Genomic DNA, 72,089 nt, shown 5'->3' with positions numbered 1-72,089 from the left:
CACACAGTATATACAGTATGTTCTTGCTACAATAGAATTCAATCAATTTTCACTGTATAAATGTTGTGAAAGATGAACTTCTATTACATTTACCTCATAAGACAGTACTTGTCAGGCAGTGCATCAGGGTGATTATTGTCACTGTGTAACAATCCATTACAAAAATATGTCAATGGACCCAGAGACTCACACACAGTCTAACAGTTTCAATGTTTGACTCCAAAAGATTTGGAAGAAAGGGTGAATTACTTAGTAAAGCTTATTGGCTTTGCCAATGCAGGAAGGAAACCAAATGTTGTAATTGAGTAATGTTTTGCTTCGATGTAGTATCTACTGTACCAAACAGCTCACATTGGAAATACGCAGTCTAGATTTAGCTCAGTCTATATTTTCTAATCTCCTTCGGGAAACAGTTTCCCATAGTTCCTATTGCTTTCCTATAATTGAGTCTGTTTTCACTGTGATTGATGATGGGAAGAAAGAATTTATACTACATGACAGCAGGGTTTTTGTCACAGAGTGGGCTGATTATAGCTATAGCAGGACAGTGAAACCCACCAGTACAAAAACCTCTTCCCATTCAGCAGACTGGATTCACATTGACACAAGGCAGCACTTTCCAGTGTGGCTTTAGGTAACTTGTCTGCAACAATCAGAAACCACTTTCCGACACAGCTGGTGTGCAGGACGTTTTTCATGAGGCAGCTCGGACCACTGGAGTGCTTATTCTAATGTGAGACTGTCCCAGTTCACACTGCTTTGTGTACTGAGCTCAATGAACACTCAATCTGCACAGGGCTCTTTCCTGCTCCTCTGTAGAAGAATTGAACACACCAGTGATATATTGTTTTTCTCACAGAGGTTGGTCTAAAGAACTTGAACACTCAGTGTGGTTTGAATACGATTTGCTTATACCCCAGGGTGGAGGGTTTTGTGTTACACAGCTGCACCTTGGCTCCCACGGTCTTTATGGAGCTGAATACATACAGCACAGCAACATCAAGATCAAGCCTGTGTCCTACAGGCGAAACAACAACATCAACATCAAGCCTGCGTCTCACAGGCGAAACAACAACATCAACATCAAGCCTGTGTCCTACAGGCGAAACAACAACATCAACATCAAGCCTGTGTCTCTCAGGCGAAACAGCAACATCAACATCAAGCCTGTGTCTCACAGGCGAAACAGCAACATCAGCATCAAGCCTGTGTCCTACAGGCGAAACAACAACATCAACATCAAGCCTGTGTCTCACAGGCGAAACATACAAACTGCAAGCAGATAACATCCCAGGTCCGGAACACCGGTTCCAACTCTGTGAGACAGCAATGCTAACCACTGCTCCACCATGACGCCCATATAACCTTGAATATCTGCTGCTATATTTTTCCCACTTAAATTACCTTGAATATCACTGAGAGCAGCAGGCTCTTCATTACATACAAAAAGGGCTATGAGAGTGTGGAACAAGCCAACCAGCCATTTTGATGAAAACAGATACCTTGATGTCTCTATCGAAATAGCTGGATGAGCATCCAAACAGCCCTTCTAACATTTCTCATATTCACATATTCTCATTGCGGAGACAAACAGTCCAAAGCAGAAGCCTGCAGATTGGGAAATATAGAGGGCGTTGAACTGCCAGTCTACACAAATGGTGTTTACTGTGACCTTTAACGCCAATACACTTCAGCAAGGCTTTCACAGAAATATGGAGGCTCTGTACGAATAATGAAAGCCTCTAAACCTCTTGACCGTTATAAAACAGTCATCCTGGACTGTTTCCTCTCTCCTCCACTGAGTGTGTGTTCTGTTGACTTGATTGACAGGAACTGGGTTTCCGATTCGCTCCCTGGCCAAGCGCAGATGTTTCCCTTTTCAGCTGATTCTAGCTCTGTGTCGGTGTAGTTGTGGATATTTCCTCTGTTAGTGGTGTTGTGGGCTGGAGGCCTGATTCCAAAGGCAAGGCTGTCAAGTAAGACACTGCCTTTGTATGATCACGCAGGGTCTTTTGCCCTGCTGAAGAGTGAAACATGTGACAAAACCTTTTGATTTTGAGGCAGCCCTTGTCTTGTACTAGGAATATCAGAAATGTTCCTTATAAGAGTTATCAATTAACTTTAACCTCTGATTCACCCTAGTTTCAGGCTCAAGAAAACACATTTACAAAGGTTTCCAAAACAGGGATTCTCCAAGGCTCAACATGAATTGTGAACACAATCTTCTAGGTTTAACAATCACAGCCTGTGAAAAAACTAGTAGAAAAAGCAAAGCTGTAATCTGTTTAGGTGATTCACAGATACAAGACATCAGAACTGCATTCAGTTTCTTCAGAAGTGTTCATCTCTTAGGAGTTCTTTGAGAGGTGTCACTGGCAGATTTAAAGGTAACATTTTAAGGAACTAATTCAATTGAAAAAGCCAAATGTGAATGAATTCAGATGAACAGAATGCCCATTGAGTAAGATTAATTGATTCCAAAAAGAATTAAAAGGTGGGAGTAGCATGAACTGAAACCTGCTGTTTTTTATGTCTTCTGAAATGCACTGTAACTGGAAAACTGTGTCTCTCTGGTTCTCAGGAGGCTCCACTGTGTGAGAACTGTCTGTTCTTGCACTTAGCTCGATAGGCAGTGTGCGCGCGGTGGAGAGACGGGGCCCCTGAAGATGATGACATGTTCCAGTTGCAAATGACTTTTCGGTGAAGCAACCAGACCAACATGGCCGCGTGCAGCACAGCAGCTTGTCCGAGCTCCGGGGGGAGAGGACGGCTTGAACAAGGCACAGCCGGTGAGTTTCAAATGGGTTTACGATGGTGCCAGGATTCAGCAACCAGCAACATAAACTCAGCAGCTTGAACATTAATTACATGGATATGTTTTTTCATACTGGCAGTGGATCTTTATCCGATCCGTTCAGATGAATCTGTAAAATCTATGCAGTGGGAGAAAGCATGAAAAAGTGCCTTAAAGCAAGAAAATTAAATATTCAATAAAAGCACCGTTAATCTCTTTGAGCTGCTTGTTTTGCTGAAAGCTTTAAAAAGAATACACCAATGAATATTGCATGCACTCAAAGGTAATGAGTTAACTTTATCAAGCAATATCAAGTATCTTACCTCACAAGTAGTAAGTGGTAGTTAAGCATAAAGGCAAGTGGATAACCATTTAAGATGTTAATCTCTGCATCAAGCTAAGAGGTTGAAAAGTGGGCATTTAGAACATAGAATGTGTTGCTCAGATCAGTGTTTAGCAATCCTAGGAGAGGAGGATGCTTTTTGTGCTGGTGTGTGACACGGTGTGGATGGGGGGTCACAGTGATATGTAGTTGTACAAAAACCTATTGAGGGCAGAGAAGATGGGAGATGATTGTACAAGTGGTGTAGCATCAAAACTGAATAAATCTGCACCTGCAAGCTGAAACTTAAGGTATTCAGGGGTAAAAAAGAGAGCTTATAACAAGTGGGAGCTTCTCTATCCCTGGATAGCAGTGTCCTGTCATTAGCAGGTCACTCCTCATTTTCTGTCTTTCTGATGAGATGTGGCACTGAGGGACTGCAGTAAATATAGAAATTCAGTAGTAATAATGTTCCATTACTCATGCAGATGAAGTACTTCAGGCTGGAGAACTTTATACTTTAGAGGTTTATTTTATTGGAAAGGTTTGCAAATACATATAAGATTGCAGAAACATGTTATTCCATCTAGGGTAATTTGTGCCCTGAAATTATCCAGCAATGGTATATTATCCTACCTATCACCTCGGTCTGCCAGGACACTAGGGCTTCCAGGTGTAAACATTGAAGGAAAGTAATCAAAATCATGATTTGATAAAAAATATAAGTGGTTACTATGTGAAATGCATTTTTAAAGTGCGATATCCTAATCTATTATGCTAATATGCCAAATGCAAATTGCTGAAGCTGTGTGTCAAATTGTTCAGTTTATTGGGGAAAATACAGTCAATGGAATACTGATCCAGGAGAAGCAATGTGCTACAATTTTGTGTCTTTCTGAAAAGAAAATTGCAAGTTAGTTCCATTGTGATCAACGCAAGAAGGAGTGCGGTAAGGTTTTAGTGTTGGTGTATAATACTGCTGAAGAATGATATAAGATGTGAAAAAGGATGTGGCCCAAGACATTCCATGCTTAAGCACTTTTGAGTTATGGCAGGGATGGGAGTCAACCGATAAGAGATTCCAAGTGCAAGATAGAGACCCCCTAACTAAGAAAAGATAAAACCGGCCATTCCAAGGGGTCAAGGCCTTGGGAATGTCCAAACACAGGTGACTTCCCCACATTACCATGGTAACAATTTGCAGAAATGGCTGAAGTGTGCTACATAAAATATAAGAAGTTTTGTACCTATATTCCGAACAAGACTTTGATCGTATTGTTCCTTGCATGCAAGAAACTCAGTTGTTTAAACTTCATCTCGGGATCCAGAACTTGTTTGTCTGTTACATCACTGTAACTAGAGATGGCACTGGAAACTGTAATGACCATTTTGCGTTTCCTTGAAGATGAAAGACTAAATGAAGTCATACAGTGCAAACTTGTTAGGGGCGGCATTGTTGATCTCATTAATAAGTTGAGAATGCAGTTAAATGAATAGTGATTCCTGTTGTTGAGGGTTGTGACCGTACAGATGGGCTACATAAGGCTGGGCTTCTAACATACCAATCCAGCGTTGCTCTAGTTTCTCTTCTGAGAGTCAAGTATATGTACAATAATATGAGATTGAAAGGTCAAGTTATATATCATACACTAGATATATATGTACACCATCCACCATGCCTTTGAACTTGTTAATTGCGCTGTAAACTAGTACTAGACAAATATAAAATTAAGGATAACCATGAACCCCTGGAAAAATAAATAAGGATGATGTAGGATAAATCACATAAGTGTAGATTTCAGGTGGTAGAAGGGTTAGCAGCACTGCCTCACAGTTCTCGAGTCCCAGGTTTGGGGCGCCAGTCTGTGCAGAGTGCCCCCATCCTCCCTGTGCTCTCCTGGGTTATACCAGCAGAGGGGGGGAGGGGGTGTTTTCCTGGGCTTGTTCCCAGAAGAGCAACTGAAGGCTTTTGCACGGTGGAGGAACAGAACCCAGGGAGCTATGTGGGCAGAATGAGGACAGAGCAACACAACCTTGTCCCCTCACCTTGCTCTTCACTTCAGCATCGGAAAATACATGACAAAGACATACAAAAACACCGTGGATGAATGGGATGGATGAATGAATGCATGGGATGGGAGGATGGGTGGGAAGAGTCGATGAATAGAGGAATGGATGGGTGGAAGGAGTTATTGCACTTAGAAGCACACATTATTATGCATTTTATATCATTTAAGTCAATGTTGCAATGCAGTTCATGCAATGTGAACATCCACAGTGGGCTTTTTTTGACATAAAGCGTGTTGTTTATGTGATCAAGTGCAAACGGCTGGAAATGTGTTTCTGATTTACTGCTTGGCCCCACACAGGTGTTTCCCTCCCTGCACTGCTGAGTTCTTAGTGCAGTTAAGTTGACAGCCCTGTGGAAATTACTTGTGATTAATGAAACGGCTGCCTCTCAGGGGAGACACTCTTATCTAACATGGACTCATAAAAACCTCCCTGCCGTGTGCTGTGGTCGTGAGCCTGTTCATGCATGAAGCTTTTTGCAAAAGCCTGCTGTGTCTGAAGCAGCCTGCACTGTTAGCCCTGATAATAATCAAACTTGTTCCCACTCTCCAGCAGCAAAATATCAAATTCTCTGCTTAAAGCAAAGCTTTGATTTAATCCAGACCTTGGTCTATATTGAAATGAACTGATTGTAAACCCAGTCTAACTTTACTTATGCTCTGCTGGACATGTGAGAATTTTATTCAGGCTGAGAAAAATGAAAAGATTTAAAAATGATATTTGTCAGGGGTGAGTTTCCCGAAAACGATGAATCTTAGAGACTAACGAGCAACTTTACGATGTACGTATGTAACGTACGAGCTACTTTTTCGTGGGTTTCCCAAAACCCCTCTTAATCGATCATTTAACGAGCGAATATAAAGTACTTCTTTGTTAACCCCTCCCCTGAAGTCGCTTAGCAAAAACCATCACAAGTCGATTGAAAAACAATCGATTGACAATACTTTCATTATATGGTGTCGGTTTTGGTCATTCAGTGGGATTAAATAAAGTTGTGAAAAGGAATATGGAGCAAACATGACATCATAATTTAACAACCATTTAAGCGAAAGCGTATAGATAGGCACAAAATGGGACCCTTATTGTTTCTAAGAGAAAAGAAAATAAATGACCGTAAAAGAAATCAAGTTTAACAGCGTGGACAGTGTATGCGTCCTGCACGATGTCTTTGATTTAAAGCCATATTTTTTGGTGCGCTGCCATTGTTAAGAATCACAGTGTTTCATGAGAAAAAAATGTTGTTATTTTTTAACATAAAACGGTATCCGAACTTTAAATATTGTATCGACCGCGGGTTTCGGTACGGAATGGAGCAGGCGTGGGACTCAGGGAATGGGGCTGAACAACACATTTATTAACTCGAATCAGGAAAGGTACACACACAGGGACAGGGGTTACAGCGCTGCACCTACACTAACATACACACACACGAAGGGGAGAGACTGTATCCCAGCCTCCGTCCCACTATATAGTCCGGTAGTCCCCAGGTGCTGTTCTCAGCCCGCCCTGCGTGGCGCTACATTGTAATACATGTTACATGTTTCACGTTCTTTATGGAATTTAAATACAATTTAAACCCCACCCCAAAAGTACTAAAAGAGGGAGTATTATTAAAACATTTGACTTATGAATATGAAATTTACCCAAGATGTCTAATAAATTCATTACTGTAGAAATAAATGTTCTTTTTTCGAATTTCCTCTTACATAGTACAACAAAATATCGAAATCCTTAATATAAAATCTTAGTATTCTATATTTCCAGAGAATTCCCATGACGTGAATTGAATGTGCTCTGTCTGGCGATCTCTGTCACTAAGGTTGGCGCAAGACGTAGCCACTTTAAGAAGCACTTAGTGATTAACGAGTGGGTCGGGGAGCACATAGATTACGAAAGATTTAACGTTCTACTTTAGGTACGATAGGTTTTGGGAAACACTCGTAAATTAACGATCTATCTTAAGAGTGAGTTTACGATGTTCTTAGTGCTACGATGCTTTCGGGAAACTCACCCCAGAACGGTAACAGAAACAGAAGTCTTAATACCAACTGAAAAACTCCAGGCAGAAACCCACCTGGTCCAGACAGTTTTCCTGTGGGGTTTTTAAGAATCGGAATACGCTGATCAACACTTTGACTGATATGTTCTGTCAAAGTACATATTCCTTGCAGAAGGGACATTTACCATATACAACAGAGATAGTTATAATCAATGTCTTTTTAAAACCAAGAAAAGACAAAGAGTAATGTGGGCCTTATAGACCATTGTCTCTTCTAAATGTGGATTTTAAAATACTTTCAAAACTGCTTGCTTTAAGATGAGAGGTGGATATACCAGTGCTGATCTATGATGACCAAATTGGTTTCATTAAGCAGAGACAGGAGTCAGAGAACTTTAGAAAGCTCCTGCATGTGATTAAAACTTGAAGAAACAAAGCAATATGTGTTTGCCATGGATAAATCAATCAAAACCCTTTATATTGGGAAAAGGCACAAAACAGGGGTGTCTCCGATTTTATTTGCTTTAAACATTGAATCTTCAGCTTCAGATATTATAGGAGTTTGTGGAATAGGAAAGTGGAATGTAAGTTCTTCCCGTATGCAGATGATTTACTGTTATACAGTACATAATTAACACAGGTAGATCCTTACCAATACTCTTTCAGATCTTGAAGCAATACAGTCCTTCCTCAGGATATAAGGTGAATTTTGATAAGAGTAAAAATCCATGGATCAGTGTACATTGTTTAACAAATATTTAATAAACCTATAGATATTTAGATGTTTATATATCATCAGACAGGAACAAATAATGCAAATTGAATAATGGATCATCAATTGATGATAATGAAGAAAGATATAAGATGTGAAAAAAGGGTTAACTGATTTTTTCTGTCCAAAGACGTCTTTTGGTACAAAACATTCAATGCTTAAGCACTTTTGAGTTATGGCAGGGATGGGAGTTAACTGATAAGAGATTCCAAGTGCGAGCTAGAGACTCCCTAACTATGGGAAGAGGAGACCAGCCATTCAAAGTGTTCAAGGTCTGGAGAATGTCCAAATACAGGTGACCTCCCTCCATTACCATAGTAACTTCAGTAAATGGCTGAAGTTTGCTATATAAACTGGATTTACAGTTTTGTACTTATATCTCTGAACAATTATTTGATCTTATTGTTCCGTGCATGCAATAAAGTCAGTTGTTTAAACTTCATCTCTGGGTACAGAACTTATTTGTCTGTTACAACAATTTGAAATTGGATTTAGGGTGATGGGCTCATCTACCATTGCCAAATGGTGAATGTCTGTTTTAGCATTTATTTCAAGCTTTTGCCATACAATGTCAATCAAAAATGTTTACACTAATTAATAAATTTATTTGAACCCAGAAAAATGTAAGGATAAAATTTTCAATTTTGCAAACTCCTTTTGGAAATTCTTAGTTAATTTGATTTGGGTAGTCAGAGAGGTATTTGGAATTTGTTTAAACCTAACATACTGTAGCTACACCTTTTTAGTTGTTGTTGGAGCAACAGATGCACCTGGACACATCATCAGTGATGTTACCTGAGGTCACTGGGTGTTTCGGGTCTTTCAACATCAGACACCCTCACCCAGGTGCCCTACACAAGGTTGATCAACCCTCAGCTTGTGTCCAGGTGGCCACTGATCACTCCTCTTGATGCCACATCAACTCTTTCTTTCAGCCTTTTTCTGCTGCTTCTGTGGTGGTTTTGATGGCTTTCCTCTTGCTCACTGTTGTTATACCCAGTAGACTGAGAAACAGATGGCGATGGCTTCCTCAAGAACTATACTTTGTATAGAACCTTTTCACAGCTGTGCATAATATAAACCTTAATCTAATGTATACCACTACTATAGATGTTAGCAAGAATGTAATAAATTGTTAAGAAAAGGTAAAGCTTTGATTTTAAATTTACTCCTTAATGTGATACTGTACCTCATTTGTTCCATGTTCTCTTTTAGATGGTATCACATTTAAATGTCAGAGAAAGGTTTTATTGAATTAGATGATTTATGTTGTGATGATACTTCTTTAGATTTTTGAGGCGATAAAATATTATATACTTTATGAATGTTTTTTTTTATATCCGCAGATACGAAACTCGGTTACAGCCAAACTAAAAAAAAAAGATTCTCTATTTTTACCTAATTCAAAGTAATCACTCCCTTTTGGGTTTTATTTCTAAACTGTATAATGTGCAGAATGTAGTTTTATACAAAAAAGGTAAATGGGGAGAGGGTTTGCAGTGTGAGTATTCAGTGGAAGAGAAATTGCTGTGTAATTCCCAAAAATATAACTACTGCAGCACTAAACATAGATTGATGCAATTTATTGAAACCCAATCAATATTTGATTGGGTCATCAAATCAATCATTTGAGTGCCAAGTTGCAAATCAGATATGGTGAATATGTGTGAGAATTATGAAAAAAATGGATGTGTGTATTTGAATTATTACCAATAGTACTGAATATGGAACACCATTTGACCCACATTTATCTGTGTTGGGTGATATACATATTTTGTCAGTTTTGTTTTCTCAATATTTGAAACATTGGAAGACAAGTATTCCACTCTCTGTAAGACAGTAGCAGAATTAGTTTTTGTCATATTGTCCCCTGGAAGAAATGAGGTACAACGTAATGGGACAACCAACCAAATTTAAAAATTGCAGTGTAAATTCCAATGCCTCCTTTAATCCCAAAATGAAGACCCAGAGCTTCTTGTTGAACAGATAGAGGAGATTCTGAGAAAGCAAGACACCTCCATCAAGTTCCTTGTTAGATTGAAGTGATGAGCTCAATCCGAGTCCAAGTCTCACTCAACACATCTACTGCACTTTCAGGATTTCTCTCCAGCAGTACGGAAACCAGGCACATCCAGAATGAGCAAAACTAGAACCTGGGAAGTAAAGTGAACTGAACACTGTAGTGTTTCTCCTATTTATTCTAATGCCAGGCTTGGGCAACCCTGTCTGTAACGGATCAATACTCTCCAGATCACTGTGCAGCTGGCAGTGTGTTCATCCCCTCCCCCATCATCCACACAGACCTCAAAGAGAAAAAGCTCATCATTACTCTCAGGTTCTTGTCCATTTTTGTCAGTTAGAATACTCACTGGGCCCCAATATGGAACCGTGAAGTACTCCTCCAATTACTTCACTCCCATTCTAGCAAAGCCTATCTGCTTTATCATGTGAACATCCATCCATTTTCCATTCAGAGTCGCAGGGGAGCAGGAGCCTATCCTGCTGAGCAACAGGCACAAGCTGGAATAAGCAAATCATGTGAACATTAATCCTGCTTCTAATTTCCAGAAATATGTGGTTTTACCTACAGTACGTAAAAGATAGATCATGTTGGAGATTTCCATCCTAAGAATGATCCCAAAAATCTAATAAATGGTCGTGTGCAAATGTCTAGGAAAATGCAACCTTGCTAAGGAGTTCCCAGAAGATCACTATGTTTTTTACTCTTGTGGGGAGATGCACACTCCTGATCTGATGACTCTTTCACCTCTCTCTTTTTCTACACTGTTTGGCAGCAGGTCTTATGGCGAAAGGCCTCAAACCTCCAATCTCTCCAGCATGTGCACCTGAACGCCAGGTCTTGGAGGGGTTCGACTCCCCTCGTGTGCCAGACATTTTCCTAGCATGCACCACTCCCATTGCTCTCGAGCCCACTGGGACTCCTAATCTTTGATTTTTTGTGCCAGTCAGTGGCAGGAGTCCAGCATTGTGATAACTTGTACTTCGACTACTGGGGAAAAGGCACTCAAGTCACTGTCACCTCAGGTAAGTAATGGAACAACTGAAGTAGAAGTAAGATGCTTGTGTTTTATTTTCTAACAAATGCAGTAATTGAACGGGGTAGCGTGTTTAGTTTATGGACAGAACAACGAAGGAACTATTATGCCGTGTAGCTACGGCTATGCCTTCGATTACTGGGGGAAAGGAACACAGGTCACTGTTTCATCCGGTAAGTCTGTTTTCTTCTTTGCAAAATCTTGTGTCCATATTAAAATGGATATTAAATATCACCGATTCTTTCCACCTAATACAGTACATGTGGAAAGATGTGTGGGCCCTCAGCTCTCACCTCAACTAAGCCTGTTCTGAAAAGACGTTTTTAGTTAGGAAAGTACAGTAAAGAGGTTAATGTGATTACTACGGTGGTTACTTCGACTACTGGGGGAAAGGAACGAGTGTCATCGTGTCTTCTGGTACGTATTGCCCTTTTCTGTTAAGTTGTTTTTAGTATGCCGTGCTATTTATTTCAAAGTCGGTTTCCATGCGTCTTCCTCTTGGGTTCAACTGAAAAAATATAAAACTATGAAAGATCTAAAAGTTAACAGTCCTGGCCTATACAGTATAACAGAACCTCTTTCTTTGGTTGCTCACGGGTTCAGAGCTCGTTTCGAGTGTTAGGACCGCACAGGTCACTGCGGACGCGCTCGGGAGCTGTCCGGTTTGATTCGGGTGGAATCGTTCCCACAGCGCTTAGTTTTAGAACTGAGATTCTAGCGACACACAACACCGTGACAATGACTATTTCGACTACTGGGGAAAAGGAACCATGGTGACCGTGACCTCAGGTACTGTAATTACCGACGAAACATCTTTCTCTAACACGGTTTGAATTACGATATTTATTTATTTTTTAAGAAAGAGAGAAAGCAGTTAGAGTATCCTATTTAAGGCAAGGAGGGAGGACGACTTTGTGTTTACAGGACCAGAGCTGTATTTTAAAATGCAAAATATTTGGATTATTGTTTTGAGAAAATAATTGTGTTTTGAGCGAAAATCCAAGGTATAGGAGTATGGCTTTTACAATCCCGCGTCCATTTCGGGGAATCAGTTCACTGTACTACAGAGAACACGGTACCTATTTTTGTACACCACACAAATCGTGTCAACATTTGGAAAAGCCTAATTATGACCGAGAAGTAGCGCGTAGTTATTGCTCGAAACGATGAGCGAGGTGCCGCACTGTGACTATGCTGCTTTCGACTACTGGGGGAAAGGGACCTCGGTCACCGTCACCTCAGGTAAATACTCGCCGCTCTGTATTGAATTTACTTTCCTTTTTTTTTTTTAAAAAAGAAAAAAAACTAAGGTCTTTGAATCAGAAGACTAAATTAGTGACCAGTGTCAAAGAAAGACTGTGTTCAGAAAGGCTACGTTTCATAGCCTGCAGCCTATATTTAGACGTTATTTGAACAGCACGGATTTTATATAAGCGTCCTCGTATTGAAAAAGAAGCTTTCGAGATTGTGTGTAGCGTGGAAGCGTTGTTCCTTCGTCGTGTACAGTTACTTCGAGTACTGGGGGAAAGGCACAGCGGTCACAGTCACGAACGGTAAGAAAAGACGATGTACTGACGTTCTGGGCTCCGAATTTGTCTTTTATTTTTTAATATCTGCTGAGTGACTAATCCTTTTCAGCGCTCAATGGCAAATAAACGGTAGTTCCGTGTATTTCTTTATAAAAAATAACCAAATCAAAATGCATTCGGTTGTATATAAGAATAAGACTCAAAAGGTATCCAGTTTTTGAACTGGGTATTTAAACAGCCACCGCACTGTGACTATGGAGCTTACGACTACTGGGGGAAAGGCACTATGGTGACAGTAACGAACGGTAAGAAAAGTTACTGATAACAGTCGTATTTTAAACTGCGTGCTGATTCTGAACTCCTCAATTCAGAATTTAGCGGTACCAGATATTTTCGGCGTTAAGCGTTACAGCGTAGTGGCGTCTCGTATCTTTTAGGTGAGTATTTCTGACCTGGAAGTCAAGATAAAATTGTATGGGGAATTTAGGAATAGAAGTAGATGACAGGGTTAGTGGTGCTTTCTTTAGATGCCTTTAGACAGGCTTGAAATACAGTAAAGGCGGTTTGCGCACCGACAAATAGTAGAATTACAGAGCTGTGCAACTGGGAAGCTTTTGATTACTGGGGGAAAGGGACCCAGGTGACTGTGACTTCAGGTAAGACATGAATATCTTTTTTACTCGGATTACGCGTTAGAAAAGCACAACATTCTTTTTAATCTTCTGTCTTTGTGCTTCACGGTAATGCGTCCTTAGAAAAGGCGAGAGACACGGAGTGATTAGGACCTGGAACATCTATTAGCTATTACTGTTTACTGACTGTCTCGCAATTGTTATTTTTCCACCCTTTTGCAATACTGTATCTCATTCTGATGATCGAAGTAAAACAATTTTAAATAAGAGGGGCAACAAGACGTTTATTTTTTAGAATTATAAATGTAAAATCCCTTACATTACATAAAAAAGTAAGGCAACACTATCGTCTTGGCCGTCGATATTAATGTAAACCTCCGTTTATACAATGAACTGTTGTGCTACAATTACTTCGACTACTGGGGGAAAGGAACGCAGGTCACCGTCACCTCGGGTAAGAAAACAGCTTGCATGAAATCTTATTTTTTTGTGATTTAATTTGGCTTCGCCGTATTTCTCCAGTTAAAAAAAAAGTCTATCAGTTTAAAAGCTTTCAGAACAGCATTTGGTATTTATAGCTATGTCGTAGGTGCTGTAGCATTAAAACAGACAAAACAATACGTATTTTATCCACCAGCGCAATTTCATGTTAGTTGTTTTTTTAATTAACTAATTGAGGCAGTTCACTCTTCAGAGCTTTAGAGTGGTTTTCGCAACTAGTTATCGCGAAACGGTCTTTGGAAACACGGTGGGGTCATGTTAGTGTCGCTGTAAGAAAAGCGAACAGAACGTCGTGTAGCATCACTTACTTCGACTACTGGGGGAAAGGAACTCAGGTGACCGTGTCTTCAGGTGAGTGGAATTCAATACGAAAAAATACACGTAACTAACAGTTCTTATTTAGGATGCCCGCGTCAGACTTTTGTTAAAATTCATAAACTAGTGACAGACCTAGAAGCGAATCGATCTCCCCTGTCCAGGGACTTTAAAATAAGAGCGGGACGGCGGGGTTATACTGTACCTGTCTTGAGACACGGGGACCTCAGGGGCTCCTTCGGGGTTTTTGAGCTGTGTGGGAATCGGCGGTATCGCTGTGATAATTACGGCTTCGACTACTGGGGGAAAGGAACTCAGGTCACCGTCACCAGCGGTAAGTTCTGCCCCGTCTTCGGCGCTGCGGCTGCAAGAATTATTCCGTCTCGATTTTTGTTTTTACTTTGGGAAAATAGAAACACGCTTCCAAGTTATCTGTCGTTAACCCTCAGTTTACCTAACGACAGGGAGTAGACTGCGCTGTTAAACAGACGCGAATAGCTTGATATACAACAGAAAGGACCAGATAAAATTATTTAAATGGGAAATTAGGGCTTGCGATTTTAAGCGACCCAAAATTTTAAAATATATATAATAAAAAATCGATGATTTTAGGAGAAATAAGTAACGTAAACGCTAGGCGTCGATATATTGCAATATAAATGTATTAATACGTTCGCAGATAAAACTGGTAGCCTACCGCATTTATTCATAAATATTTTTATTAAAGCATTAACCGTTCGTTCGCCTTGTGATATAATAAATAGGATTTTATGCTGAAAAAGTTTTTGCACTGAGTATCCGATGAAATAATTCAGTGTGACTACAATGCTTTCGAGTACTGGGGGAAAGGAACCATGGTCACCGTCACATCAGGTAAGACCTCTAGTTTAAAATACACAATAACCGTGATTTTAATGTATTTTTTATCGAGTCGCTCTATTTAAGGTTTAGAAGCGGGTGGAAGACAGTAGAAGTTAAATAATAGGCTGCCGTCTGTAACAATAGACGTTGTCGCGTTTTTTAAGTTTGAATTCTGAATTAAAACACCTGCATTTCGGTATTCGGAAAGTTTTGTCACCGCTTGGTTTAAATCGGGAGAAACTGTAGGGACTTATTGTACAGCAGAGTGTATGGACACGAGCAGTGTGACTACTTTGACTACTGGGGGAAAGGCACCATGGTCACCGTCACTTCTGGTAAGAAAAACCCGTTTATTTCTCGTCTTTACCCCGTTGTAATTTCAGTGGTGGATTTTTAATTTTTTCCAACCGTTTGCTCGTTGTCTTTGGTAACACATGTCTAATTTCAGTTATCAACAGGTGTGGTAGGCTACTGAAATTTAACTCGTCTCAATTTGAAAGCCTAGAAACAGGGAACGAATGCGCTTAATATTCACTGTTTGATTTTGAAAAGCTTAAAAAAGGGGGGAAATTCCACTAGAGCACCAACTAGGAATGGATACATACAGTATATGTGTGTCGTTGATAAATCCGTCAAGTCATGAAATGAACTACGCCCGCGATCGATTTAATTTTCAAAATTGGACTGAAGGTTATGATCCGCTTTCGTGATGATTAAAAATAAATGGATAAGTCATTCCGAAAGGATAGGCTTTAACATTATCTGACCTCTTTGTAACTACCGAATGTATTTGCCTTCTGCGAGCTCTGAAAAAGATACTCAGTCTATACTGGTGGTGAGCGACTTTTATAATGTAATACAAGTTTGGCTAGTTTATTTTTTTGAATCAAATAAATGATAGACGAAGTACAAATGATTAGGATACGGTGGTTGTTCGGTCGGTGCCTGGGTTACCCGGGTTTTAGAATGAGCGGTCGGAGTAAATTCAGCAGCGTGACAATAGCTTCGATTACTGGGGATCCGGGACAGCGGTCACCGTCACCTCCGGTAAGTACCGAGCACACTCACTGCTGAGACGCGCGGTGCGTGATTTTGAGTGAGTTTTACCGAATGACCCAATTTTAACTTCCCCTCTTACTTTCTAGTGCCTCAAAACAGTCAATAAAATATTCATAAAAATGCGCAGGTTGTTATATGCGTTAAATTAAATGTATTCAGCGCGGTACTATTACAGTACAAGATCAGACTAGTGTCTTTGATGTAATATAAGGAATAGGACGTTATGCTGAAAATGTTTTTGCACTGAGTGTCCGGCGAAATAATTCAGTGTGACTACGATGCTTTCGACTACTGGGGCAAAGGAACCATGGTCACCGTCACATCTGGTAAGACCTCTAATTTAAAATAGATCACAAGCGTGATTTCAGCGCGTTTTATCGAATTGTTTTGTTCAGTTGGAGCTTTAGATCCGATCGACAGAGTGCGATAGAGACAGCTCCTATAGTCCGCTGCGAAAGTAATTCGTACCCAGTCCTGTTAGACTCGCTCCTCACTGGAAGCGAGCGGTTAGTGTTTTAATCGCGGCGGCAGAGCCGAGTCAGTCACTGTGCTACTGGGCTTTTGACTACTGGGGAAAAGGCACCATGGTCACGGTCACCTCCGGTAAGAAATCCGTTTCTTTTATTTTCCTAGTAATGCAATACCTTTCATGATTTCGATGTAAAATTAAGAAAGCTCATCTGTGCAAAGCGACACTTGCTCCGTTTACACCGGGGTGCGTAGCGTCTAATGAGGAAATCTCTGAGACCCGAACATCACGAAGCTAATGATTTAAATTAAAAATTCTGTTTTGGTTAAAAAAATCCTATCCAATTAGTTTGCCGAACGTCTACACGAAACTGCAGCAATAAGCTGATATCAAGCGCCACAAAACGCAATAATCAGCAAAAGAAACGTACAAAATCCACATTGAAGTGACAAGATCTGAGCACCATGACGGCGTACAGTTAGGAAGATACCGTTGCAACCTTTGAACGCAGAATCAGATAGAAATGTCAAAACAATTTCATAAGACAAATAAAACAATGTCTCCACTTTCTTGTTCAGTTTAAGTTAAATGTTATGCGTCGGAATCATTCAGACTATAGACGACTGTAAACTCCAAAAGTTTTGGATTCAGGGTAGGTGAGTTTTAAGTCACAGTGCGACTGGTTTGATTACTGGGGAAAAGGAACAATGGTGACCGTATCGTCAGGTAAGAATTACAGTTATGTTTTTTATTCGGTATTCTAGTTTAATTTAGTTTTTTTTAACGTTTTGAACAAAAATGATTTAAGCGGTTTCACTTCCAAAGCGTCCCTTTAAAGTTGGACGTTGTCAAAATGTTAAGCGGCTGAGTTTCTTTTCACAGGCTAAATATACTGTATTGAATGTTGGATGTGTTGTAGCCTGTTCGATGAGACTAAACTGCGATCATTTGTGTTCTCCGTTTTCTATTAGAAAAAAAAAAGTAATTGCTTAAAAATCCGCAGGTGTAAAACGATACTTTTTAAATATATAAAATAGACCATTTAAAATGGGATCGTTTAATTTTTAATTATTCATTTAAAATATGTAAAAGAGAATAAAAAAAGTAAAAATACCTTATATGATACTGCTTACGTTTATATGACAGACAATATTCTATAAACCGTACCACCAGAAGATCTTAATCAGTTAATTAATTGACGCGTCTTCCTTAAAGTTATTTCAATTCACACTTAAAGGTTTTAATAATAGACGTAAACAGTGACAAACGCTGCCGCTGTACTTACTGCACACGATGTGATCGAATTAATTGATCAATTATTTAAATTACTTCTTATGTTAAATGTACGAGTGTCTTGTGTTCCCCACTTGCTTGTCTTTATTTCTACGGCATAAAATGAATATAATTTGCGAGAAATAATCTAAAATATCAATTGCTCTTAAGAAAGATTAAGGTTTAGGTTGACATTGTAGATTTTTTTTTCAAATCATTTTTAAAAGCAGAAAGACACATCCAGATCACATATCACACAACTGCGAAGCCCAGTCGGTATGCTGTAGATTGTTGTATTATATCCTTAGGTTATATTAGTCTGATGCGTTTTCCATGTCACTGTGTGTGTTTTTTAATAACGTGTTTATAAATGTCTTCACTTTCGGAATCTACCTAATTTGGTTTAAATTGGTCCGGGCGTAGTCTCATTTAATTTAATAATGAGGATATCAGCCATGTATTAGTTACTGTACATATTCGTACAATACTGTATTACTGGCTTGCTATGTGCTATTAAGCTATCGATAGCTATTAACAGTTATTATTAATGATTTGACACTTAAGTTCTATTAAGTGACTGATGCGTTCTTAAAACGGGATTTATTAGTTAAATGAAGTAGGGTATTATACTAATGATGAAAAATATTAAGTTCTTATCAAGTCTTTATACAGTTGTTACCTATCATGTGCGAGGTACGATTTATCAGCACTGAAAGGTGACTCCTGGAATAAAGTTCAACTAGGTTCTCTGAGCAGAAATATAAAATATATTCCTTTGTTGTTTGTGCGGTCCCGTTCAGTAATTATTGCCGTGTCCTTTGCGACACGGGAGTTTGCTTGATCTGTTCGGCGAGAATTAAAGATTAAAACGTTTCCTAATAGGGCCATGTTTCAGTCTAATTGATAATATCTTGTTGAATTGTTCATGTTAATTATGTTGCTCTCTTTATTCACGGCTGGATATCTGTGTCTGCAGAGTGATCAGTTTGCCTTTTAGGAGTCAATAGAAGTTTATGCCTATCTAACCTCTTGTTTTTGAAGGGATGCTTAAAATTATTTTTCTTCCCAAAACTGATATTTTTACTCTTAATGCTTTTTTAATGATGCATTAATCTTTGCTGTTATTAAATGCATTTCTGTAGAAAATGTTGCTTTATTAATAATATAGATTAGTTTGAAATTTAAGGGGTGATTTTTTTCATCCCCAGAGCAGATTTTGTTTCGAGTTTTTGCAACAGTATGAGAAAAGAGAAAATATTAAAAAGAAATATATGTGAAAGGAGAAAATTAATTATTGTGGTAAGCAGTATTACCATAGTTCTGCCAGTAAATAGTTGTAATATTGTTTAAATGTTATTTTTAAAAATTAACTGGTTAAAAAATAGTTTTGAGATTTTTACATTTGTTTTGTTTGGTGGTGAATTGCCGTGATGTGACTCTGTGAGCAGTTAGAAGTAACAGATTATTTTAAAGAAATCTAGACTCTTAGAGAATCTTAGAGAATCTAGAGTCTTGTGTTCCAGCTCTCATCCCCAGAGGTGCACCAGAGGTCTGCCTGTAGTAAACATACTCAGACAGAGCTGAGGTTAAGATACTGTCCTTCAGCTGAAGTGGCTTGGAGGGTCAGAGTTCATCTTGGTCTTGCACAGTGGTGAAATACTGTTGGTGCAAGTTAACCTTTCTCCCCCTGGCCATCTAACACAACTGGGTGGACTGGAGCCTCTAGACTAAAGCACCTCATTCCAGCAGGGTTAACTGAGACTTGGACCAAGTGCTACCTAGGACTGCTCTCCAGATAGGAGGAGTGTTGCTCATATAGAAAAAAATAATAATAACATGGCTTTGCAACGACTGAGCTGCAAATAGGCCAGAGCTCAGTTTATTCCCCAATACTTCCTTGTAGTATGAAGTCTGATCAGTTTTGCTCCTGTGCACATTAACTATCCGCTCCAAAATGTTGGGAAACATAGGTGATCTGTAAAATCTTTGAAGACAGATGCCGTTTCTTCTCAGTATGAATAATGACGCATCATACACTTCAGCATGTAGACACTTGACAAGTCCAGAAGAAGCTGCTTTGGGAATGAACATCTCTCTGGATGTGGGAGGAGCAGTCAGGGCTATGTTGGAAGCTGAAGAATGAGAAGGGAATAGGAAAGCAAGGAATGTCTTCAGGGAAACCTATGAAAGTGTGGACAGGCTACAACAAAATAAACTGGAACTCTGTCATGGATAGTAATCTATTGTGTCGTGTTTCCATCTTCAGCTTCACCGACTAAGCCAACCCTGTTCCCTCTGGTGGCCTCATGCGGCTCTGGAACGAGTGGAGATGTGGTTGCTTTGGGCTGCTTGGCCACAGGGTTCCTGCCCGATTCCCTGACCTTCAAGTGGACCGACAGTACCGAAAAAGAGCTGACCCCCTTCAGGAAATACCCGTCCGTGCTCAATGGGGAGACCTACTCCTCCACCAGCCAGCTGTCCTTGCCCACCTCCGACTGGAACTCAGGAAAAGCTTTCTTCTGTGAGGCCAAACATCCTCAGGGTGACGTGAAGGTTACATTTGCCGGTAAGCTGGATGGATTGATTGCTGGATTTCTTGATTTCTTTTTAGACGCCTTAAGACAGAGATATGGATGAAATAGGGAATTGTATTTGTCATAAGCCTCACAAAGTGAACAATGACGTCTGCAGTGAAACTGTAGACTGACTAATTAATATCATCGGGTTTTGGGCAGCATGGTGGCGCAGCGGTTGGCTGTGCCTGGGTTCCATTCCTGGGGTGTTGTCTGTGTGGAGTTTGTATGTTCTTCCCGTGTTCACATGGGTTTCCTCCAGGTGCTCCAGTTTCCTCCCACAGCCTGAAAATGTAATGGTAGGTCAATTGGCTTCTGGGAAACTTGGCCCTGGTGTGAGTGTGTATGTCTACAGTATGTGAGTGTCTAACCTGTGATAGACTGGCGTCCCTTCCAGGGTGTACCCTGCCTTGCACCCGTTGGTTGTTGGTATAGACTTGGGCTCCCCCTGTGACCCTGTATGGGATAAAACTGTAAGAACATTGATGGATGTATACCTCGTTTAAGAAACCAACAATTATATAATCAATATCAATCAATCAATTAATTCAATAGTGATAGGAACAGTACTAAACTATTCTAAGTTCTCTCAACACAGGTAATTATTAAAAAGCAGACTTCGTATAATGGGACCAATGAGCATATTGGTTCCTTATTTCCTGATGCAGGCTTTAATTAAGCTTAAATTGTTTTGATAATAACCCCAAATAATTTAAAAAAGTAATTTCTAAAAAATTCTACCCAGTTTCATGCTAAAGAAGCACTTTTATCACTACTGATGTGAAGTTTTCACTTTTCTGTCATCGGAATTTAAATTGGAATGGAGCTGTTGCTGCTCTTTGTGCTTTTCAATTACCTGTTTTTCACGCACCCCTGAATTTATTTTCCCCTTTCTCATTTTGTTTGTGATTAACTGGTAAAATTAATGCTCTGCTCCAAGTCTTCATTGAATCATTTTGTTTTTGCTTGTAGATGTCATAATTGAAATACATGGGTGTTTTTATTAATAGTTTATAAATGATATAGTATATAAGCCATATATAATTTATGTCAACATAATTTGGTTCAAGAGGTTCAGGTTCCTTCCTTGCAGTCTTTGAAGGTGTGCCCATGTCTGCAGTAGGAAGAAATAAGACTTACTGCTTCCTCAGGGAAAGGAAAACTAACCTTCCGTAATGTTTGAGGTCAACATCATGCAGGGCAGAAACAAAGAAGTTAAATCAAGTCGAATATTTAGTTTACTTTGACCTACTATGTCTAACAGTTGTCTAACAGATGAGAACAATCACACTCAGGGAGAAGCAGGAAGGTCCTGCTCCTCTGAGCACTTGATCTTGGAGAATGACAGGACAACTATACAGTATCTAATGCAGGCATTAAGCTCCTTATTAAAATCAGGCCACATATTTAAGTACAGTATATCCATGTGGTTATGAAGACATGCAGAATACTATATACTGTGATGTTTAAAATTGCTTAATGATACCAATTTCTAGGAATTAACTATCTTAACTGGATCCCATTGAAATAGCATTTGTGCACCTAAGTGTGTGTCGATATGGTGTTTATATGTCTCAGCACACCAGTGTAGCTGATGTACTTGACCACCTTGAGTGAGCTCAGGACTGAACTTAGAGAACTGACACTGTTTGGATCTTTTCATTTGTATATATTTATATTATATGCAGTGTACATGTACATACTTTTATTTGTCCATTTAAACATGACATATAATGTATATATAGATACTTTTATTTCTTGTATATAAAGCCCGGAACATATCATGCAGCTGTGATATTAGAAAACATTGACATTTAGTTCAATGTCTGTGGTAATCAGTAGAAGTTAATTCCACATTGAAAAGCAGAAAGAAAGAAGAGACACTGTTTCAGCTTTGGAGCCTCTTCAGCTGTGGAAGTGACAGTGATCTTTCTTCTTTACATCAGTGTGGAGTTAACCTGCTCCTTTTGTTACACTGACACTGACTCCCCACTCTAATCTGTGGTAAGAAAAATATTTAAACACATTGCTTCTCAAGAAGCCTCGTAACTCAAGAAAGCTATACAATTTATATTCAGAGACACCTTTTTGTCAGTCTGTTCTTTACAAATATATTATCTTATGTGTAGTACAATTAAACTATATTCATCACTGACATAATTTGATTGCACATATTTCAGTTTTCAAAAGTCTTCCAGGGTTCCGTGTTTCTGCCATAAAATCACCTTTTGGTTCCGACTAAATTGCTTTTTTGTTGTTAAATCTCAGGGATCAGGCTTGTTCAGTTGGAAAATGCATTTTTGCTTCTTCGTCCATATTAGTCTTGCTTGTCCCAGTGGCTATAGTCAAGGCAGTTGGTTCTGCTTCTCCTGATGATTGCAGTCAAGCAGTCACAGGAAGGTGTGGGCACCACGAGGGTGGACTTGTGCTTTTCCTCTTGAATGAATGATTCCTGTCCCAGATTGATGTGTTGGAAAACGTGCAAGTTTTATTCCGTGTGCAGTAACTGTGTGTGTTGCTTACTTTTTTAGTGTGTGTGTACATATACATGCATATGTTTGATTTGCAGGGACACCACCTGTCCCCCCTGCAAGTGTGTTGCTAAACCCGCCATCACTCGAGGAGTTAGCACAAAACCATACCGCCACTCTGGTCTGTGTGGCCAGTGGCTTCTCTCCTAAAACGCACGAGTTCAAATGGTGGAGGGGCAATACCAAATTGGACGAAGGGGTCACCAATATCCCTGCCACTGTGGACGAGAAGAAGCTGTACAGTGCGAGCAGCCTCTTAACTGTGACTGAGAAGGACTGGAAAAGTTCTGCTGAATTTGCGTGTGAATTTGTCCACAAGACAGGAAGTGTACTGAAGAACATTACCTACACTTCACCTGGTAAGTCTTGAATTCTCGGACAACTTATTTTTTTACAAATACAGCTCAGATAGTATTATGTATGTGTAGCACACTTTTGTCTTCACATAGATTTAATACAAACTGGCTCTTATGCAGCACCTCATAAAATGATCTAAAAAACATTACCTGAAAAATATGTGTAGCACTGCATACATGTTGCACGTTTCAATATTTCAATATGGATATTGACTTGTGAATTTGAGAGGCACAGAATTGCAGAGAGATGTTTTTGTTTTGTTTTTTGTTGTTTTTCTCTTTTTCCCCACAGAGTGCCAGGAAACAGTCAAGGTCGTCATTGAGCCCCCAACAAATGAGGAGCAGTTCGTGAAAAATACCGCCACCCTCACTTGCAGAGCCATCGGCCTGGTATCTACCAGTGATGTTTCGATGACGTGGAGCTCAGGGGGCAAACCGCTGGCTGCTGGGGCCCCTGAATTTGGACATGAAGGAGGGAAAATTGTGGCTGTGTCTAGAGTGTCCGTGGTCCTGGAGAAATGGCGCACGGGCACAGAGTACAAATGCATTGTATCACACCTTGATTCTTTTCCCACCCCGATAACAAAAACCTACAAAAGACAGATCGGTAAGTAGTTACAAAACCCAGCTGGGCTAAATCAAATCTGCTTGAAGTCTCTTATTCGGCAGATTCACAAATTGATATGTATTGGTTTGGTAAAATAGCCTTTTGTAAAAAAAAACAAACGAATTCAGCAAACTGTAGTCTTAACAGTAGTTGTTTTTTCGACAATGTGAACCTATCAAACACAAACTGAATGAGTGTTAAAGCTGAAAATTAGTTTTATAAATCTTATGTTCACACAGGCACACATGTAAACATTGATAACTTTTAACACTATTTGCTTAATTATGTGTTTATTTAAATAACTTACTTGCTAAGTCATAAAACGTTACTTGCATTTTAGTCTTCTGTTGAATTAAGCCCATACATACAGTAGGTCTATAACTACACATACTGTACTTCTTTAGAGTCGCAAAACTACAAAAACTAAAAGCATATGATTAATTTTATACAACCCTTTACACCAACTTTTAATATATAAACAGGCTGACACCTAGAAACCTCAGACAGTGTGTTTAATAGCTGGTTCAATATGTGCTCACTACTCTACTTCTACCCAAAGTGCAATAGAATTCCTACAGTATGTCAGGAATGGACAGGATTATGACTGAACCGGACTGAAAACCAACCTTGTTATAGATATTTGTCAACAGTGCTTGTGTCTGGAAGTCAGAGCTCCAGGTTCATTTTAAGCTAAAATACTCTTATAATTCCAGCTACGAAAATCCGCCCGTCCGTCTTCCTTCTCGCTCCATCAACCGAAGAAAGCTCCAGCACTAGGGATGAGGTGACCCTGACCTGCTTCGTCAAAGACTTCTCCCCGAAGGACATCTACATCTCTTGGCTTGCTCAGGATAGCGTAGTTGACAAGACCCATTACACCGTCACCGATTTGATCCCCTCGCACGACGGGACCTATTCCGTCTACAGCAAATACACCATATCGTCCAGCGACTGGAACAGCGGCACGATGTACTCGTGCGCCGTCCACCACGAAACCGCCCCCCTCCCGGTCTCCGTCATTACCAGAACCACAGACAGTTCTACTGGTAAAGCAACTCTGGTCAATCTCACCCTCAACCTTCCCGACACCTGCCCAGCGCAAGCGTAACACGTCCCCCGTCCCAGTGTACCCAGTGTCATGTACTGTCTGCTGTTGTGCCTCTGTATTGTAACAGAATGTCACGTTGTCTTCTGTCTGTCTCTTTAACAGCTGTGTTTCAAACTTAAAAAGCAAAAACAAAACAAAATAAAAAATAAGAACGACTTCAGTTGTAAACTCTTCTTATGTAATTCCAAACACTATTATTTGTTACTAGTAAATGCAACGGGATTAGTATTTCTACTCTTATAGTCAAATAGTGTTAATCCCACAAATCGATCAGCACCTGGCTCATTAAGGTCTCTTATGCAGGGCTGAATTCACTCTAAAAACCAAAAGAGCTTAAGGGGGTAAGGGTTGCCTCATCCATTTATTTTCATATAGTTTTATGATTAATACGGCCAAAATGATCAAAAATGACAGGATTGCAGTTAAATATTGAGTTTTGTTCTTTGTGTGTTTGTTCATAATACTGTAGTTAACAACTTTGTATGTCTTCTGTCCAGTGTGGGCAGAGTTATCACACCACTTCAGTGTAAAACTTTTCTCCGAGATATTCCCACTAAGCACAGGTTACTAAACAAAATAACACCCAGAACATCGCCAACACTGTGTGACCGTGAGACAATTATATTAAAAGTGGACCAAGGGAATAACAGATATAATCACTATTACCTGAAAAGATTTGTTTACCACTCCTTATTATATAGAAGCAAAATGGTAAAAAAAAGCAAGAAAGAAGAAATCATTCTATTTCTTCTAGCAGAAACCTTTTATTGGAGGCTCAAATATGTTACGATTTATACCATTTGGAAACATTAAATTGTAGGTTCTAAAAATACACAAACGAATGTAATCAACCCACAACTCCGCAGATAAGAACAGATTACAACTACTAAGATTCCAAAGTCATTCAGATATACACGCAACCATTAACGTGTGCAAAGATCTCAGAAATTAACAAAGGCGCACCTCATACAGACTGAAAACAGATTTCAGATCCCCTGATCTTAATGCTAAAGGAAGACTAATGAAGCACAGAAAACATATCCATTAAATTAATTAATGGCATTAATATATGTGGAGCAGCCAGCCTCTCCTGTAAAGGAGAGTACAATGGAGGCTGTGATAAAATTAAACATTTGATCTCCTTGACCTCCCCCAGAAACACCCAGTAACACCAGATCATCAAACAATAGATTCGTCTGCAGTGCATCAGCCCTGTTCTCAAACTGGATTCATCAGTCGATACATGGTCAAGGGAGGTGAAGGAAATCCTTCACATTCCCATCCCTGTGAAATGTAATCCAAGCCAAAAATAAGTAGAGAATAATTATAGAATGAAAAACAATTAAAGCATAAAATAGATTTGAAGAAGAGTGCACAAGTTTTAATAGAGACTCATGGAAGTTTTGAAAAAGCACGCCTAAGTTTGTGTAAGAATTGAGAGGCAAAACACAAGCTAAACTGACACCAAAGGGTTTCAAAGTCCTCCCTGTCTTTAGACATTAAATATTTAGAAAGAATCCAGTGTGGACAGCAATGTAAAATGTCTTACATGTCAACCTCATGTTGTGTCCACAGTATTTAAATTGTCAGACTGTTCCAAATGTTTTGATACTGCCAAAACATAGGGTCTTCCAAAGAAAATATTGCAGTCTGTGACAAAACCAGTTAAAACCATAAGGGAGCAAGATGTAGCATCATACATTAAAATTCAATTCCGTAACAACTGAAGGCCAGATTTATGGATTATTCCCCTGTTTCGCTTTGAAACTACACTTGAAGAGATAGCTAAACCCTACAGCAAACCCTCGTGGCAACTTTGATCAGAACCCCCCTTAAAATAACGTTAGCATGGTTCAACAGGGAACGAGTTAAAAGGCAGTGATGCGTCAGAAAATACGTTCGGATCTCGGATTGACAGGGAGCAGACACATAGCAATCCTTAACAGAGCAGGAGGAAATTAAATCACGCGTGCTGTTCCCATACATTTACATCAGGGCTGGTCACGTTCAGCTACAGGCACACTACTAGTGCTCAAAGAGACACTGACAATATGTTGGTCTGTGGGTATATACTGTACATAGAGAACAGTTTCATCTCACAATGCATGGTAGAACTCTCATATGTCCTAAGTAGCTGACAGGAATCCCCTCTGCGTTTAGCTATAGAGCTGCCGTAAATGTTTGTTTTTATTCCAGTCATAATCTTCCTTATTAAACTGCTTCAATAACAGCAAGTCAAGAGATGTACAGTCCTTCTGGTAGGAGGTTTTGATGAATGAGGTTTGGGTAACTTCACCAACATTAGTATTAAGACACCTTTTTTTTTACTTTAGTTCTTAATTGCTCACCTAAAAATGAACTAAGATGTTTACTTGAGATAACAGGACAAAGGATATTATTTACTAGCCAGGAGGGAAATTTATATTTCTAGTATCATACTTGCTTCAGGCGTTGGATAACCTCAGATATTGTGTTTCCTGTAACCATAAATTTCAAGGAAGCCAATGGGGTTAAGTCTGGTTTTAGCTCCAGAAGTGCTGCATTGGGCTTCCTACAGTTTTCAGTTGTTTTAGGAAGAGACAACAGGGATGGGACAGAGGGTCAGTCAACACAGTGATCTCCTATAAAGTGTATAATGAGTTATAGATGGGATTGTACCATAGTGAAGCTGGCTGAAAGCAGCTCGCAGCACCATAGACAGGTCAGAGAACAGCTCAGCAATATCCAGGGCTCCCAGTTCATGAGAGGGATGGGCTGTAGGCTAAACTTGAGAAGATGAAGGAAATGTGCTGATTGTCAATAACAGTGGTGTCTCAACAAACTGGCAGTTGACAAGGTAGTATGCAATGTACTTCCACAGCTTGACAGAAATCTGCAATGTTGTTGCATCTAACATGACACATGGGGAGACAAAACCCCAAAATTTGAAAATCTACCTGTGCTTTCACAATCGTTAATCAGGCTGTGATTTCTAAATATGTACAGTAACAACATAACAGCACCGTTACACCTTATTAATAAAATGAAAAAGGGCACTAACATAGATAGATGAGATAGACAGAGACCACGTGTGGGGGTTTATTTTTTCCTGTAATCAAATGTTTTGTTCTTTAATGCAGACTTCTACAATATGCAGACTTATATTGATTACGACGGCGAAGTGGAGGAAAGTGACCATCTGTGGAAAACGGTGTCAGCTTTCCTGTCCCTCTTCCTCATCACCTTGTTCTACAGCATTGTGGCCACCATCACGAAGGTAAGTTTAATCAGTACAGATTAAATGTTTTCAGTGGGCAGCAATTCACAGTGTCATTAATGTCATTATCTTACCAAAAAGAGCTCTCCTGTCCTGGAAGGACTCTGAACAAAGGAAATAGCTTATTAATCATTACATTAAATAGGAACAAGTTTATTTCATGCTGAAAAGAGAAGAAAGAAAAAACAACATTTCAGCTGTGGAGCCTTCTTCGGGTGTAAACATTTAATTACATTAAATAGTTGGTTAAGTCAGTATAATTTCCCTGGAACTCTTTACAGTGCTTGTCTTTAGTTTAAACACAGCTTTTTCAAATTATGTCTGGTCATGTCAGTTAACTAATTTTCAGTGATTCTAATTTCAGATTATAGAAAGTTAGACAGAGTAATGTAGAACCCAACACAGACTGTCCCTGCACATTAAAGACAAACACTAAATATTAAAAATGGGACACTGTCAAAAGCCATCATGTCATGCCTTTTGGTTGAATCTATTGGTAATGTATGTAATGCATTGGTTAATATTATACATTCTTACTTCTTAGTGTCTAACATATATGAGATTATGTGTGACATTAAGATTTAGAATAGAAAAAAATTATCTGAAAAGGACAAGGCTTCTGTTAGTAATCTCCAGGAATGAAAGAAGATAGTTCCAGCACAAAAATAATTGCAATCCCACGTAATTACTGCTGCCTGATAAAGCAGAGGGGGTTGTAGGATATAGTTGTCGTAGCATAACATGAAAATTGTTTCTAAAAATGATCATCTGCTATAATTTTCAATCTTCATTACTTACAAATCTGCTGCTACTGAGATAGAGAAATAGATTGATCACTACTTGATTGATAAGAGCTTCAGCCTGATTTATTTTTTCTAATTTTCAGGTGAAGTGATATTCTGGAAGGGCTGAAGATGAGCTAGAAAGCTTAAATAAACCTGCAGCAAACTCATTTGTATGAGTTTGGATTTTCTATTAGCAATCAAGTGTGCTGTCTTTTCACTTGTAGCCTCTTCTCCTGTTTTCATGCATTTTTTGCATCGATTGTTCTTCTGTACATGTTGCTGTTCCTCTGCTTGTAGAGGTGAAGTGTGTACTAATCACCCTGCTCTTATGAGCTCTACTCTGTGTTGTTAAAATCACCTAAACTTGTAAATATGTGGCTGTTTTGTTAAAATTGAAATAAAAATGAGAACCAAAGAACACAGTGTCCCGATTTCATGCTTTGCTTTGGTGTTGTTGTTGATGCTGTAAGTGTAATTTCAATTTCCTCCCATTAATCCACTCCACCACACAGACACGTAATTGTTAAAATAACATAGGATCTGATGGTCTTGGATTTTTACAAAATATGAGTGATTTATCGGTGATCAAGCCTGATTCTTGGGTCTCTAAAATGTGCTTTTAACATGAATCTAGTGTTCTATATATACTGTAGTAGAGGTCTCCAGGAATGAAGGGAGTAAATTCCACCACCAAAATGATTCATTTAATCTCCTGTCCTAAAGGCCTAAAAGCCAAACGTTGTGAGCACACAGTGAAAACTTACGCACAGCAAATAGTGTGAACTTTACTGTTAACCGCAGGAAAATACCGCTGTGAAACAACGGTATTTTCTTCAATAACGGGATCTTCTTCATCTTGGTCTCTAGACATAAGTACGGCTCGTGTCTTCAGGGAAACGTGTATTCCAGGCCTTCGAGTGCTGAAAAACGTTATCAAGTCATGCGTATGCCATACCGATTTGTGTCGACTGTATGATGTAAAAGCCTGAACTTGCTTTTCTTTCAGCTCCTCTCCCCAAAGCTCGTCGTCAAAATAGCTTTGCATGCCAGGTTTCTGCAAGGCTCTGATTGAGCGTTTTGAGTCGAAAAATGCAAACATGAGAGGAAATAAGGGCAGGGTCTCGTCGATGGGTTTGCTTGCCAAAATAGTGCTGAGAAGTTTTCCAGCATTGGCCAAGATGTGCACAGAACTTGTTTGTTCCTTTTATTGTTAGAGCTTAATTACTTAAGAGGCTCTTTATTATTTATTATTGAAGGCAACAATCATACAGTACTTTGAACACTGAAGAGTCACGGTGTCGCAGTAAACTCTAATGAATCATAAAGTGCAACAATAGAGGAACGATGTGATCAAGCTAAAAGGAAATGTACTGTAGGGTCCTAAAATTCACATATAAACCCCTTGTAATCTTAATAGATCGAAAGAATATTAATACAGAATAAATAACCTGGTAGTAAGAGTTTAATTACATAAGTTTTAGCAGACATCTTATTGTCAGATATTTGTCAATCACGAATACTTTATCAACGGATCCTCCTATCACAGCAAATGTCACTTATCTTTATAAGAACAAAGCATTTGTTAAAAATAACATCAAATCTTGATTGTTCTTTACAAAATAAAAGATTGTTGTTGTTGGTTACACCCATAACTTTGATTCCCCAGATAATTACAATTCTTACATTCTTGTACGGGTCCGTAAAAAATGGGAATGAGTTTCTGTGTAATTCCAGTTTATCTTAGAGGAGTACCTGTACTAGAACTTTGGTTTACTACAGCAGAATATGATTTAGCCATCAATACAAAAATGCCGATCCTGTTCCTCGCCATCAGACACATTAAGAAACCAGTCCAATCAGTTGAATACATGACTGTAGATCATGTTGGGAGCATGTAAGGGAAATTAGCCACTTTTAAATCCTCAGTTCAAAACTCACTCTTCTCTCTCTATCAAGACAACATTCAGAATCTGAAAAACTATATTTAAGGGAAAAAATACTTTACAGCGAGCCCCCATTTCATGTCCCTGACAGATACTGTAAAGCACGGATGTTAAGCAAAGCAATGTTAGCAGGGAATTATTTCCCATACGAAAAAATGGAAATCAGGGCTAATGGAGTCCAGAAATATGTAAATATTCCCTGGAAAAAGTTACGAGACAGGCTCTCTGGGCCGTAGGGTCTCATCCTGGACTGGGACCCTGCCTCTGATCTCTGGGCTGTAGGGTCTCATCCTGGACTGGGACCCTAGTTGTGATCTCATGGCCCTGAGTGCTAAGTGTGCAATGAAATACAAGGTTTTAGTAACATTTGATTACAGAGTAAAAACAGATGTTCTTTGATTTGGTCTCAAAGTTCTTTAAATTTCCCTTTAAAAAAGCAGACAATTTCATTGGGCTGATGTTTGTTTTAGTTTTTGGACCTCAATAATAATAACATCCACAGAGAGGGGGGAAAAAGCTCTCAGGAGCAATTTCTCCTTGTGAATCAATGTATTTCAACAGTAAAAGGGACAAGGACATGATAACGCAAGTCTACAGTAGTGTACATTCATGTTTTGTGTATATAAGAATGAATGTAATATAAGTGAGCAAGATCACTAAACAGAGACTGTGTGTGAGTAATTGTGCACGACAGCAAGAAGCAAGTCAGTGGGAGATGCAAGATGCTGTACACAAGATAGCATAGAATGTTGCATATGTGCAGTACATCGAGCATGAAGATAAAAGCAACACACAGTAAATTACATTTAAATTCATTTAGGTGCAGTATAATACGACATAAAGTGATAATAAATACCAGACCAGAATGGGGATTCATGGCTTAGTGACTCTATAGTCAAGAGGACTGAAGAAAATGTACTACATTCTTAACATACAGGTGCATGAAAGTGTGTGAGGAAATAATATTGTAACTGTAATAGGTTATATTTAAAGAGTTGCATTTTATGAAGTTATCATAAACAGCATTCACTGACTGGATTATTTTAATAGTGTGTACAGAGCTAGACAACCAATAATCTGTCAAATGCAGGTCTAATTGTCAAGATGCAGGTCTAAATTTGTCTAAATGTCAGAACAACATAGAATATACAGTATATAAAATTACTATTATTGTTGTTTCACTGATATACTTTTATGCTTCACGAGACTACAAAGGATGCCATTCTCTCATGTCCAAAGTTCAATCAAACTGAAAATTAAAGGGTCCGTTGATTTGATTTAAACAGCCTTTAAAACATTCACTCGTCTAGATGTCACATACTGCTAACAATCTCAAATCCAGAGGGGTTCTATTCTATCTCAGGACTGTCAAATTGGGTTTTGTTAAAACTAAGAATAAAATATTCTCTAACTTATGACACATGCTAAATTATAGTTAATTACTTAATAAGCCGTAGTAGTGAAGGAGACAATGAAATGTTATTAATCATTAACAGTGCAACACAAAGGAAATGCCAGCAGGGGAACTCTTATGAAATATTCAAATACTCGACGTGCATGAGGAGATCCAGCTGGCAGTTCCCTTGGTTGGGCTCCAAGGGGACGCCAGGTGCGGTGCCAGAGGAGTTTCACTCCGTTACCAGACCAGCACATTACCGAGACCTGAAACCGGGTGTTATCTCACACTTCCGGCCCCTGCGCCGCCTGCCCGTTGAAGCCCGTGATCTATCGTTTGATCCGGTTCCTCTCCTGTCACTCTTCACTGCCCGCACGGCTGCCGGAATAAGATCGGGGCGGCCCCTCCGAGCAGCTCGAAAACAGTCACTTGCAAATGAGCTCGACTTCCATTGTCAGTAACCGAGAGAGATTCAACGTTATTTTATTTTTTTGAAGTCTGGATTCAATTTAATGTCATCATATGAACCGAATCTAAAGTTTGCAGACTTTGGGAGATCTATGAGTAAATTCTGTAGTTGGAGATTATTTGCTAGGCACAGAAATGTAAAATCATTACATGTTGCAGGGAAAAAGGAAAAGAGTCACAGACAATTTCTTCTTAACCTCAATTTTAAGTAATACATTGTAATTAACACAGGGAGTGATTAATTATTTGGCACAACAAGTTCTATTTATCATTGGGCAAAATCCACCCACATTTTTAAATGTACCGATGCAGAGCAGGTCAATGTGAAAGACCATTTCCTAATTCAAAGGTCCCATTTAATGTTGGATATTAATTAACACATATTGTAATCTATCTTTGGAAACATTTAACTAGGACTGTGTACTGTTTGGAGAGAAGATCAAAGTTTTGGTCAAACACGCACATGTTACTAATTCAGGCAAATTTAGAAACCTATTGCACACAATTAATGCAAAATAGAAAAGCTAAAAAAACTGTAATAAGGCATAATCTGTTACTAAGTATTTTAAATGGACGTGGCATTTTTTTAGTATGATATATATTGGTACTTGAGGAAACAGAAAGGGTCATATTGAATAAATTGGTCAAACCCTAAAATGAAAATTCAGACTCTCCAAGATCAGTTTTTATCGGGTTTGTTTTAGTCACTCAAGGCAGCTGTGATGGAATCTTAGCTGATTTAAACTTCAACTAAAATTAAATCTAATATATGGAATCATACTTCAAAAATTGGATTAACATGTGGGCTTGATAGAATGGAGGTGGAAAGTTGGGTTTGAGAAGAAGAAACATGGTTTGGCAATATTAGTCAGTATGCTTGAAATATTGCCTGGGACTGTAAGTTGCTCGTCAATGTATTTTATTCTTAATATTTTAATCTACAGGTCCAATTTCCATTTTAAGCTACTTTTTCATTATTATTTCTTCCCCATCTGTATATAGCAGTGATGGGTGGACCAAATGTATAGTTTCACTTCCCTTAGCTGTGTTTGAATATAGGCAAATAGATTAAATGTGTATATTGGTGTTTTAAAACACTACATATATATATATATGCAAATGGCAAATGCACAGCACACCAAAAGTTTTATCTTTCTTGCAGAAATCAAAACTTATTACCAGTATTGTTTTCCCTACGAATTTATGTCGTACTTAATGATATTAAAGTGGTAGAGTATACGATACTCCATTTGCAGTAATCCTAAACTATACGTTTGTGTATGAACTCTTATTTCTAATATTAACTTTTAATTGCCACGTACTTTAAGTATAAAATGACGTTTTTAAGGACTTAATAGAGACCAAAAGTAAAGCAGGCCTATAAAATGGACTCCATGCCATCTTATAGATATTTAGAGCTAGTTAATTTTACCTGTGGTCTACCAATGCTCAAGCTAACACTGACTGCAAACGAATTACTTACATTTAAAAGAATAAAAAAAACAGAACAGAATCAACAATATACAGTACATGTAACAAGGGCTAAGATTTATAATCTAAAGGGAAATAAATACTAGGAACTTGCAATAAACTGCAACTGTTTAATAGATATCGGCATGCCCAGATGTTCAGTATGTTATTGTAATTTAAGCTGTCTCACTATCCTCCTGAGAAATACTCTTGCAGGTCTCCCTGCCCTGAAAGGGATATTGCTGCACTGCCCTAAACAAAGTTACAGTTCCTCAGACTCTGTCTCACGGAGCACGTTTTATTGCACCAAATTAAGTTATATACTGTAGCTGCTGGGTGTGTTGCATTTCTATTCTGCTGAATTGCTTTGCCCCAACCCAAGAAGTGGAGTTCACTTATTTTCTTCCTTAGCTTTTCAGACTTTGCACTGCTTCATTCTAAGGTGTTATTTAACTATGTTAAAGACACAGTAAACGAGTCTTTGTAAAGAAAGGCTGGAAACTTCCAGTTTCATTCTCTCACACGTTTACAGCCAGTAGCTGTATCACCCTGTAGCTCATAACTGTCAAACCACTGAAGCTCAGCAGGTGTGAGCCTGGTCAGTACCTAGATGGGAGACCTCCTGAGAAAAACTAAGGTTGCTGCTGGAAGAGGTGTTAGTGGGGCCAGTAGGGGGCGGTCACCCTGCGGTCTGTGTTGGTCTTCAGTACAGCGATGGGGATACTATACTGTAAAAAGGTGCGGTCCTTCAGATGAGAGATAGAACCGAAGGCCTGACTCTCTGTGGTCATTCAAAATCCAAGAGTGTTCCCTCTAAAAGTGGCTGTTATCCTGGTGTCCTGGCCAACTTTCCCATTGGCCTTTCCCAGTCATGGCTGTTTAATAATGCTTATGTATGAATGGTGGCTTTATCACTCTTGTCTCCCCACAAACAGCTGATGTGTGGTGAGAGAACTGTGCACGCTATAGTTGCTGTTGTGTCATCCAGGTACATTAGTGGTGGTGGAGGGGAGTCCCCATTACCTGTAAAGTGTAAGCAATTATTATTATAGTGCATTGAAAAGTAAAACAAGAAATAATACATATATCTGTACATGTGTTCATTTAAGCTGGATACTCTGCAAACCTAATGGAAAAGCAGTTTATTTTGTCTGGACTTTGTGTCTAAAGAGGAAAATAACGTGACTTAAATGCACATCATGAGATTATATCTTCTTTAGATTTAATCAACAGCAGGGAGACTACAAAACCTTTATCTGATCGTTTAGTTCCCCCCCCCCACACAGAAAAATACTGTCAACTGAAACTCCTGGTTATTACCTCAGAATCAGTTCAGTGCTGACATCAAGTGGCAGTCCACCTAAACTGCAACTACTGAGAGCACTGCAGTCAAAAAGACACTGGACTGAAGTATACTGTAACATGTATCTGCCAGGACAAAGTGGAACATGCCTATTTTAGTTTCACTTACATCAAATGGTACTGATACCCAAACTCTCAAAATTTCTGAAAAGGTGTAGTATGACCGATTGTTTGCAAATTGGGACCCTGATTTCATCTGTCTTTTAAGCTTATTGTTTGTTAAGGTATCCAATTCAACATAACAGGAGGCTGCTGTGCTTGGAGGAAAGGTGAAAGTCTTAAAATACTTATTTCAAATAGTCCAGCTTCTAGTCTTGATTACTCAATTTTGTGAACTTTAGTTTTCAGTAATACTTTGATGCATTATTTAGTCCACATAACTGAAGTGTGGTAATTATTGAATGTTTGTGTTAGCTAATTTCTGACTCTAAGCCTTGTGATAAGTATTTACTGTACATACTGTACACTAGCTCTGAAAAAAACTATTCTTTCAAGTCTGGTTAGGTACAGAACTTATCAACAGTGACTGCAAAGTAGGAATAAAGGAATGAATAGCATTCAGGGAACCTATAAAATAAAATTTAAAAATACTAATCAATTTGGTTTACAACACTGTTCCTGCAGACCCCAATCCAGAAAGTTTTACAGGTCACTATTAAATTAATTTATTGACACAGAACAACTTGATAGTGGTTGCATAAACATGCAAACTGTTAAACTTTAAGCAATTTAGAGTTTAGTTATTTTGTAGTAATTTTGAGCTCTTTTAGGAAACTCTAAGTATGCTTCAATCCTCAACATCCAGGGTTATTTTAACTAAACAGAAGACTTACTTGATTTGTTATCATGATTCATAGTTAATAACTAATCTCTGACAAGAGGAGAACTGTTAATATATTTATTAATGTGGGAGTTTCCAGGACCAGGGTTAGAATCTTTCGTGTATGGTATTGTGGTATGTTTTCACAACCCATTGTTTTAGAGATAGTAAATTCACTATTGTTAGAATGCTATATTCTTTCTGGACTGGTAGCTCTTAATGGTGTCTTTTTTTCTTAGGTGCCAGGGCTCCAAGTACACCAAAGGTGACGATTACTCCCCCATCCCTGGAAAACCTTGGGAATTCCACCTCCATCACTTTGTCGTGCCTAGTCACCGATTTTTTCCCGATAAAGATAAACATAACATGGGTGGAGAATGGAACCCAGTTAAAACTAGGAAGGCAATCTGGGACTGTCACAACAGAGAGCAAAACGTACACTGTAATGAGCCAGTTAGATGCCACACTCCTAGACTGGGAAAGCAACTCTGTGTACACCTGTAAGGCCACCCACAACAACATAGAGCGGACTGACAACATCAGCATGTGCAAAGGTGAGTTCTCCTTGTTCTTGTCCAGTGGAATGGCTCACCTGGGGCCTGGCATTTTATAGAAGAAGCTGTTGCTCTCTCTGGTCTCTAGTGAGGGTGCAGGTGTGAATGGGGGAGTGGACACACAATTTATTTTAATCCCCAATGCTTCTCTTTTAACCTGCACTCCCCAACGCACTGGTTGCCGCTCCCATTGGGAAATGGAAATGCATGGCCACCTGCTTCTCCTCAACCCGAGTATATAAGCAGCACAACTACACCACCAGGAGAAGCAGTTCTCCATTTGGCCTGAATATTCTGTGCCACGTTACCTGAGGACCAGAATCAGGCGTCACGACCACCAGCCAGAGGAGATCATCTCGCAAAAGAGCTAACCAGTACCAGCAGCGGGTTAATAATAACAAACGCCGATGCACGTGTTAATCCATCAGCACATGCTCCACCGTGTGGCGAGCAGCACTATTTAAACCATCTCCACCTGCGTCCCGCTGCTCGGTATTGAGTATTCACCTCGTGAGCTCTACCCAGCGATTACTATACCTTTTGTTTCCCTGGATTATCGACTACCCTTTTCGCCTTCGGTCTTCAGATTTCACCTTGCTCCTCGGATTGTTTGCCGCCAGTGTCTTTAACGGATTTCGACCTACTTTTCTCCCTCTGACTACGATCTGGCTCCTTGTTTCGGATTGTCAGTTGCCGTGACTCCCACCTACTCCTGCGTCTCCATAGGATCCCTATCTCCTCTCCAGAGCATCATTACATCAGGATAGTGTCCTTTGAGATGTTGTCCAGTTTATTGTTTTTTTCAGATGTTACAAGGCAATTTTAAAGGAATTCTCTCTTTAGCTCCTGTTCTCCTAGCTCCTAGATTTCCTTATATTAAACTATTATGCAAGACCCCCATTTCCGTGTGAATGAAGGCAGCCAAGAAGGAAATATTACCTGGATGAGGTGATGCAATACCTGCATGAATTGTTAATGATGTGAGCGACAGACTCATTCCATTATTGTACAGCAAATTAAGGAACTGTATATAAGCTCCGTATTAGGCAGAAAACCAATACCCTTCAGCTGATTCCCTGGCTTCCATAACAAAAATGACGAAATGACATCCTTGTCCCAAAATTCTACAAGGGCCCAAAAGTCTCTTCTTGATTGTAGCCACTTGTATCTTGTATGATTTAACCATTCATTTGAAAAGTCCTTTACACAAATGTAGCTTCCTCCAGTCACTGACAGCAGCAAATCCAACTTACTTGCATGTCAGTAGATTCTCTTGCAAGGTTCTCCGTGATGTTACATCTTAAGAGAGAAGTACAATAAATTCTAAAAGTGTATTTTCCTAGCTCTCCTGGAGCTTAAACTAAAATAATAAAGAGATAAGTCATAGGTTTATTCCATGCTGAAAAGAGAAGAAAGAAAACACGTTTTGGCCGTGGAGCCTTCTTCAAATGTTGTGCTTCCTTTCTTATCTTTTCAGCATGGAATAAACCTACTACTTTTTCCATTGCAGCCTACGCATCCTGACGCAGCTCCCAACCTGAATAAAGAGATATAACAATGATTGCCAAACCAAGCACCAAAATATTTGGTCCATTTACACTTATGTGCACACTGGTCTGCTGATACTCAGTGAAACTTTAAATTGTATACATAGTAGTAAAACTATACCAGCAGACGTTGATTCAATATACAACATTCTCATGGACACATGCAGATATTCTAAAGGAACAAACACATTTAATAATAGTTCTAATACTATATGTAGGAGTGAACTATTCAAAGATGTCTATTCACTGCCTCTGTGGAGGTTCCTCAATGCCAATTGACTTTTACATTCCAGAAAACAAGGCAATACACTGTACTCTTAAATAATTTCTGAATTTAAAACTTTCACAATCTGTTTGACAAAAGCAATCAGACTGAATGCCAACTATGAGATCGATTAAGATTTTAAAAATGAAAACCTCTGTTAAGCACTCCATCCTGAAATAAAACACACAAATGTTGCTCCTTTCTCTTCCAGTGCTTCAGAGTTCCCCTAAGAATGCGGCGGTGTTCCTCATTGGACCCTCAATCCAAGACATTTCTGAGCAGAGACCACTCAATGCGACATGTCTAGTGACTGGCTACAACCTGAAGGCATTTTCCATTACCTGGAAGATAGATGGGAAAAAGCAGACTGCCAAGATAAAGACAGAAAATCCTATAACAAACCCCAATGGGACAGAGACTATGAGGAGCATTCTGGAGTTGACAGAATACACGTGGAACAAACTCAAGCTTGTCTCTTGTGAAGTGAAGCACGCTTGTGCAGAAAAACCACAGATAGCAGAAACCGAAAGAACAGGTAGAGTTGTTCTATTCACTTTTTTTCTCCTGCAAAGAATTGAAAATACCTTATGGGACTCTGTAAATGCTGCAGATGAATTAAAGGTAATGTCCACACTATACATAAAACAAAGACCTCAGAATCCTGAAAAGGCTCTAGAAAAACATTTCTTTAAGTTTTTGTTAAGATAATATGAGGATGTCTGTCAAAACTTTGCGTTTTACGTAAAGAGGTGAGGTGGCATTTTAGCAAACTCTTTGTTAACATGAACACTAAGACTTAAACAAACTGTAACAAAATAAACCATAATGAACAAACATTTATCATTAAAAATCTTCACTTCCAGATCCCAGGCCACCAACAGTGGAGGTGAGAAGGTCACTCCGAGATTACCTGAGAACAGACGGAGCAGAGCTGGAGTGTCTCCTCATTGGTTTCTTTCCAAGCAACATCTATGTAAAGTGGCAAGCAGATAACAGAGATGTGCCCAATGACCAGTACATGAACGAGCCAGTTACCAGTGATGGAGGAAAGACCAATTTCTCAATGGTCAGCAGAATATTCATCCAGAGAAATAAGTGGCCAAATCTGAAATCCTACAAGTGTGTATTTAACCAAGGCAATGGAGAAAGGAAGTTTCCAGAAAATGACAAAGTCCTTTCTGGTGAGAGCGTGATCCTTTCGTCTTGATTTTAGATTATTTTGCCTTTCACATTCATAATTGTGTCTGTGCTTAGCACATTGGAACTTTAACACCAGAGACACCTTTCCCTTTCCACAGTATGACTTCTCAGGGATAATAGATGCTGGTAAACGAATAACTGAAGTCAACCTGCAAGACATGCCCAATTAGAACAATTGACAAATTGTATTTTCATCTAGCTGAATGAGAAATTATGTGGCACAGTCATGCAGTTCCTAGCATTGCTGCCTTGCAGCTCTGGAGTCCTTGGTTTAATTCCCAACCTAGAGTGTTATCTGATGTTCTCTGCATGATCACATGGTTTTTCTCTAGGTGCTCTAGTTCCCTTCCACAATCTAAAGACTTACTGGTAGGGGAACTGACACCCGGGAAAGTTGGTCCTGGTTTGAGGGTGTGCATGTTTGTGAGTCTACTCTGCAAAGGACTGGCATCCCATCCTGGGTACATTTTACCTTGTGCCTGTTCCATACTGGAAAGGGCTCCTCCCAGCGCAACCCAGCATTGGAAGAAAATGTTAGGCAATGAAGGATGAATAAGAAATCCTCAAGGTGGTAATTTAAATTCCCACAAAACAATTTCTATGTATATGTCAGCAGACAAACATTTAACCTGATTTGGACAAGTATAAAGAATAAAGACCAACTTAGAAGTGTGTGTCAAAAAGTCTAAGAACTTAACCTCAATGAAATTTTTAAGCACTAAATTGCTATATGAAAAAAATAAAAGGGTGAAAATTGTAGGGCCGTAAAAACAGTTTGATTAAAGGTGTTTTATGGACCAGGCCAATTTTATTTTTGAATGCACAGTTTCAGAATATTATAGCTGTGCACTCTGACATTCTTAATGCCTTCTTTTCAGATGGCGTAGCATAGTCTCAGTCCTCCAGCCTGAAATATGCATCATCCTGTCAACTGACTGTAGTTAAGATCTATAGCAAAGACACAAGGTGCACTACTATTAAATTAGCAAATTTAGTGTCTGTATCCTATCATTCTCAAGTGCACATTTTTGAAGGCTTTTCCATGTGATTAACTTGAAACAATATGTTAACCTTTGTAAAGGTCTTACAGATGTACCCACAGTCGAACTCCTGCTATCCCCAAGTAAAAACCAATCTGAGAACAGCCCCCAGCATCTGGTCTGCTCGGCAACCGGGTTCAGTCCAACAATCAGGTGGTATGGTCCATATCAACCGAAGACGAGCACAACTGAGAGAAGAGCAATGGGATCCGACGGTCGCTTCAGTGTAATTAGTGAGCTGGAGATACCCAGGAGCGAGTGGGACCGAGGAGATGTTTACCAGTGTGAAGTGGAGGACCCATTTCTTCCAAATGGCATCAAAAATAACATCAGTAGCTGTTCAGGTGGGGGCAGCATCATGCTGAGAGGAGCTTCCTGATAGAGTTTTTAATTTACACTGTAATCATTAACAAAAAAAAATTAAGATTCAATACAGCTTTGGCAATTTCTAATATCGGCCTGCCACTGAACTCAAAATCTAGACAAACAAGACAATGACGTTATATTTCTATAAATGATTTTGAATATTTCTTTCAACATCTGTTTGTCAAATGTAATCGAATGCCGACCATGAGTTTGATTTAACTTTTAAAAATGAAAAACCCAGTGGAGCACTCCATCCTGAAAGACGAGACAGAAATGTCAACTTGGCTTTTACTGTACTCTCTTCCAGTGTTCCAGAGTTCCCCTAAGAATGCAGCGGTGTTCCTCATTGGACCCTCAGTCCAAGACATTTCTGAGCAGAGACCACTCAATGCAACGTGTCTGGTGACTGGCTACAACCTGAAGGCATTTTCCATTACCTGGAAGATAGATGGGAAAAAGCAGACTGCCAAGATAAAGACAGAAAAGCATCTAACGAACCTCAATGGGACAGAGACGATGACGAGCATTATGGAGTTGACAGAAGACATGTGGAACAAACTCAAGCTTGTCTCTTGTGAAGTGAAGCACCGTTGTATAGACAAACCACAGACAGCAGAAATCAAAAGAACAGGTAGAGTTGTTCTATTCACTTTTTTTCTCCTGCAAAGAATTGAAAATACCTTATGGGACTCTGTAAGAGCTGCAGATGAATTAAAGTTAATGTCCACACTATATATATAAAAAAAAAAACTGGAGACCTCAGAATCCTGAAAAGGCTCTAGAAAAACATTTCTTTAAGTTTTTGTTAAGATAATAAGAGGATGTCTGCCAAAACGTTGCGTTTTACGTAAAGAGGTGAGGTGGCATTTTAGCAAACTATTTGTTAACATGAACACTAAGACTTAAACAAACTGTAACAAATTAAACCATAACTAACAAACATTTATCATTACAAATCTTCACTTCCAGTTCCCAGGCCACCCACAGTGGTGGTGAGAAGGTCACCCAGAGATTACCTGAGAACAGACGGAGCAGAGCTGGAGTGTCTCCTCACTGGTTTCTTTCCAAGAGACATCTATGTGAAGTGGCAAGCAGATAACAGAGATGTGCCCAATGACCAGTATACGAATGAGCCCATTACCAGTGATGGAGGAAAGACCAATTTCTCAATGGTCAGCAGAATATTCATCCAGAGAAATAAATGGCCAAATCTGAAATCCTACAAGTGTGTATTTAACCAAGGAAATGGAGCCAAGACGTTTCCGGAAAAATATACAGTTCTCACTGGTAGGAGAATGTTCCCTTCAGTTTTCTGTTTGATGGGTTTTCTTATCATGCTTGTGTGCTGGCACATCCACCCATGTTCAACAGGAGTGACAACTTTCCCTTTTGATGATTAGAGTTTGAGTTCACTGCACCATAGATAAGAGGACATCTTATAACTTAGTACAATAAAACAGAAGTTACTGAAAATAATTGACAAATGATATTTGGTGATAATTTACTGAATTGTCATTCAGCTGAATGAGAAGTACTCAACTGAGGAATATAGAATTTCTGTACATTGGTGTAAAAACATCCCATGTCATCCCATGTGATAAAACCGAAACAATATGTTTAATTTTTCAAAGCTCTTGCAGGTGAACCCACTGTCAAACTCCTGCTATCTCCAACTGAAAGCAAATCTGAGAACACCCCCCAGAATCTGGTCTGTTCTGTATCCGGGTTCAGCCCAACAATCAAGTGGAGTAGTCAAGATCAACCGAGGAAGAGCAAAACTGAAAGAAGAGCAATGGGATCAGATGGTCGCTTCATCGTAACTAGTGAACTGGAGGTACCCAGGGGCGAGTGGGACAGAGGAGATGTCTTCCAGTGTGAAGTGGAGGACCCATTTCTTCCAAATGGCATCAAAAATAACATCAGTAGATGTTCAGGTAGGCGCAGCATCACGTCTGAGAGGAGCTTCCTGATTTGGCAATTTCTAATATCTGTCTGATATTTCTAATATCCGTAAATGTTCAGTTACAGGCACATATTTTTAGAAGGAGTTTCATAAAACATATTTAAATCATTCTATACTTCCAACATTTTTTCTTAAATCAACATATACACTGAAAATGAAAAAAGAGCTTCCATTTCTTCGCCTTTAATAAGGCATCTGCTTGAGCCTTTACATTCTGGGCTCCTTGCCTGGGTGAAAATTCTTCTAGTCATTTTTCACCCTGTGAATCTACACGAGGTGATTCAACTAAATAAGGTAACAAGAGCTCTTGCAGTAAAAAATGATTTTCCCCAGTAGATCTGAACAGTGAAACCAGGGCCCCAAACCTACAGAAGCATGTCACATGATAATAATAATGCCAAGTTTAAAGATGTCAGGCTTTGTGTAAGCCGATTCAAACACCAGAAAATAGTGTCACATGCTAGATAGGTAGTGACAGATTTTTTTTACTCAAAATCTGCCACACGTTGTAGAGTGAAAATGTAACTTTGGTATAGTTCAAAACAGGGAAATCTCTGCCAACCATCAACCAAAAGTTGTCAGCATTGTAACTAGAAAGTGTGGTACCAAACACACACACACACCATTGATCCATGGCCTGGCCACAGATCATTAACTCTTCGGTCCTTCGAAGAAGCTCCTGTGGATTTTCAACCCAAGTTGAAGTGAAGCAAGAAGTTAAACCTTGCCTCTTTTAGGTTGATGATGTCACAGCAAGATATATGTCAAGCAGTACTGGAAAAACTTTGTGTTTCTTTGTACTATTATTGGTTAACATATAGCTAAACACCTATAATAGGAATTTCAAAGGGATATTGTTTTCACAGATAAAACCATACAAATTTGGTTGGATTAAAAAAAAACTTAAATTATAGAGATTTATTCAACTTTGATCTGGAGACGGGCAACGCTCAAAACCATAAAGAGCTCTGTAACACTGTAATCAAAATTTTGATTTTCTGCTAACAAAGGAACAATTTACACAAAGTCACTTTGCTACTGCTGTGGCAGTTCCTAGTGTCCGCTTCATTGTTACTGAACTCCAAGTCCAGGCAAGAGGGGAATCGGTCATATTGTATTTCTATAAATTCTTTATAACTTCCCCTTGGGAAAATGTTTCACAAAAGTAACTGTAATGGGATTTAGTGCCAACTACGAGCTTGATTTTACTTTTCATTCTTTAAAGAACTCTGGAGTGTTCCATCATGAAAGCTGACATAAATGTAAACTTGATTTGGGCTTTGCTCTTTTCTCTTCCAGTGCTTCAGAGTTCCCCTAAGAATGCAGCAGTGTTCCTCATTGGACCCTCAATCCAAGACATTTCTGAGCAGAGACCACTCAATGCAACATGTCTGGTGACTGGCTACAACCTGAAGGCATTTTCCATTACCTGGAAGATAGATGGGAAAAAGCAGACTGCCAAGATAAAGACAGAAAATCATCTAATGAACCCCAATGGGACAGAGACTATGAGGAGCATTCTGGAGTTGACAGAAAACACATGGAACAAACTCAAGCTTGTCTCTTGTGAAGTGAAGCACCCTTGTATAGACAAACCACAGACAGCAGAAACCAAAAGAACAGGTAGAGTTGTACTATTCACTTTTTTTTCTCCTCCAAAGTTGTACTATTCTTTAATTCACTATCAAACTATCAGTAACATCATGGCAATTATGAATCTGGTAAAACAGAAACAGGCATTTATAACTGTGTTCTGTCTTCAGATAGAAGGATTGTAACTCATGAAAATACACTAAGGAGTTCATATCAGCATTTGAGTTAATAAAAGGGATAGAAGAAATAGAAATTAATTCCATGAGTAATTAGGAAGAAGAAAAATGTCTGGAGGTATTTAGAAAGAGACTGTATGGGCTTAAACATTTTTTTTTTACTTTTCTGCTAAGGTCTACCTTAATGGGATGCCTGCAAGAACTGTTGCCTTTCAGGCTTTAGTAAGATAAGATAAGAATACTTTATTGGCCATGTACAATTTAAAAGCCTTGCTCAGGGGCCCAACAGAGTAGGATACCTCTGCAGGCTGTCTTCCAGCCACAGGTACAGATCCTTAGCCACAGAGCTCCGCCCTGGTAGAAATGAACCTCTGCTGGGGTGGTGTTTTAGAACTAGAAATCAGCTCTTAAATGAACAAGAACAAACAAGCAGTGCTCATTAAACAATGTGTATCTGCCTTCTAGATCCCAAACAACCCACAGTGGTGGTGAGAAGGTCACCACGAGACAACCCGGGTTCAGACAGAGCAGAACTGGAATGCTTGCTGACTGGCTTCTCTCCCAGTAACATCTACGTGAAGTGGCAAGTAAAAAACGTGGATGTGCCCGAGAGCCAGTATATGAACGAGCCCGTTATCAGCGAGAATGGAAAGACACGTTTCTCGATGGTCAGCAGAATCTACATCCATGAAAATCAGTGGTCCCATCTGAAATCTTACAAGTGTGTAGTTAACCAAGGCAATGGAGCCCAGCAATTTCCCGAAAGTGATGCAAATCTCACTGGTAAGAGAATGTTCCCATTTTGTTTTGTCTGATGGGTTTCCTTTCATCCTTCAGAAGGTGAAAGTGTGTGCTTGCAGATCTGAACTTGATCAACAGCAGTGACACTTTTCCCTCTCGACAGTCAATACAGTTAACCTAGTGACTGAAGTCATGTAATCCTTCGAAAATGCCTCCAACAATTCTTAAACAGTAAGTAAATTCAATTACCAAGTTTAATTAGTAAAACGGATACACTTACAAAATATATAAACGAGTTTCCTTAAAAGTTTTTTTAAAATGTGAAAGTATTTTCAGCATACAACTGAAAATATTAAGTGGGATGTTTTATAGATTAAATGATATCCTTCCCACACGTCTTTGAACAAGAAAATCTTGATGTGAGAACAAAGAATATCTGAACATCAGTGTTTCTTCTTCAAGTTCTTCCAATAGAATCGACAAAGGAAAGCATCTGTTCAACATTAACAATAATGGAATTAGTGACACAGAATGCCTAAAAATGTAATGTGACAAATGTTTTAAACCTTCCCTGTGATTCATTGTTTGTGAAAACATGAACTGTTAAAAACTCTTAGGGCATTAAAGCAGCACGTGAAAGTTCATTTTGGTTAAGAAAACAGTTGGAATGAAAACAGTGCACAGCTCTGCCATTCTAAGAACAATAATCCTGCCTACTGAATTGCAGAACTTAATTTCAGTTCTCCAGACTTTGTGATTCAGCATCCAATTTTGATTGCAAAAATAAAATGTTACAAATAGCACAGCGACTGAATAAAGTTAATTTGGGGTCAAATTATCTGAATCCTACTATCAGCGTGGGCACAATTTCGATTGCCATCCCATGTGATAAGATTGAAACAATATTCTTACCTTTTAAAGCTCTTATAGGTACGCCCACAGTCAAAATCCTGCTATCCCCAAGTGAAAGCAAGTCTGAGAACAGCCCCCAGAATCTGGTCTGTTCTGTGTCCGGGTTCAGCCCGACAATCAAGTGGAGTAGTCAAAATCAACCGAAGAGGAGCACAACCGAAAGAAGAGCGATGGGATCGGACGGTCGTTTCATCATAACTAGTGAGCTGGAGGTACCCAGGAGCGAGTGGGACCGGGGAGATGTTTTCCAGTGTGAAGTGGAGGACCCAACTCATCCAAAAGCCATCAAAGGGAATATCAGTAGATGTTCAGGTATGGGTACTATAACTTCTGACTGGAGTTTCATGATGCAGCTATAATTCGATTTTTGATATATATGCATGTGCCTGAGATTTTGTGGATCAAATCAGCCTGGATTACTTTTATGCTATACATGCACTAAATTTTTTTATATATTAAAGCAAGCAATCCAGTATCACCCTGAATGAAATACTGAATAAAGCATGGCGTTGATTAAGTCATCAATTGTTTTGATGTAGTCATAATGTTATTGAAATCAACTAAAATGTATATTAGTCATAGTCACTTTTTAATCACCTACAGTACTTCTAATTCAGTGTGGTTGATTAAATTTTTGACTATAATTACACTTACTATTAGTCGACTAAGGCAGAATTAGTTATAGTCACATTTTAGTCAGTTTAATTTTATGCAGTTTAATGTATTTGTATAATAAAATGTATAAAGTTTTAGTTTAATTCATTTTTAAAATGAAGTCAAAATTAATTCTTTAGCTTATTTCTTTTTAGTTTTGGAAAATTAAGTTTAGTCCTGTTTAATTCACAATTAAGACTGTTCTAATTGAATAGGCTTATAATTGTGTGGCAACTTTTTACATCCCACGTTGAGCAAATAATGTGCAGAAGACAGAATAGGAACCTTAAGTGTCACTCTAACCAAATATTTCACACATCAGATGATATTCTATCAAAAAGCCCTAGTCTTTGTTGCACAATCTAAAGCACATTGATCAAACATCTTCTTCTTCGTCGCATTTTCCCACTTATGTGGGGTCTGCTTGTTTGCACCGATTTTTCCACTTCGTACAGTCTGCGGCGTCTAGGCAGGAGACTTTTGCGAGGTGCATGTCGCCTTTCAGCCGATCCAGCCAGCGCAGAAATGGTCGCCCATGGGGCCGGTGGCCTTCCACATTCAATTCGAGGGCGGTCTTTGCCATTGATGTGTCATTGCTGAGGCGCATGTGTCCATACCATCGCAGGCACGATTCCCTCATTTTCTCAGTGACTGGGGCGACTCTGAGTGTTTTCGCACCTCTTCATTCATGACATGGTCTAGTCTTGTCAAGCCGAGGGTCCATCGCAGCATCTTCATTTCCATTTTATGGAGTGCCTGGTCATGTTTCTTTGTTGTTGGCCAGCATTCAGTTCCGTATAGGGCCACTGGTCTGACCACTGAGCGGTAGACTTTGGATTTGATCAAACATCAAACACCAGAAATAATTGCACAATGAAGGGGTAAAAAATATATCTTATTGGTAAAGATTCATTCAATTTGTTTGGATAAGAAAATCTTTTTGGCACTGTTAATAATAATTTGGTACCTTAATATAAGATTTTAAATTACTTTTTCAAAATGTTTTTTACAAGGTTTCAAAGCAATATTATTATAAATGTATTCATTAGAGTCCACTGTCAATACTGAATTTGCAATAATTATAGACTGCAAAAATTACTGCAAAAAATGACCATACAGGACAAGCAATATATATATACTCATACCTCAGTATCCGAACCTAGTTCATTCCTGAAAATCTGTTTGGAGGATGGGAGATCATATATCAAAAATAAAAAATTCCATTATATCTTATGGGGAAAATTCCACCCCATACTGAACTGAAGACAAGTTCACTCAAAAACCACACTAAACCTATAATACCATACAGACCATTACAGCAGGTTTAGTGAACAACGCAGTTCTGCTCAAATAAGCCAACTATAGCTGTAAAATAACTAATGATATCATATTTACATTTTTCATTTTTTTTCAATAAAAGCTAGAATGATGTGCATACTGCTGTCGACTATAGCGCTAAATAATATTTTTCTCTTCTCAGGGCCCATTATGAACAGCAATTACAAAAAAAGCAATTTGAAAATGAGAGCACACGCTTCTGTTGTGATCGGACACAAAGCACTGCCGCCTCACGGCGTCCTTAACCACAATGCCTTGCATCCACACAGAAGCAAACAGCTGTTCAGTGGCACTGAACTCAAATGTTTCCAGAAGGTTCTTGGCCAAAGTCAGTCGCTTTCGGCCTTCAAAGTGAATTACAAGGGACAAATTCTTTATGTTCGGATTAGTGAAAATTTGTAAACAGAACGTTCTTATACCGGGGTATGAGTGTACAATCTTTACTTCACTGACATAATATTATTAATTACCAGATCTTTCAATACCATGTTATTTCAGTCAGAAAAAAATGACCATATTCTAAGAGTAGTGTGTTAATGACATCATACTAGCATCATGACAAAGAGACATGCCTCTGCTTCAATGCCTCTGCAACAACACTTTCACTTCACATCCTTCAGAAAAAAATAAAAAATAAATAATCAAATGGAATGCCTCCCCATGCTACAAGAAGTTGGTGTTACGATAATATTTTCTTGGTTACACAGCTACATAACCAAACTTTTTTATAATCAAGGTGGTCTAGTTTTAATCTTGAATCTACTTAGTACAGCATACTGTATACTGTATATGTCATTGCTTGTGTGCCAACCAATTAACATTCAATAAGGGCTCATGACATGGGGTGTGCATGAAGCAGGATGGAAATGAGGAACAGTTAGAAAACAAAAGAGAAAAGGAGAGAAAATGTCACACAGAGATACAGTATTTGCAGTTATCATACAGTAGTAGCCCTGTGGCCACAACCACAAACACACAATCACAACTCTGGGATGATACCCATTCCACTCACCATGCTCTTTGCCAGACAGAAGGTAAAATGCACAAACGGTGGACCCCATGTGACGAAATCTGTTTCCGTGTGAATTTTAGTCAAACAGGTCATTTCATCTCGTCTTAATGTACTCAATAAAAATGCAAAGCAATTTAGTTTTCCTCGTCGACATAATGGATTATTTTCATAAGTGTTTAATCATTTTTAAATGAAATGAAAAAGTCGTATACAAAGATTTTTATCAAAATTTGCATTGAAAAACTAACGATCATAAATCACTTAGGGCTAGGCGATGGATGGATGGATGGATGGTTGATATTGGAGCCCTCTAGTGCCTGCATTGGGAGAAGTCGCCTTTCTATCAAAATGTTGTTGAAACAGACATAGACACCATGAGGCTGAACTTTGTCTTTGCATACCTGTTCGAATCCTGAGCTGCAATTCAATCCAACATAGCGGATGACAGACGGCACCGAGCTGCAAAAATTCGGGCATGTCTGAGCTCTTTTCAAAAACAAAAAATTGAGTAACCGATAGTAACCGATAGTATGACTCCTTTTAGAGCCAGTGACCTCCCAGTATGCCCCTTTAACAGACGGTAAAGGACAGTAACAGTAAAAGTCGTTTTACAAGACTAACAGATTCTAACTCAGATTATTAGACAGGGTATTTCCCTACATTCCATTGACACAGAGGTGTCAGCAGATGCAGGAGTAACCAGGGCTGTAGCTTCTTCAAGAAAATACTTAGCATTCAGGAGCATAAAACCATTCGCCATTGGTATCGATTCACGAAAGATTTCCACATTATTCCACCTCAAACTGAAGTGTCAGCTGGTCGGAGTAAAACATGCTGTTTTGTTTTGCATTATTTCGGGAAGATTCTACCTTTTTGCATTGAGGTTTACCTTGAGGAAAAAAAAACCCACAACAAAAGCATCACACAACTTTTGGAGAATTCCAAGCATAGCTTTCTTCTGCGTTTTCCATAACCTATTATTTTCTTCCAGTTTTCCGGAACACCCCCGTGAAGGCAGAGGTATTCATCTCCGGGCCCTCATTTCGGGAGAGTTCTCAGCAGAAAGACTTGACCGTTACGTGTCTGGTGATTGGCTACAACTTGAAGGACTTCTCCATCAGCTGGACAGTCAGCGGATCCCTCAGCACCAGTAGTGGCAAGACCCCACCGGTGGTCAATACCAATGGGACAGAGTCCATGAACAGCTCTTTGAGGGTGAAGGCAGAAGAATGGAACACATACAAGCAAATCACTTGTGAAGTGAGCCACCCTTGTTCAGACCAGACACAGAAACTGCAAATTGCAAAATTCAAAGGTAACGTTCTATATCCATTTTCAAAAGGGCATTTTCCCAGTAACCGCAAGAAAATCTGAGTACCACTGTTCTTTCGTTAATCAATGTTCCGTAGATATGACAAAGCTCATAATACTGCTACCTTCCTTTGAGGATGTGAATGGCTAAGTAATGCAATTCTTTTTGACATGCTCCTTTTCACAAATTTGGATAATTTTTGATAGATTTTTCAAGTATGAAATACTTATAAGCCGCGAGCTACTTATCCACAAATTATATTTTAACCCTTAAACAATAAACTGCAGAGCAGGCTAGTTGTTTTCATCAGTGATAAATACAGTATGTACTGTAACGCGTTGCGTTACAGTACTATGTATCTTACATACTACACAAGTAAACTATCAGGCATCTTTTTGCAGCTCAACAAGCTATTTCATCTAAAAAAAGTAGAAATGTATGTATCTCTTATAAGCATCTCCTAGTCTGTAGTGATATCTGACCTCTGGCATCATAAAGCTTTAAACTTTTGCAATCTAAATGAGTTAGCCTCAACACTCCATTGAAGTACATAAATAAAATGCACATGAATGCTTCAATTTATATTTCAGATCCCAAACAGCCTACAATTCAGATCTTCGAACCTTCCGAATTTGACCTGCAAAATTCAGACAAGGCCATTCTAGTGTGTCTGGTATCTGGGTTCTTCCCAGCTGAGATCTTTGTGAAGTGGAAACTGAACGGTACAGAGCTCTCGACATCTCTGTACACCAACAGCCCTGCAACAAAAGATCCCCAGCACAACACATACTCCATGGACAGCAAACTTCAAATCCCCAAGTCCGACTGGTATAAAGGCTTGTACGCTTGTGATGTCTCGCACGAGTCTTCATCAAAGCCGATTGTGGGCTCAGCCGACAATGTATTTGGTGAGCAAAGTTCTAAAATGTACTGAATAAAGTTCTGCAATGTAATGAATAAAGTTTTCCTACCTGCTTCAGGTTGGCAAATATGGTCTCTGCAGCATTTTAGCATGTTAGGAAAAATGAACAAAAATTGAAATTTAATGGCTCTCCAGCAGAGAACACATCCCAGTTTTATTAAACTCTAAATAGAATGACAGTAGGCAACTCCCTACCAAATGTAAAGCAATCCATCACAAAGATGCCTGCACACAGTTAAATACCTGATTATTATAAATAGACATGTAGCAGGGGCTACAGACTATAGAAACAAACCCCCTGATTTCCAGACTATGCTGCTGCTTCCTTTAGCAAACCTAACATTAGCAAATTATATAAGTATAGTATGATTTGGTGTTTAACAGAAATCCTTATTCAAAATGTTGGGGTTAAAATATGCATCAGAATCGTCTACTGCAGTCAGTCTCAGGATAGAGCCCAAGAAGTTTCAATAACTCAGACCAAGAGAGTTTGTAGTAAATCATTTCCTTTTTCATGAGCTCCAGATCCTACCACATTTGCCATTTGTTCCCATACAAGTCCCATGTGTACCGATCTCACAAATATTTTTTTTCCCCTTTCCCCCGTTTTTCAGTCTCCGTGATTTCGTCTCCTCCGAAAGCAAAACTCCTGCGCTCTTCCAGTGAACTTGTCTGCCTGGTGTACGACTTCAGTCCTAAAGCCATCGACATCATGTGGCTTTTAAACAAGGACCCGGCCCCTCAGAACCACACAAACAGTGAGCCAGCCAGAAGAAGTGACGGGAAATTCACCAGCCGGAGCACTCTTCACATTCCTGATGGAGAATGGGCCCCAGGAATGGTTTTCACCTGCAAGATCGTCCATGAAGCCTCCAAAACACATCTCCTGCACAATATTAGCAAGCTAGGTATACTGAATATTTCTGTCTTATCATCAAGATCAGTACACTGTATTCATACTTCAATTCTTCTGCAGGATGTGTGCCTTTATTAAACATTGGGTAGAAGTTCAAGTAGGTAGCTGTGTCAGCACACATAGGCATGCATAGGCAGCAAAGGAACAGGTAAAGGTTTATTCCTTTATTGTGACACCTGAAGAAGGTGTTGGATCGATGACCAATTATCCTGTTTTGTGTTTGTATGTTTCCTTCTTAGTTGCTGAAACATAAGGGAATGTAATAGATTTCTGGGTTCTCCTGGGAGACAGTTCCTAGATTTATATTGGCCTTAATACTGAAATGTTCTTGTTTCCTCCATCGAAGACATCATCAAAGAGCAGGACTACTTTGATGAGAATGCACACATCTTAATCCCCGAGGAAGATGTGCAGCAGATCTGGACCACTGCCTATACATTCATCTTCCTCTTCCTCGTCTCCTTCATCTACAGCAGCATTGTCACCATGGTGAAGGTGAGGGTGATCCATCTTATATTCATTTAAATATGAATTTATTTCTCAAGTTATAATTTTTTTTTCAAATAAGCCATAATAGAATAATTTACTTCAACATCCAAAGGTATATCCATAGAAAATTAAAAATCAATTAAACATTGATATTTACATTGTTGAAATACTGTACACACTGAAAATATGTTATTCGTTAAAAATAAGTTATAACCTAAACATTGTCATCAGTTTACATGTCTACTTATGTTCTAGTAGTTGGGACTTGTTTGATAAAATATTATTTTTTACACAAAAGATACAAATACGTTGTGTCGTTGTTTAGCACGGTCTCCAATTTAATTTATTCTTATTCTAAGCAGTTCTGGAATTTGTTAGGATACTGTGCAAAATTCAGTGAGAACCCATAAAGTTGCTCCTGTCAGCGCTGAGTACTCCTGGAAAGTTTTCTCTTGAGTTCTTTCTTCATCTGTAAAGTGCACAATCTTTCACACAGAACATCAAGGTAGCGCCTCAGATCCATGGGTCTTAGTCCTGGTCCTAAGTAACCTCAGTTTCTGACGGATTTCAGTCTAACTAGTTCCTTAACCACTGGTGATAATTGTTGTTGACCGTTTTCTAAGGACTTGGTTTCAAACATATCCTATAGCTAAAGTACATTATTTTGGGCAACTAAAGCTTCAGTGCAGTATCTTCTCATCTTGCGCGTTAAGGATTCTTACTATGTCTATCTGATGCTGATGAACAAACACAGGTGGGTTTTCTTCTACCTATGTCCAGTGGGACACATTTCAGATAACACACCTGACTGAAGGCAGTCCTGAATCTTGCTAATCGGTACAGGTTTTACATTTACAAATCTCCTGCAAAATTGTAAGAGATTAAAGCAAATTTTAAAACATACCTGCAATCAAAAATTCATCTGGTATAAAACACAGGCACATGTGTCACACAGAAATGTGTTTCGGATCCACTGCAAAGGAGAGTCAAGGAAGTTGGGCGCATTGCTACAAAATTCTGTAACTTCCCTGCTCTACTGTGATCAAATCCTAGCAGGAGGAAAGCAAAGGCGACCTCTGCTGGTAGGAGGTGGAAATGCCAGTTGTAGGTACAGAATCGTATACAGTAGTTTATCACTTTTGCGAATGTTGCTGGCCTTTTTAATGACTGAAGTAACAAAGTAAGCGATTACAGGGCTGCCCCAAAGCAAAATCTCCACTGCCCAGATTCCAAGAAACAGAAACTCCTTAAGAAGCTCTTAGAGCACAGAGTAGGCACGGAATGTGTATTGCAATGCGTGATCTTCCAGCAAATATGATGAGACTTTGCATTTGCATCGTGTGTAATTCCTTTGGGTTTGGAAGGGATAGCATTATTAAGAATCTGAAACAGATTAAACCACCTTTCTGCAAAATATCATGGTAGGTTATTGAAGGAATGTAGATTAAAAAAAAGGTTTAAAAAAAACAATAATGAAACAAAAGTAAAAAGCATCAGTGTTTAATTTTTGAAATTTTATCACATAGAATGCCAGAAAAAAATGAGCATTTTGATTGCATCCATTCATAATATAATTACCACTGTATACTGTATTTAGAATCTGTAATTTGCTTTGGATTTTTAATCATCTCTTTTTTTACATGTCTTTTTGTTCTGTTACCACAGGTGAAAAATTAAAACACCTCTCCTTCCCCCACCCACCTAATGGAACTGGCAGCGTGACAGAAGCCCTGGTGCAACACAAGCAACACTTTTCAAAGGCCGTGGGATCTACAGTCAATGCAAACACCTTTCAAGGGAAGTTGGGTCTACACCCCCTCCCTCGTCTCTGACATGTGATGGGGTGCCATGTGTTATCCTGATAGGGGTGATCCAAATAAAATCACACCCTGAAAAAAATCCTGTTCGGTCTGTAGCCTTAACTTAAACCATTTTTCTCACCTGTAGAGACAAACCAGAATCTGTGTTCACATAATTACTTTGGAATGCACCAAGAAGCAATTTTATGCATGACTTGGTATAATTAGAAAAAAAAAAGCAGAAAACTTCTTATTACGGGAAAACTATATTGTAACGCAATGGGGTTCATGTGCCGCTGCCATCTCAGGTCAGCCCCCCCACCATCGGTGACTCAAACCTGGGCCTCCAGCATCACTCAACAGGGACCCAGCCCAACAGCTGCAGTCCCTGCTATTCACAGGGAAAAGCGGTGACATCACCGCACTGGTAAGCCGGCTCGAACAACCTGCAATGGCAGCCATATGCATTACACTCTCCCCCACTTAATTCACCATCCTTGGCGAAGGGCTATCGCATCCCACTGCTAACACCAATGTAACACTCCAGGGCTCATATGCACCCTCGCCACTGCCACCTCAGGTTGGCCCCCCACCACTGGGGACTCAAACCCAGGCCTCCGGCATCACTCAATAGGGACCCAGCGACTTGAGCCAAAGGGAAATTTCCCATCAGCCTGACGGCTGCGGTCCCTGCTATTCACAGGGAAGGGCGGTGACGTCACCGCACTGGTAAGCCGGCTCACACAACCTGCAATGGTGGCCGTATGCGTTACAATATGATATTAGGGAGGTAAAAACATGGCTGCAGACTTAGGATGAGATGTTGCTATATGCTAAAGAACAGGCTTAGACCTATTTTTCAGAGCTGTGCACCTCTATCTGGAATGAAAATAAACCTAGAATAAGTTTTCTTACACTGTTTCCTGGATTCCTTACTTAAACCTCTAGCAAAATGGTCACCAAATATTAAGTTACTCCCAAAATATATCTCAAATTTCAAATTTAGCTTCAATTATTTCTTAAAACACCTCATCCGTCTTTCTCGATTCTTGGAACTAGACAGGGTGCTGAAGTCAACATTGACACGTCTCGGTCAGGTGGGTATAGTACATTAATGCATCTATCCCAAGATCCTCTGGGAAGAGAAGTTCTACTTAAATGCAAATAATTGTTACTGCCATTCCACGCCATTACAGGAATATGAACGTTTTCAATGTATATTTACTGTATTGATACTTGTTTGCTAATTTAACCTTGGTGCTTAAGATCGCTTCACTAATTAAGTCTAAGTTAGAGTAAAGAATTGAAAATGCAGCAATAGCGGAGAAAAGGAAGTGCTACAGTTGCCTACCCCTGGAATAAATCAGGTGTACTTTGTGATACCACTAGAAGCCAATACAGGGCAGTCAAAATCGAAAGATTTTACTCCATGAAAAGAATAACGTTAAAACAATTAAAACTAAACTTTGACATATTAACGTCTTTTACCCTCTTTTTGCTTCAGCTTCTACAATTATATTTAAACCATAATAATCTTTAACTGTGCATTTTAATACAACTGGCTTTAATGTCGCATTGTCATTTCTTTGTTAACAGCATTAAAAGACAATTGATGGTAATAAGTATTCGACTTTATCAAAGTTTGTTCCACTGGACCACTTTGTTTAAATTTCTGTTCGCATTTTAAGGCATTAATGTGCATTCAAGTAAACAATAACAATTAGCCTTTTTCCAATTTCTTTAGGTTGTATTTTATTACAAAACATTTTCACTAATCTAATATTAAAAGCTTTAAATCATCACATAGTGTGTATAATGTGAATGGGATTGTAGTTCTATTATAACATTTTAATTAAGTTTATAATTAATATGATTAACAGGAGGAGATAAGTAGCTAAGTTATACTATCATGTGTTTCTTTCATCAATACAATAAAATGTGCAATCTATACCTTGTAGTGTTTTCTTTATTATCCATGTGAATGCTCTTGTGCATTAAATTAGAAAACTGATACTCAAGTTTTCTACATTTCTGTGGACTTTCCTGAGTTACACTGGGCACTGCCAAAACTACTCCTCACATCTCCAAACACATATGTGCCAAAGAACAGATTCTTCCACAATTAAAACTAACCAAAATGCCTACATTTAAAATGTTAAAGCAATTTTTATCATACATTTACAGATTCAAAGACTGCTTTACTTTGCAGCAATAACAATAGTTGAAATGATTGAGTAAATTCTCATTAAAACCACACATTCAAATAATGACATCAATCTCCCTTTATTCAGAGAAGAAGCTGACAGAGGCGTGCTGACAGCCACAATAAGTCTGGGAATTATAAGAGGTGCAGAGAAACGAAGCGCCAAGTTGTGTTCTTGGTTCTCTTCATTAAATGTGGTCTGTAAGCATCTTGTAAGCAGAGCAGCAAAGCCAACCTGAGGAAGGGTGAGGTTCTGCACATCTAATATTCCCACTACTCTGTAGGTACCTGTGTACAATGGGAAGTCAAGCTCTACCGTACCTGAAAGCCAAAACTTACTGGTATTTGTTCCAACAGAGCTGGAATTTGGAGCTAAAGATTTTCAGTTTCAGTTCTTGGATGGAGCATCTACGCCTGATTAGTCTGAACACTCTAATTAGGTTACTTAATCTCCCTCTTATAGATCAGAAGCACATTGTTCAGTTAGAAGCTTAGGTCCAAGGTCCCCAATTGACGTCCAATGTGTCTACAGCAGGACTGTCAAACTCAAACCCAACTGGTCCAAACCTGATAACACATTTAAACAATTAATCTAATTATTTTCTAAATTAGGCATTTAGAGAATTTGCCTTCAGGTATCTTGCAGTTGATGACACCCAATGTCATTAAAGGTATACAGTAGTTAAGTATAAAAAGTCTTAGAAACTGGTTAGAAGTTTTACACTTATGCAGCTAATTAATGAAACTAAGTAACTGTGATTGTCACAGGAACAAAACTCAAAAGATACCAGGGTCTCAGGCCTTCAGTAGAGTAAGTAAGTAATGCCACTGCATAGCAGTAAGTGTTATCATCTGGAGTATACAGTAAGTTACTTTATGAATTAATCGTTTGGAAATGTACTTTACTTTTACCAGGTTATTTTAGTTCATTTTTATTAATTTTGCTAAGCACTATCAGAGTTCCAAACCTGAGGTATTAAGTGAAGGTAGTGGATAATAAAAGACTTAGTTCAGGTGGACCAGGTGTGTTAGTATGTGTAGGCTGCAAAGGAACAAGTAATAGGTTTATTCCATGCCTAAAAGAGAAGAAAGAAAACACAACATTTTGGCCATGGAGCCTCCTTCAGGTGTGAGAAAGACAGGGCAGTAAAGCAAGGGTAATGTAGTGGGAGAACAAAAGCTGGGAGAGAGGAGTGGCGGGAGGCAGGAGCAGGGATAGACAGAGTGGCCAATCAGGCAGTGTGAAGTCAGGATAGGTGAAGAGAGGTGTGAAATGGCCTCTCTTCAATCATGGCCTCCTTATAACCCCCCTCTCTGAACTGGCTTCATTACTCTGCTCTCCTCCCCACTGAGAGCTGATGTCTGGTGAGCGTTCTGGCCCACTATGGCTGCCGTCGCATCATCCAGGTGGGGCTGCACATTGGTTGTGGTGGAGGGGATCCCCATTACCTGTAAAGCACTTTGAGTGGAGTGTCCAGAAAAGCGCTATATAAGTGTAAGCAATTATTAATTATTATTATTATAAATTAAACCTACAATGAACAGAGAGAATTTGGAAGAAAATTGATGGAGTTTTTAATTAAAGTTCAGGAGGAATGAAGGCAGCCGAGCTCATTCAACACAGCTGCTGCAATTCCCACTAATTCTGACGTAAGCAACCGGTCTCCATATATATCAAACGTCACCCTCTCCTCTTCCTCCTCTCCACCTTTGCAGCTGCCCAATTGGTCGCATGGGGGTCCTATCCTCCCCTTCCAACGGCCAGGAGGTTGGCCCTCAGCCAAGCGGGTTAAGCCAAGTCTTCACATCCCAATAAATGATTCTAATTTCTCCCAAACTTTCAGCTGCTGTCATTCCTCGTGAAAGAGAATTGAGAGAAGGAGGAAGGTGTGATCCTAGCTGCAGGATAATTTTAGTTTCTGACATAGGAGTTAGAAAAACCATCTTTTAGAACACAAACGGAGATATTAGTGTGATCATGGCCGTCGGAGGTGAAATGAGAAACAATGGGCTTGGAGAGATCTTTAACCTTCACAGCCCTAACATTTTCTCTGAAGCAGTCTCTGAGTCTCCTTCCTGTTTCCCCAATGTAGATGGCTGGGCATTTACTGCAAGAGATACAGTAAATAAGGTTGCTGGAGGTACAAGATGTCATCTGAGTGATCCAGAATTGTCCTGAGGGGCCCTGAAGGAGTGTGGTGTTAGATATGTACTTGCAGATGAAACAGCGAGCTCTGTTGCAAGGGAAAGTGCCTGGTGTGGATGGTTGCTGAGGGCGGTTGAGGGAGCTGTGAACAAGGTTACACAGATTAGGTGGTGGGCGATATGAGATGATGGGGCAGTCAGAAAAGAGGACCCCAATAGAGGGATCATCCTATAGGATGGAAAAGTTGTAGTTAATAGTCATGGGGATAGAAAGTGTGCTGGGTAGGGAAGCACCAAAGGAATATGATTGTTATGGTGAGAGTTCCTGATTGAGTTGATGGTCTGAGGGTTGTTTTTGGCTTGGGGAAGGGCCCTGTCAATAACACTGCTGGGGTATCCTCTGTTGATGAAAAATGAGTACATTTTGAGGGCTTGGTTCAGGAAGTCGATGTCATCGCTGCATAATCATTGTAGCTGAAGGAACTGTGAAAAGGGGAGAGAGTTTTTAGTGTGTTTGGGGTGAAATTAGCTATACAGGAGATAGCTGTGTGAATCCGTGGGTTTGTAATAAACCGAAGTGGAGAGTCGGGGATAGTTGATGGAGAAGTTGATGTCTAGAAACAGAAGAGTAGTGGAAGATATGTTTAACTGTATATTTGAGAGATGGGTATAAGTTGGTGAAGTGATGCAGAAAGTGCTCAAGCTGGTTGTTAGAACACGTGACGGGACCAACGCAGTCATCAATGTAGCCCTTGTAGAGGTCAGGGACAAAGCCAGTGTAGGAAGTGAAGAAGCGTTCTTCTACCTAGCCGACAAAAATATTGGCATAGCTGGGTCCCATGGCAACCTGTTGGTAATAAATGACTTTATGCTCTCTTAGTTTTACAGTGCGCTACGTTTCTTTCCTTACTTTTCCAACAAAACAGCAAAGGAATCATTTTGTGATATTCAATTTTATTAACACATACACTTGAACACAAAAGTGATACACTTATTCTGGACTAAATAAAAAAAAATTAGAAGGACTGAAGTACCCAAGAAAGAAATGATATTTCAGAGACAAAGGGATAAAGCAGATACACATGATAACAAAAAAAGTCTCTCCTCTATGACTGAAAAGAGCATTTATAAGGCAAATACAAATAACAGCAGTTGACAGATCCAATCCACTGATAACCTCGTAAAAATGCTGGTATTTTCTGACTGTAATGTCTCCACACTGCCCCCTGGTGGCCACACTCTGGAGCTGTATAAACTTTTATATGTTCTTTTAAAAGCAGTTGTAGTTGGCCTACTGTCGAGTTCACAAACTGTAAATCACTACACTACTCGCTCATTATACAAGCTGAATTTGCTCCTTGGACACTGCTTGTACGTTGAAAACTGGTGTAACAGACACTAAATTCCCATTCCTTCCCATGTTATTGTCTCTAATTGATTTCATATTTAAAAAATGTTCTGTCAAACACCCAACCTTCAACTTAATGCAGGACAGAATGGTGATATCAATGGCTAATTATTTGAGCAACAGTAATATTGTAACACAATGGGGTTCAGGTGGGCGCCCTTTCCACATTAGGTCGGCCCCGCACCGTCAGGGGCTCGAACCTGGGACTCCCGCATCACTCAACAGGGACCCAGCCCGGTGAGCTAAAGAGAGATCTCTCTACAGCCCAGTAGCTGTGGTCCTGCTATCACAGGGAAGGGCGGTGATGTCACCTGCTCTGGTACGCCAGTTCTTACACAGTACCTGTCGGCCGAAAGCGTTACAATATATTTGGCTAATGTTTTGAAGTAAGTTACTCAAATCATTAGCCAGTATTTATATCATTGTTGTTAGCAAATGCATAATCATTACGTACTATCCTATACTATATTCACTTAACACACACTCCATTATAAACATGTTAAAATGTAATAAAAAGTAAAAAGCAACCTCCTCATCCAACAAGATGTGAGCAAAGAGGAGTCTCTGTGATGCTTTTTGAGACCCTAGCTTTTTTATATTTAGCTACCACTACCATCTACTGTGTGTATATTAGGTACATATTATGCTATACTACTGTTTTTATTTTCCGCTACCAAAATTTGCCTTTGGATTTTCTCTACGTGGAAGTAAACCTAAAAAGAGGCATATCATGTCCACGAGCTACAGTATAATAATAAACTATTTTTCTTATCTTGCTTTTATGAAATATATCTATTTTTAATTCGTTCAATACTTAATGCACATTTAATGCTGTAAAACAAAGTTTAAAATTAGTAAAAGACTAAACGGTATACAACTATAAATGGGAAAAGATTGTCCCTCAGCATTGAGCGGGATTCAAAACCAGGTGTTGTCTGGCAGCGGCCCTAATGCTCCACATGCCACATTAAGCTTTCACTGCTCCACCTGTCGGTTTTACAAAGTAGTGCACCCCCACAACTGAGTACAGTATTTTAAAAAAGCTGTGGTACCTTAAAGCCACTGAACTGCAAACTACTGTGGTATCTCCTATGTATTCTGAATGGTTGGATCTGTACTATTTCATTTTAAGGCTTGTTGTAAAGTCTTGTCTTGAACTGCTCCACTGGGATGCAGTATTTTTAATTGAATTAAACCAGTTGAACTGTTTTTTACTGCCACTGTAGATAGTATTCACATTTACTCATTCATATTTTGAAGTTATCGATATGATTTAACATTGAACACATTGTGATATATAAAAATAATAACATGGAAATATAGTGTACTTAATATGTACTATTTTATTTTTTTTAAAAGGAGTCTGTATTTGTTCAAATAAAAACTTGTATCCTGACCGGGAATAAAACACAAATGCCCAGATTGATAGGCAAGCACCAAATCCATTGTTCCAAATTGTACATTGTACTCAGACTGCTTAAAATGTTTCCAAAGTAATCATGAGTGAATGAGTCAAAGACATTGATGCAGATGTTTACAAAGAGGAATATGGTTATACTTTGAGCTATAAAAATATTTTATATTTAAATCCTTAAATTAAAATGTTTCTTTAGATACACAATTTCATATTATATTCGGTATTAAGCTCTAAAAAGTACACAGTTTTTAATTGCAATAATAACAGCAAGTATTCATAGAAAAGGTTGAAACATAACTTTAAGGTATATAAACTTAAGAATTTGCCTCAAAGACTTGGTATCATATTAGACACAAGGCTCTCATTTAACTCTCATGTTAAAACAGTATCGAAAACATGCTTCCTACAGTTAAGAAATTTTGCAAACCTAAGGCAGTATCTCTCCACTCAAGACACGGAGAAATTAATACATGCTCTTGTATACAGGAGGTTAGACTACTGCAATGCCCTACTATCAGGGAGCACCCACCATTTTTTCAACACCTTACAGCAAATTCATAATGCAGCAGCTAAAATTGTTACTATTAACCGAAAGTATGATCCTATAACCCCTATACTTAACTCTCTTCATTGGCTTCCTGTCAGGTACATGGCAGACTTCAAAATCCTCCTACTTACTTACAAGGCTCTCAGAGGTCAGACACCTGTCTATCTAATGGAACTTATTAATGTATACCATCCAAGTCACCTGTTTAGATCACAGAATAAAAAAAAAACAGTTGGCGGTAAAGCCTTTAGTTACAGGGCCACTATCTTATGGAACATTCCCTACCCCCTATTCTGGATGCCGAGTCAATCTAATCCAATTCAAATCCAGACAGAAGACCCATTACTTCAACCTAGCCTACTCCCACCTTATATTATAGCCTGCTGCAACCATGGCTGCTGGTGCTGCTGTACATGCCATTGTGTGTCTCTATTTTTTCCACCAGGTAAATACAGTACATCTGTTATGACCAAACTATCCTATTCTCCTCCCTACATGTCCAGTTGGTGCCCGGGCTCGGCACCATCTGAGTTGGATGCTGCATCACTGCCATGGATCCAAGAGGGACATCGTGGATATAGCTATCGTTTAGGAGGATTTTGATGGTCATGGTCTACAGAGATCTGCATGGAGTACTGACGTACAGAAGACATGGTGGATGGATGGATGGATTCATACGCTCATTCACTTATTTCCTTTTTTAAAAATTATATAATGTTTGCCAAAAGGGTTGGGCAGCCAGCTGACCTTGGACCCTTAGAGGTTTTATTTTCTCCTTACTAAGGAGTTTTTGGTTCCTCTCCTCTGTTGTCTTCTGGTCTTTTCTGTTCTGTATTCACAACATGTTTGGTTACTTCCATTGTTAAGCGCCTTGGGGCAACCTTGTTGTGAAAGGCGCTTATTAAAAATAAATTGAATTGAAATGAAGTTTGTGAAAACAGTGAAAAATCACCCTGAACAAAATACAATTTTAAAATACAAGCAGTTTGAAATTATTAGTTGTTATTAATAAATCACCTAAGTTTGAATGTGTTGTGATATTTAGAAATACCTACACATTCGATATAGTGTTGATAATATTTACTATTTTAGTTTTTCAAAGACGTGTTTATTGTTAAAAGAAAACTCATGGCGAGAGTGGGGTTTGAACCTCTGGCCTTCAGCATGTGAGTCATGCACCAAAACCATAACACCAACGAACCATTTGAAAACCTAGCCTATAACCGTAAAAAGCAGGCAAAAAGGTTCCAGGGAATCGCGGGTGAATGAATCAAATTAATTAATAAATATTCATCAATAAATATGACTTGAGTCTCAAAATTCAACACTAAAATTAATATATCATCTAAATAGTGTATGAATGTGAACCTTAACCCTACCTGGGGTGTCAATTGAGCATTTCCGCGATCTATATCTGAGCCTCTATGGGCATCGGATTATGACATGTTACCCAAACCTAAAGGTATGAGTGGGAAACAATTGAGACCGTTGATCAAAGCTCTTGCAATTAAATGAGAATCTATAATGCTCGGTGGCAACTTCTGATCCCACCGACTCTGTTTTGGGATAAAATTACTACGGGCTGCACCGCTCTATCCAGGTCCCAGAGAGTTTCTGGAGAAAAAAATTTCAGATAGGACTACAAAAACACCCGTCCTAAACCTGACATGGGCCCCAAAATCCAACACTGAGCTTAATAATTTTCTAAGTATTTTGTGAATGCTAACCCTAACCTTACCTGGGGTGTGAACTAAGCGTTTTTAACCATATTAACTAACTGATAAAGTTCTACTGTATGTATTTATCTGTTTTTTTCAGGGTATTACTTTTATATATCATATTTACATGTTTAATTCACTTTCATGTTCTCATAGCTGGGCACTGGGGCCCCCTGACTTTCAGACAGGTGAAGGTGACAAACGTGTTAAAAATTCACAGAGCTCAGCGCAATTTAAATTAATGAGAGGCTATGAACAGAAGCAACACCTGTGTCCATGTCAGTGGTTTGATTATAAATTATATAATATTAGTTATTAATAATAAATAACATAATAAATCAAATTCCAAAAGTTTAAAAACTACTTAACGTCTTCTCTTTCTGTTTCATCTAAATGAGACAAATAGAAAGTAAAAGCAGTCAGGATCTCAGAGTTTACCAAGAGTCAGATACATTTTGCATAACAAAGCCTTGAAAGAAAGACCTTAAATGTAGATCGGATATCTCTGTAGGTGTCCAAACAACTGAATGAAATAAGCTGCAATAAAGTCAGGCAGACAGATTTTAAATTTTTGAAGCAAATTAGCTCTGCAGAGTTTGTCAAAATCAGCTACTTTGGAAGCAGTAAACGACTTCTCAGAAGGTATCCATTACTCTCATCCAAATAACGGTTTGATTTTTTAATAATTTTGATTCCTTGGATGGTATGCCTCAAGGACTCATTACTTGTATAATCTAAACAAAACATCTGCTTGGAACACCATTATCTTGACATGCAGGTGTGAAGTAGGATTAACAGCATCTGTTTTAAAAGGTTTCGGATCTGTGGTAAGATTTGTATCTGTTGTAACTTAATACAGTGGTGAATATAATTGCGGTTGTAATGTTCATCACCTAATATTGTGATTACTATACATGTGTGTTGTGGTTTTGGGGTTACAATCAATTGAACACACATTTTTATTTATTCTGGAATACTGTGTGTTACATTTTGTTAAATCACACCATTAGGCTATATACTGCAATGAGGAGGAAAATCATACACAGGACATTTTTCTCCCAGTCAGGATTTTGTTAGCAGTGCTTTCTCATCTCCCTATGTGCCACACACGCAAGTCACATGAGGTCAGATCCAGAGATACAGTATACCAAAACAGATAGAACTGTAGTATGATCATTTAGCATATAAATATACCGTGTATACTGCATGATTTTTTTAGCCACTGCAATACAATATGTGAAACATATTTTTATAATCAAAATGTAATCATTGCTGAAATTTGCTTTAAGGCAAAATATAAATTATAAATTATGCGGAAGTCACAACAAGCCACAGTATAATAATAAACTTTTTTATATATCAAAATAAAATGTAAATGTAAATAAAAACAACATTAAATATTTTACATATTGTAATACACAATTTAGAATTAATAAAGGTCTAAGCAGATCCAATTTAAATTCTAGAACTAGAAAAAGATTGTCCCTCAGCATTGACCAGGATTCGAAAGCAGGCATTTTCTGGTGAATTCCCAAATGCTGCCTCACAGCACGTGCACCTTTCACTTCTCAACCTGGCAGTTTTACAAAGAAGTTCAGTAGAAAAACAGATTTAAAAAATGGGGTGCGTTATGTCGGGAGCACCACAAGTTACTACAGTATCTGGCACGCATTCTGAATGGCTGGATCTGTAGAAATGTTACTGGCTTCATGCTGTAACTGTGGCAGACACCCCTCCTTAAATGATAGTGTACTGTGAGAGAACTGCGCATAAAAACCTGGGAATTTAACAGTTGCAGGACCCACACTGATGTAATTCAACCTACTCTAAATAGACCTGTCTGAATGCACACTTGACTCCTACGTGGAAAGGGAAGTAGCAGTGTGATATTACCTCAGCCCGGTGGATCTTGGGCCCTTCTATTCTTTAATGTCAGTACCAGTACAGCAACGATCAAGGCTGCTACATTGTGTCATCCTGTTCTTGCTCTGGCTCACCCTTTCAACATCTCTCTTAGTTTCAATCTGAACTGTATAAACTGTGACCTTTCTTTAAACATCCAAACTTTACCCTAATGCAGCAGAGAACAGTAATTATATATAAAAACAATAACATTCCTGGTTATTTATTTGAGTATCATACCATCAGCTGATACATATTGTCACAGAGGCCGGGAGCTAGCCATTGAGAGAGACCAGGCGGTAGGACACTATGTGTATCGGTAGGAACGGAGCGAACGAGAGGGTTCACCCGGGCTCAAGGTATTGGGTGGAATCGGAGTGAGACATAAACCCTCAGGTAGCAGACGTGGGGTGACCTGGTGAGGCGAGCCTCTCGACAACCGATCCCAATGTTAAGTGAGAAGGAAGGCGAGACTGGGAAGTATAAAGCCCCAGACACAAGAAACACCAGAAGTACAAGAAAAACAAAGGAAAACTAGGAACAGGACAGAGCAGGAGTGCCCTCTGTCTGTGGAGGAGCTGCCCCCCCAAGGGCAGCTCCTGACACTCAAAAGCTATATAAGCTTCACAGCACTGGGGGGAGGAAAAACCTCATTTAACTGAAAGAAAACCTCTGAGAGTCCACGGCTGAGAGCTACCCCCTCCTTCAGGGTAAAAAACCTTTATTGGGTGGAGGAAGGGGGGGTAGATAAAGTTCCGGGGGAGCGAGACAAAAAAAAAAACAGACAAAACATGTAACAAAAGCACATACAACAAAAAGAAAGCCCTGACGGAACAGGGGAACAAAAAACACATAAAAATGACTGACAAAAAATAGGGAGACAGCGGGCCCTGGAGCCCGGGACGGGGAGACAGCGGGCATGGGAGCCCGGATAGACAAAACACGAAAAATAATTTTAAAAAATCACACACAAAAATAACCACTGAACAGGAGGGCAAGGAACAATAACAATACCAGGGAGACAAGGAAACAGAAGCCAGGTAGGCCAGGGAACCAGAAGCCAGAGTGGCCAGGAAACCATAAGCCAAGGTGGCCGGGAAAACAAAAGCCAGAGAAAGAAGCAAAGGGAGACAAGAAGCAGAAGCCAGGGTGGCCAGGAGACCGCTCGTGGGGTCCAGTGTGGGCTCATCATTCTGTCATGGAGGCCGGGAGCTAGCCGTGGAGAGAGGCCAGCGATGCAGTAGGACCCTATGCGTAGCGGTAGGAACGGAGCGAACGAGAGGGTTCATCTGGGCTCAAGGTATTGGGTGGAGTCGGAGTGAGACATAAGCCCTCAGGTAGCAGACGTTGGGTGACCTGGTGAGGTCGACAACTCTCGACAACCGATCCCAATGCCGAGCGAGGAGGAAGGCGATGTCACGCCCGACATCCCTCCCTAGAGGGCACTCCACTGCTCCCATTATTGTTCGTGTGATTAAGCTCTCCAGGTGTACCCTTTTAGTGTTATTAGTTAAAGAGCAGCTCCTCCAGTCCTCTGGGCTCATCATTAGGGTAAGATGTCGCAAGGCCCGCCTAGCACCAGGAAACCCTACGTCCGTCTCCTGAGGGCATAGGCCTCATCCCCGACACCTCCCGCTTCCTTAGCCCGGGGTCTGGAGGATCTCGCCCCGTCATCCTTGGACCTCCATGTTTCGTTTGTCCGTGTGCTCTCCCCTCCCGGGGATTTTAACTTTGTCGCGTCCCAGGATGGATTTCTCGTTGATGGACTCTCGGACTGTGCTTTGACCTGCCCTTGGACCCGTTTGGATTTGGATGCCGTTTTGTCTTCCCCGTACACTGTCTCACGGATTGTCACTATTATTTTGTGCACTATTAAACCCCTGTGTGTTCCTTTTTACCACACCTCCTGTTTTCTCCAGCTCTTACTGCATCGCATAGGGTCTTCTGCAAGATCTGACACGGATTTCAGTCCGTGTTCGCGACAGGTGAGACCCGGAAATATAAAGCCCCAGACACAAGACACAAAGCACAGGGAAACTAGGAACAGGACAGAGCAGGAGCGCCCTCCGTCTGTGAAGGGCGTGACACATATATATGAAAACATTAACACTCCTGCTCAATTTCAGTTCAGCAGTCACATTGGTACAGTTGTTAGCAAATGTATAAATATTAGATTACTTATCACACACAAGCCCGTATTAAAAAATGTTAAAATTTAATAAAAAGTAAAAATCAATTTCCTAATCCAAGAAGATGTGAGCAAAATAATATCATGGGATGCTTTAGGAGAACCCGGCTCATAAGAGTGCAAAACTGCCTGTTAAATGAAAAAAAAACAGGAAGGAATGACTACATCATGTATACATGAAAACTTGTATAGTTACTGTACACAGGGGTCTTACTGAGGTGTCAGGAGAAGGGCACAAAGGACAAAGAGGAAAGGTAAAAATAGCACAGAGCTTTCAATAGGCCTCTTCATTGACATTTCAAAATCACACACGGGTCTTTATCAAAATGGGAAACCAAATACACAAAAAAAAAATCATTATAATTCATAATCTGAGAATGAAGACAAACCAAATAAACACTTATTTAGAGACAAAAAATCAAAGCTGTGTTATGTTGTAGCTCTAAGATGTTGGGTAAATGAAGGATTAGATCTACAACAGTGCCTGAAGACTTCAGCGTTTTTATCAGCCTAATTGATCTGGTTATTGGATTAGTGGATGGTGCATTCCACTGAATTCTAATACAGGTCTTTGCTCCGCCTAGGGGCTCTCCGTGTACCACAGTTTGAGAACCACTGGCTTAGTGGAGGGTGCATTCCACTCCAATCCACTGCACGTCTTTGTTCCAGCTCTTCCTTCATTATTGAACAGACCTTCAGCCCCTGGACCCCATAAGCAATTAAGCATAAAAAAATAAATTACATGATTAGACAGAGCAAAGCGCTATATAAAGACAAGGACTGGAGGAGTTCTTGTGTTTTGATGTGGTGATATACTGTACAGATATGTTTGAAACCATCTGTGCAGTGACCTTATAGCAGGATTGCTCAACGTGTTGCCCTTCCAATCCACTCCAGTCAAGTCCAGGATGTTTTTACAACCAAAGAGCAGTTAAGGTGCTGGCTGTGTTAGAGTTCTGTGATGGGGTGGAAGAGATGGGCTGTAGTTTGCCCGCCATGTACTGTAAATCTAGAGATTATTTAATCCAGGGGAGTCCAGTCCTGCTCCTGGAAGGCCAGTGTGTCTCTAAAGTTTCAATCACTTTCAGTTTGCCATTTCATAATTTAGAATTGCAAATTATTTTGTCACACCCAATCAACTGTGTTTGACATCTTGACATCTCAGCACATGGCTATGACCCTGTGACCTGTGACTTGACTGGTCTTTTAACATGTGACGGGAGCAAGAGTAGACCCTGTCACCCACAGAGTGTAAATGAGATTGAGGGATGTCTAGAAGCCCAGTTGAAGTTGGATGAATGAAGGCCACAATGTGGGGAGTAGACAGATAACAGAAAGGCACTGAGCTGCCAAGCCATGTAGATTCTTATAGATGAGCATTAACTATTACTGGCTTATTCTGACCACTTATCAACCTCTTTCAACCCTTAACAGACAGAGCAAACATTTTACAGCACAGACCCACCAGGACCAGGATCTCTAGCCCCTGATTTCGATATTGAAATCTGGCACATTATACACAAAAAATACAAAGTCTAGTTACAGTTTAATAATCAGAGAAGGAACAATGGAAATGCCCTTTTTGCTTTCTGTGTAGAACAATGGGTAGTATTTTTCTGTGAAATGTACATTAGCTGTGTAAATGAGATTTTGAGTCTCCACTTTGTAAAATGACAGCTGCCCTTCCTCACAGTCTACATAGACCCCCACTCTCTGTGGAAGCAGATCCTGAGATAATGATGTTCGGGGTTCAGTAACGAAACTAAACTTGCCATTATGCCACAGCTCCACTGTCCAGGCCCCTTTCTCAGGTCTAAGGTATGTATTTCTAGGAGCAGATCCCCTGAAGATGCCCACACCCCAGTTCAGATTATCCCTCACCTCCACCTCCCAGTAGTGCCTCCCTGAGATGAATCCCACTTTACCCAAAACACCCATATTGTCAGTAAATCTTGTCGATGCAGAGGACTGAGGAACATCAGACAAGACTGCACGTTTCCCATCCTTGGAGATGTTCAGGCTGATGTGGGCTGTATCAGGGTCCAGGACTACGTCCGCTGGAAAGAATGACAATGACAATATATACAGAGGTTTATGCCTAAACAAAGGAAATAACTTTTACATTCACTAGAAATTCTTTATATTAATTTCTTAAGAAATTGTAAGTGTTAGGTTGGAGAAAAAAAATTAACTCATACAATATAACATATTCAATAGTATATCACATTATTTAATCTAATATTATCCAATGAAACTCTTCTGTTTCAACTATTCCCAGAAGAGTATATTTGTATACATTTATAGAAAACACTGTACAATGGCAGCCATTGATTTGGATACCTGATGCATTTTGAATCCATTTCCACACTAGGAGAAAGAAAAAACAAAAATTGTTAAATTGTTAAATTTTATGTATTAGGATACAGATTTTCTTCCAAGGATTACTCAAAGACAGACACATTTTTTTTTCTTATTCAACAAGTGAATACTTCCAAGTATAAAGGGCATAAATGCTCTCTACATCTTTATATAGATGATCCTGTACCTCCTCCCAGAGGGTAGGAGAGTACATTCTAAAAAGAGTGGATGAGGGGGGTCGACAAAGATTTTATGTACAAGATATATGTATATATGTTGCCTGGTAAGACAAGTTATAGAGTCCAAGGATGTGCCAGTAATGTTGCCAGCACTGCCAACGTTGTTTGGATTAATATTCAAACCTATCTGTGGCAAAAGAACAGGCTCTTTTACAGTGTGAGTCTGATAGGAAAGGAAAAATGAATATGTATTTTTCCTTCACTAAGCAACTACAAGAGCTAAGACACTCTCCCCAGAGTCATGGAAAACAATTCTTAGCCATGATTCCTTGAATTTAAAATTCTGCTCAGATAAATTTGAAAGATTTTGTCATAATGATCTTAAATATTGTTATTCTTACCTGCTCTAGGTATGCTTCCTTCTCTCTCTGTAAAGAGCACACAACACATGTACAATGTCAGATATTTAATTTTTTCCATCATATATAAATGATACTGATTTATTTCAGTTATCGGTGTAAGAGGAATTGATAAATGTTAGTTTCCTGGTGGTCAAAGAACATTTCCTTTTGAACTCAGCCCATACACAAATAACAAGATTAACTTTATGACACCTAATATTAATTGAGCATATGTGCAAAGAAAGAAAAGAAATAAAACTTCTGCAACTGTATAGATGACTTTAGAAAACATTTTCTTAATACATCGATACATCTCCAAAACTTCAATTTCTTTGTTGTCCTTTGGAAAAGTTTGAAGAAAGAAGAGTAATACACAATACAACTTAGAAAGCGTAATGTAATTCCTTTTTGACAGAATCCTCCTGACACATGAGCATGAATAGACAAACATATGATAGAAATTAAACTCACTTACTGGATATTTTAGTAAGAACAGAG

The 72,089-nt window shown here is 39.3% G+C and overlaps 2 protein-coding genes and 1 gene segment (V, D, J or C); 2 read left to right on the top strand and 1 right to left on the bottom strand.

The window, feature by feature from the left end:
* Nucleotides 1-17,071: 17,071 nt before the first annotated feature.
* LOC102687547 (Ig mu chain C region secreted form-like) lies at nt 17,072-24,981 on the top strand. The segment is given in 5 exon segments: nt 17,072-17,105; nt 19,918-20,217; nt 22,794-23,114; nt 23,404-23,718; nt 24,432-24,981. Coding segments are annotated over 5 exon segments (1,350 nt in total).
* An 11,589-nt stretch (nt 24,982-36,570) lies between these two features.
* LOC107077209 (uncharacterized) lies at nt 36,571-57,063 on the top strand. The gene is made up of 15 exons (XM_069188475.1): nt 36,571-36,880; nt 38,904-39,227; nt 39,556-39,873; nt 40,974-41,276; nt 41,606-41,929; nt 42,268-42,585; nt 42,939-43,232; nt 44,561-44,884; nt 45,496-45,813; nt 46,693-46,995; nt 50,679-51,002; nt 51,590-51,907; nt 52,536-52,829; nt 53,184-53,332; nt 54,992-57,063. The coding sequence occupies exons 1-15, from the start codon at nt 36,772-36,774 to the stop codon at nt 55,001-55,003; spliced, it is 4,032 nt and encodes a 1,343-aa protein (XP_069044576.1). The 5' UTR covers nt 36,571-36,771; the 3' UTR covers nt 55,004-57,063.
* Nucleotides 57,064-68,708: 11,645 nt separating this feature from the next.
* Nucleotides 68,709-72,089, bottom strand: part of LOC107077211 (E3 ubiquitin-protein ligase TRIM39-like) — an 8,729-nt gene continuing 5,348 nt past the window's right edge. The window contains exons 5-8 of the mRNA XM_015346001.2: nt 72,067-72,089; nt 71,592-71,618; nt 70,994-71,020; nt 68,709-70,710 (exon numbers count right to left, since the gene is read on the bottom strand). The exon at nt 72,067-72,089 is cut by the window's right edge and continues 4 nt beyond it. Coding sequence (XP_015201487.2) covers nt 70,193-70,710; nt 70,994-71,020; nt 71,592-71,618; nt 72,067-72,089 — 595 coding nt within the window. The 3' untranslated portion in view covers nt 68,709-70,192. The remainder of the gene's footprint in view (nt 70,711-70,993; nt 71,021-71,591; nt 71,619-72,066) is intronic.

The sequence above is a fragment of the Lepisosteus oculatus genome, chromosome 4 (assembly GCF_040954835.1).
Source record: "Lepisosteus oculatus isolate fLepOcu1 chromosome 4, fLepOcu1.hap2, whole genome shotgun sequence".
In the NCBI taxonomy this organism is placed as follows: domain Eukaryota; kingdom Metazoa; phylum Chordata; class Actinopteri; order Semionotiformes; family Lepisosteidae; genus Lepisosteus; species Lepisosteus oculatus.
This window is presented reverse-complemented; position numbering and strand designations above follow the sequence as displayed.

Bases quoted from the DNA above. Each gene is read 5' to 3' on its own strand.
- LOC107077209 (XM_069188475.1), top strand. From the start codon at position 36,772: ATGAGCCAGTTAGATGCCACACTCCTAGACTGGGAAAGCAACTCTGTG. The intron at 41,277-41,605 runs GTGGGGGCAGCA...ACTCTCTTCCAG, and splicing joins TAACATCAGTAGCTGTTCAG to TGTTCCAGAGTTCCCCTAAG. The intron at 41,930-42,267 runs GTAGAGTTGTTC...CTTCACTTCCAG, and splicing joins AGCAGAAATCAAAAGAACAG to TTCCCAGGCCACCCACAGTG.